The 71,733-nt window shown below is 45.2% G+C and overlaps 4 protein-coding genes across 5 annotated transcripts in view; 1 reads left to right on the top strand and 3 right to left on the bottom strand.

The window, feature by feature from the left end:
• Nucleotides 1-5,285, bottom strand: part of cyth3b (cytohesin 3b) — a 33,039-nt gene extending 27,754 nt beyond the window's left edge. Inside the window, exon 1 of the mRNA XM_062532116.1 lies at nucleotides 4,980-5,285. Coding sequence (XP_062388100.1) covers nucleotides 4,980-5,007 — 28 coding nt within the window. The 5' untranslated portion in view covers nucleotides 5,008-5,285. The remainder of the gene's footprint in view (nucleotides 1-4,979) is intronic.
• Nucleotides 5,286-14,900: 9,615 nt separating this feature from the next.
• LOC134076854 (B-cell lymphoma 6 protein) lies at nucleotides 14,901-17,701 on the top strand. Of its 2 annotated transcripts, XM_062532114.1 has the most exons (3): nucleotides 14,901-15,638; nucleotides 15,765-15,874; nucleotides 16,088-17,701. In XM_062532114.1, exons 1-3 carry the CDS (start codon nucleotides 14,972-14,974, stop codon nucleotides 16,529-16,531), a joined length of 1,221 nt encoding a protein of 406 aa, XP_062388098.1. In that variant the 5' UTR covers nucleotides 14,901-14,971; the 3' UTR covers nucleotides 16,532-17,701. The 2 variants fall into 2 exon arrangements, with proteins under 2 accessions (XP_062388098.1, XP_062388097.1); XM_062532113.1 differs by having other exon boundaries at nucleotides 15,765-17,701.
• Nucleotides 17,702-38,243: 20,542 nt separating this feature from the next.
• nfil3-2 (nuclear factor, interleukin 3 regulated, member 2) lies at nucleotides 38,244-48,918 on the bottom strand. Its single transcript, XM_062532112.1, has 2 exons — nucleotides 48,631-48,918; nucleotides 38,244-42,737 (listed from the first exon to the last, which is right to left on the bottom strand). The coding sequence occupies exon 2, from the start codon at nucleotides 42,115-42,117 to the stop codon at nucleotides 40,345-40,347; it is 1,773 nt and encodes a 590-aa protein (XP_062388096.1). The 5' UTR covers nucleotides 42,118-42,737; nucleotides 48,631-48,918; the 3' UTR covers nucleotides 38,244-40,344.
• Nucleotides 48,919-54,076: 5,158 nt separating this feature from the next.
• Nucleotides 54,077-57,917, bottom strand: nfil3-6 (nuclear factor, interleukin 3 regulated, member 6). Its single transcript, XM_062532111.1, has 2 exons — nucleotides 57,655-57,917; nucleotides 54,077-56,548 (listed from the first exon to the last, which is right to left on the bottom strand). Exon 2 carries the CDS (start codon nucleotides 56,490-56,492, stop codon nucleotides 55,140-55,142), a length of 1,353 nt encoding a protein of 450 aa, XP_062388095.1. The 5' UTR covers nucleotides 56,493-56,548; nucleotides 57,655-57,917; the 3' UTR covers nucleotides 54,077-55,139.
• Nucleotides 57,918-71,733: the final 13,816 nt, after the last annotated feature.

Genomic DNA, 71,733 nt, shown 5'->3' with positions numbered 1-71,733 from the left:
CACCACAGAAAGCAGGTCCTCCGAGGACTTGACAAAGGGCTTTTCAAATGCATACCGTCATGCAATTCACTGACCTCTGGGGGATGGTCATTTAATCTTGTGCTTTATCGAGCGCAATCTTATTATATCTCGGTGGCAGTTGGCCCCTAATTCAGAAGTCCCCCTTGAGTATGAATAACCCAGATGTGCAAAAATAGCAACGGTGGATTCATAAAAGGAAATTGGCCAAGGAGCCTATTCCGCACATCAGTCATCGCCATGCGTACAGTACAACCACCAGTAGCTCTTTACAACCAAACCTCTCCGACCAACAGCCAACACGTGTAGCCACGACTACATTTACAGTATATGGAGCAAAACAAGAGTTGATTCATTCAGCAGACATTTTCCACCAACAAGACATCAGTATCAGTAAAGACATAATTTCCATCACCTCGTATCCTCCTTGGGCGCTGAGTCCATGATCTTGATGCTTTTAACACCTTACCATACTGCCATAAAAATACATCAAAGCACATTTTCTCCTCTAGGAAGATAAGGAATCCCAGACTACTTTCTTACTACTTTTTTTTTACCCTTGGGGGAGTCCCTGCTTCCATCTTGTAAGTAGGGTATTCCTATTGGTCAGAGCGGCCCCTTCAGCCCTTGGCTTGACCAAAGGGGTTGGGGTGCTGTTGAGCCCTTTACCCCCATGCAGTTCTGCTAGCTAGTGAACATTCAGACAACATATATACTATATGTTTACTACATAACACATAAAAGCTATCAAGAATAAACCTCAATCAAAGCATTAAGCCTGGTTACATGAGACTGCTAAAGATATTATATACTCCGCCTTCTGCTAACTATGTGTCAATTACAAGATGGAGCACTGGCAGCTGACAGTGGTTCTTTAAATGTTAAGTAACCATGTTTTTTTTTTCAAATATAAAATAGGCTAATTAAATGAGCAGATGTCTCTCCTAATGGCAAATGACACATGGCCAGCATGAGGCTTAATCAAAGAACAAAGGCAACAGTAAGGAAGCAACCTTGCCCTGGAGTCCTGCTCAGTCATCGTAACAGCATCCTGCTGACTGAGCCTATTCCATTTATAGCCCCTGTCTCACAACACTCACAAAAGTACAGTACCGGACATAAAAAAAGGCCATTTTTTTATATATTTATCTCCGCGTGCCTTTCCTGATGTGCATGACAAACAGGCACGTGTTTAGTCTGCTTCATCGTTGGCTTGGTTGGAGTTCTGAAGAGAAATATTGACTTGTAAGAAAATGTTGGATTTCATCCAACACCACTGTTGGCCACAGTGCCTTTAACAGAGCTATAAAATTGCACAGATACATGCAGCACTTAAAGATCCCCCATCCAAAGTCCAAGCCTATCACTAGTAACATACACAGCAGTTCTGCATGCCACAGTAATGCACGAGAATATGAATTTGAATGGCATTGATTGACTCTGAGTTTGGACGGAGACCCACACACTTGACTGAGTCCAGCAGATGAGCTGAACAACAGTAGCATGCACAGGGCAGGCACGCGTCCAGACCCAGCTCACACACATCAGTATTGACCTGGCCACTCCTACACCACACCACTGCTTGGGTGACCCTGCGGCAAGCAGATACAGTGGATAGCATTCCTGGTGAGTTGGCATTGATCGACTGTCCCATGCTGGTGTATAACAAAACTGGAGACACTAGCATTTTCATTAATCACATTGAATGGACATGAGTCCATTTCTTTTATTATTCAAACAGTGTTGGGTATATGCTAAAGGTGTTACTGGTAACCATTATGTATTAAAAGCACGTACAGTATGAAGACGATACCTTCTTCCCACTAAGCAGAACCAACTCAGCATCTCCCATGTGCCAATACTACTGAGCGGATATCTGCATGCTACCAGATGAACATTAATATCATTAATATTTAAAATGGACAACCATGATGACACAACACCTGCTTGTATTTGCAAACACGGCGAGTGAGAATTGGCCTGCGCGCGTTTTGCTCAGTGTGTACGGAGCGACAGGCTTATCCTCTGGTGGCCTGGGCATCCAGAGTCAACACTTTAAATTCATCACTAGAAACGGTCCACTCTCTTTTGTTTGCCAGGACGTTGGTTCTCTCTCGTACAGCCTAAGAGATGGTTTACGATAGGCTTGACCGCAGACAATTCTACCTCGTCTTCTCTTTGGGTTTGTCTGGACTTGAACATCACCACACGACCACCTTCCGAGTGGGTGAGAGTGTGTGTGGGGGATTTAAATGATTGGCTTTGCTGTAGAACAAATAGTGCGGTCTGTGGCAGACCCACAGGCCATCAGCACGCATGTGGTGAATTTGTTAGCATAAGTGGTTCTAAGCCACAGCAAAAGGAGGTCGCACTCGAGTGGGCCGACGCCAGGAATATGCAGGATTTATTTTTTTTACAGCGCTATATCTTTCAGTGCGTACAGCCAGAGAATGTGAACCGCCTAGCAGGGACAACCGGCTGCACAAGTCTGCTGAAATGATAATTGCTGCTCCCCTGTATGTACGTGTGCCTATTTGCTTCGGTGTCTTTTTTTTAATGGAAAAATAGGACAGTGGTGATTTGAGAAAATCTAGTCTAATAGCACTACACAAACACAATGTTCCAGTCTGATGGTTCAGAATCAACTAAATTTGTCAGATACTTTCCTCCTCCATAATCCACATCGCTGTGTGACGTTTGTGTGCTCCTAAGGATTGATGAAATAGAAAATATCAAGCCGGTCTCAGATGTCTCGTATTAAACCAATAACGGAGAAGACTGCAGAGGGGAGTGGGACGGAAGTTCAGTAGAAAACAGCCTCATCCTCATTTACTCTCACCCCCCCCCCACCCCTACCCTTTAAAAGTGGCTGCTGGAGAGCTCAGGAAGTGCCCCCCCCCCCCACCACCACCACAACTGATTGCCGGGTCTCTGCAGGGGGGCGGTCGGCAGCGTAAGACCCAGGAGGTCTCAGACGAGATCTCAGCCAGGGCGGCCTCTCCCTCCAGTGCCTGTCTGATCCCCCCCCCTCCCCCCCAACTGTTCTCTGGGCGGCTGCCATCAGCCCAGGTCCACCCAGGTGACACCCCCCAAAGGTGCCTAATAATGTGGGATTACTTAGGACATGACCCCCCCCCCCCCCCCCCCCTCACTCAACCCATACGCTGCTGAGGAAGGTGGACCCAATCCACCGTGCCTATCTCTACTATGCAATATGTGGGAATAATAAAGTCTGGGACTTGGTATTGTTATTAGAAAATGCACTAAATCAAGTACTGCATATAAAGAGTGACAGTTTGGCCGGTGTATGAGTATGAATACGACCACTGTCTCTCTTGTCCACTCTCATGGAGACGGTGGGGAAACACTTAACTGCAGTCCTTGGGTCACTTCTGACATTTAGCTCGCGATCGCTCGCAGGCCAGCTCGAGAAAGGGCCTGGTCCTGGCAGAGCCCGTTTAAAAAGGCTGAAAGGACCCGCAGCTGGGTCTCTTTTCAGCTCCCATTACCGGTCCATATGCCCGTCAGTGCTGGCATTTCCACGCGCTTACACACAGACACTTGGGCGGCACAAAGAGGCCACTGTGTCCCGCAGCCGAACAAAAACACACAGCTCAACTGTCCACTAGAGGCCAGACAGAGCGTGGCACGCGCTTCAAAAGCGAATTTCTCAAGACAAACGACTCACCACCTACAAAAACCCACATCTTACGTTCTCCGAGGAGAAAGCCTGGAGAACATCACAGAGGTGGCAAAGAGGTTCCGCTGGCACCTATGCCCAGAACATCAAACATTTTGCTCTACAGTTTGCTTTCATAAAATGTTCAGAGATGGCAGTTTGTTATAGCAGCCATTGAAGAATTTTGTCAGCCTGGTTATGTTTCCTAAAAACATTTTCACATCCAAATGGCACCCAAGCAGCATTTTTTAACAGCACCAAATGGAACAACTTAGCATTTCTTAGAATGGCAATAAACCCCTTTTGTTCTTTCATAGTGAGTGGAACTTCAATCACTTGGGGCCTCTGCCAGCTAATTCCACTGTGTCAAATAACACTTTCCAGTCTCAAAACACTTCTCATGCTGACAATAACAGGCGACATCTTACTACACACTTCCCCGCAGGACCTGTTGAGCACTAAAAGGCTGAGTGATTAAAAGCTCTTGGCGTCCAGTGCAAAAGTGTGTTCATGACGGAGCTCTCCAGGGAGATGATTTCTCTCTATGCTTTGCTGAAATGTAGGTCATATTGTGCGCCTGCCTTCAGACACCTCTGCTTCCACAGACGGTATCCTAGCGCCATCCTTAATACAAACTCACGATTACTTTTCTCAGTAAGTGTTCCCTCATTGTCAAGTGCTGTAGCCGACAACAGCTGATTATTGCAGACCAGTCCACAGTGAATGTGGCTTCTCTTCTGGACCAGAACATGACATTCACAGTCTGTGATTTGTCACAGGATAAAGCACAATTTATACATATTTAATAGCATGGCTTCTCCAAAGAAGGACTGGAAAAAACTTCAGGGGTGGAGATTTGGATCTGGGGGTGTAGGTAATACACTGTATACATAAAATGCAGAGCACCATAAACAGTAGCCTACTTAACTCCTGCAGATGGGAACAGGGAAGACATACAGTAGTGGAAGTGACACTTCTCCAGTACGTATTCAGACGTGACATTAACCATGGCTGCATATTAACCCACCACTATAAAACCAGAAACTGTCAAAACAAAAATAGGGTGGCCTAATGCGTAGTCTAGTGCGTGCACAGCCCAGCTTATTAAAAGAACACTCTGTCGACATGACATGCCATGCCATCTGTATCAGTTTATATGATTCTCTATTTCTGGATCGAGATAAACATGCAGGCATGTGTCATACTACAGGTTCCATTCATGCCGCTGGTACAGTAACTGGGTACCTACATGTCTCACAGTTGAAATGACTTGCAAACCTACCGTGGTTATCCTCGTCTGTGGTTGTCATTCTAATTCAGAGGTGAAAACGAGTGGAAATGGTCCTGAAACAATATATGAGCTCGTATGGCGAAGTCTTCTCCAATGTATCCAATTTGTTGCACTGTCGAATACAACTGCTTGGCTAAACGTCGGCTAAAGAACGCTTGCTTGTCATGGACAGACACGTCATGATTTGTGAGTAGCTAATTCTGGGCATAAATTCATCGAAGCCACCGTACTGCTTTTTTGGTGTTATTTCCTGCGTCGACGAAGAAGGGTTCAGGCTGAAGTCAGTGGTCGCTTCAATTAGGCAGCCGCTCCAGATAGCCTACCATCCAGCTGGTGATGCGTCCCCTTCATCAGAGGCGACACTCACATCTGTGCTCCACGGCTCTCCCTCACATCCTCTCTACGTCATCCCGGTCCGTCCCGCCCTTACCGCGACAGCCACTAGCGAGCTACCTTCACGTGACTGATGAAAGGTGCATTGTATTGAAATATGGCACGGGATCACGTTAAAATCGTATAGATACTGAACTGACTGTGGGATACGGTCTGCACCTTGCAAGTTTCAAATCCCTCTTTACAGTCCTCAAATAATATATGTCTACATGGCGCATTGGCTACCTAACTGTTCTAGAGCAGAATTATTTTCATGCAAAATCTATACTAGCCAATTCGGAACATTTTCCGCAATGTGATGCGAATATTCAGTTCGTTTGAAATATTTAAGTCCAAGTACTTTCTATGCGTGAAATCAAGAATGCGCAGTCGGATGGCCGCGAGGCGCACAGACGATGCCTGTGTTCCAACACACGGATTCAATTATAGCTAGCATTCCTGCTTTTTGGAAGTGGAGAGGCTCAGTTTTCATTTGTCTGAGAGTCGAAAGATGAGAGTAATTTGATGCAAGTCATTTGTTTACTCGAGGATGATGCATTCGCGGGATTTAATTTATGATCACCCTATGGTTGACATGATACAAGGGTCAAGTTATTAATACAAACATACAGTATGATGAAAAGGAAAATGTGATAACCACTACAAGTGGCACACATGTTTAAAATAATTTGTGCTGGTATTTACTAATACTAATAGTATGAGGGTGGTGAAAGGTATTTAAGGGTTGGAAAGCTGGGAGTAAAGATGTTGATACTGGGTTCTTCCTTCCTACAATAGGAGTACAAGAAGCAGAATGGAAAGTAGGGTTGCACTGACGCACAGACAGTGCAAGGGGAAATAGTGCTTTCTTGTCATTTGAATCCATCAAAGCCTGACCAAAAGATCAGAGGGGCAGGCACTTATACGGGGGTCTGGGGACCTTATATATTTGTATGCTGAGGTAGTTGTACTGTCCGTGTGTGTGTGTGTGTGTGTGTGTGTGTGTGTGTGTGTGTGTGTGTGTGTGTGTGTGTGTGTGAGTGTGTGTGTGTGTGTGTGTGTGTGTGTGTGTGTGTGTGTATCAGTGCACGTGCGTGCAGTATAGGACAAGAGCACATGGAGAGCTGGGGGGCCTCTAGTTTGGGGGAGTATTTCCTGCACGGGGGTGCAGCTGTCCGGCCTCATGCAGGAAACATTCTGTTTTCTTAGTTTTGCCCTGCACCCCAGTTTATATAGAGTGGAACACTGAAAGGCAGGCAGGCAGCATACGGGTGTAGACTCTGTAATATTTGATGTTGTTTTCTGTGTCAGTGTATAAGATCAAGGGAGTAAATAGGTCATGCATATCATTTCAGTGCACAGATACAGTACGGTCAACTGTCCATCTCTCTCATTTGCCTATATATGTGCTGCGTGTGCTTAGTGAAGTCATGCATTGTTAACTACACTAATTCCCTGCACTGAAATTTAAAGAAGGCTGAATGTGCCATCGCTTTCGCTCTCTCTCTCTCTCTCTCTCTCTCTCTCTCTCTCTCTCTCTCTCTTTCTCTTTCTCTGCACTGAGTTTCGTTTTGTGCATGTGTGTGTGCATGTGCGCATCTTTATCTGTGTGTGTGTGTGTGTGTGTGTGTGTGTGTGTGTGTGTGTGTGTGTATGAATGTGTGTGTGTGATTGTGTGATTGTGTGATTGCTAGCACAAGTGTCAGGCACACATGTGATGGCAGTCCAGATCAATCCCATCATGCTACCCCCCTCAAATGCAATTCGGCAACCCATCACATTCCTGCACAGTGAGCTCAGTGCGCCCGCCCGTCCATTCGAACAGTAGCGTCATTAAAAGCGGGGCATGTGTCTGAGAGGGCTGCCCTGCCCTGCGCTGCGCTGGCTGCCCGACTGGCTGAACCGCTGCCAGGATGCACTTAGCCTCACACCGGAGGCCTCTCCCGCGGGGCAGCATATGTCGGCCAGATTACGGCCTCCGTCGGAGGAGTCGGCAGCGTGCTGCTGACCGAGTTCACGTGCCCTGATTGAGCAGTCAGATAACCAAATTTCGGCATGCTCCAGTCGCCCCACCAATGCCGCGGGGCATAACGAACCCCTCCCAGCCCCCAGTACCCCCAACCCCCAACCCCCAACCCCCAACCCCTCAGCTCAAGCCCCACTGCACCCTTGTTTTTTCACCCTCTCTGTGCAGAATTAGGGGTAAGAGTGATGTGCTATTGATTTTTACAGTGAGCTTGTTTTAGAAGCTCTTTATGAATATATAATATATATTGTTGCTTTGGACAAAATCGCCTGCTAAATACCATAACCATATAACCAAGTGGATATTACACTGTATAATTCAGAACATGTATCAGAAAGATAATATCTTATATATTTAAACCCCTAAACCACAGGATAGTGGTCACTATATGTCTAAGTGAAACAACTGCAAGGTTGACTATAACCTCACACTGCCAGGAATAGGAGGCACCACAATAGACAATATAACAATACTGAATTCATTGTACTTTGTTTACCAGCCTCACTATTGCCAGAGGGTCACGTACAAGAAGACATTGTGTACCTTTGCATGAAACGAGGAACCTGTTTCAGTGAATCAGTCAGGTTGATTCTCAATGATTTGATGTGACATCTCATGATGTTGCTACTCTGAAGTTAGAGAATACTTAGTGTGCCAAGTCACACAGCTACTGTATAAATATGTATCATAAACCATATGTTATACATAACCACAGGAGTTCCCGAGAACACTACAAAGTGATTATGTCTCAATCTTCCAAAGTGGAAAGGTTCAGTAATATGTGATTTTTGCTAAAGTTTTAACAACTTGCAACAGCAAACTTTTCCAGTTTCTATTCCAAAGTCTGAGAGCCAGCTCTCCCTGTTATTTGGGAAGTACTTGAGAAATAGGAAAATGCCCAAAGCTGCTCCAGTCTCTGAGAAGGGATGTCAGGGAGGAGGAGGGGGGGGAGGGTGCTCCAGGACAGCCTCTCTCCTTCACTCTCTTTCTTTCTTTCTTTCTCTCTCTCTCTCTCTCTGGGAGGGCTTGTGGGTGTCAGCAGCTTCCTGTGAAGCGAGGCTCAGGGATATCGCCGGGTCTCAGGAAGGGCAGCGCATCTGCAGGCCTTCCGCCATCTGCATCACTTCACTTCAGCTCCCTCCCCTCCCTGACACTCTTTTCCACAAGCTGGACAAATTCATCAGTCACTTCTTGGTGCTTTGACATAACCTCTCCCGCCCTCCCTCCCCTTTCTCTGGGATAAGACTGTGTCCTTCCCAAGAGGACAATGTGGTGTTTGCAAAACTGTGTGAAGAAATTGGTATGTTCTATGCTGTTGTATACTATTAATGTGTTTGTGTTGTTTATTATTCTAGTTAAATCAGCTATAAGGAGAATATATGAGCATGCTGGATGTACAGTACAGTCCATCATCACTACTGTACATTGCTATATCCAAGCGCTGCTCAGTATGGATAAAGACACGCTTCAGCAGCTGACTCCACCTGCATCTTGCACATCTTCCAATGAGTGAGATAGGACAAAGTTGAGTAGTAGCAGTGGCAGGGAAATAATGGTACCCAGGATCCAATGACACATTAACGTCTATTGGCAGCTCCAGACGAGGGACCGGGTGTTGTCAATCACTATTCATGCAAAGAGCTTTGTTTAGGAAACACAAAGTCCCATTAATACAGTTAACCGTGGGAATGGAGAAGTTCACTCTTGCCTAACTGCCTACGCAAAGCCAATGAATAGCTAAACTTTTTTTTCCAGCACTTGTGAATGTTTTCAAAGTCAATTTTGAAACTGTTAGCTAACAATCTGGCCGAGCAACACTGCGAAGACAAATATTGTTCATGTGAGGCTGTGTGATGTCTGTTCTTCTGGCTCTTAGAGATATTTTGTCTGTGGGCAGGTTTTAAAAAAACAACAGCCTATCAGCCCCATGTAAGGGAGGACTTCTCTGAGTACTATTTTACATGATGAATAGATAAGTTAGAATTGCTCTTTCCTCCTGCGCTGACAGTTTCTCCATGACATACAAACACCGGCATTTAAATTTGCATTCCGCCAGTGTTCATTTATATAACAGTAGAATATATTGCTCGTCCACTGGGTGGTTTGATTTGGTTATTTGACCATCAGAAACGTTTGCAATGGTGTGTAGGCTACAGTACCCCATCTTACCGGGTATATGTTTTCAGATTTTTTTTTTTAAGTTTATTTTTTGAGGCTTTTTGGAAAGAACAGTGGAGACTGGCAGGAAATGAGAGGAAGAAAGAGATGGGTGTATAGGATCAGGAAGTGACTGCAGAATGAAGTCGAACACAGTCCCTGTGGGCACTAGTGGCAGCCCCTGTTGATTTCCCTTTTTACTGACTGGAGGGGGGAGGGACAGTTGTCCTCTGATTTCCATGATCATTGATTTCCTCTCGTCTGCGCACCTGCTGCTTTCACACAGTAGGCCCAATGTACTCATGTCTAATGATTTCACTTGTATGAGGTTGTGTGGTTCCAGTCCGTTAAAACAGGTCAGGATATGGGCCTGAAGTCAGACTGAGGATGGGTACGGCTGTCAAATCAGACTGCCATTCAAAATGGTGGCAGGGATTTTCCGAGTCCATCGAGTTCTGCTCTGAAAAGATTTGCCTTTTCAGAAATGGTTTAAAAGGATCAGCCAAACTGTGTCCCAACAGGGTGCATCGGGGATACTGTTACATACCACTTTGGCCAGATTGCCTCCCTCACTTTACAGTATTTGCATATCATACAAGCCTCATGTACTGTATGCACATTTGCAGGCAGTGATGCTGATCTTTTGTTGTACAAAATGAAGAATTATAATATAATATAATTATAATATTATTTCTAGAAATAATACAGAATAAAATGAAAGGTGGTCATTTGATTCTGGATCTTCAATCATGTTTCTTCTCAATTGTGCACAAGGACCTTGTTTATTCCCAGTTGAGGGAAACAGGTCTGTAGACTTGTAGTCTCCTCCTATCATATTGACAGCATTGGGGGCTGTAACAATCAGGACACCAATCCTTTCACTACAACTGGACAGGACAACTTACATACTGTAGGTTGCCGAGAGTGCATGTTGTAAGACTTGGGCTGAGAGAGACTTAATTCCACTCTAAAGACATGCAGTAACATTGTCTGTATCCTGCTTCACTCGGCCATTAAGCACACTCTAGCACCTAGCTGGGAATGACATTATATGGTATCTCATCTTGCTGTTATGTGACATGCAAATGTTTACATTGCATAATGCATATTTGCATAACCAGCAACAGTTTGCCTGTTCAAACTGTCTGTCTGTTAGATATTGGCGGATATATTTAAATGGTATTTTAACTTGTTCCGGTTAAGTACGCAGGTGAATTTGTGGTAGAAACTTTAATAGTGATAGTAGTAATACTTTAAAGTGATTTTAATATAAATTTAAGATGAGAGTAGTATGAAATGGTCAGCCTTTATTATTATTACTATTATTATTATTATTATTATTATTATTATTAATAATGTGGAACAGCATCTTAGGTGTAAATAGGATTTAGGCCACCAAACAATCATATGTTTCAGTACCAAAATTCTAAATTCAAGTTTGTGATCACGGCTTGATTTGAATTCAAAAGAAGGTCAATTATCACACCTTTCTCGACACAAGCCAGTGAAAGTGGAACACAAACAAATGTAAACCTCTGCACCTGGGACCTACACAAACAGTACTGAGGCGTGTGATCACACAGCTGATTTATCTTGACAAATGGTGCCTTATGATCCTCCGTCCCCTCATGACGCCATAATCTCTCATGTTTGATCTCCCGTGGGCTGCAGCATTTGTGTGTAGCAGATGAACTGTCTTATCCATTATCATTGCTTTCTGTTCCTATTCCTCGTTCTCACTAACCCTATTAAGCCATTTTCATTTAGTAAAGCTTCTCATGTAGAAAATCCTCTTTTTTGGGGGGGGTGGCGGGGGGGGGCATATTTCTGCATCTGTATATGAGCAGTGGGGGGCGGTCACATGGAGCATTACGGCAGTTGCCGTGGCAACGCTTAGTATTTTACTCTATTTTGCCATTTAACCAGGGATTGTGCAGTTGGTCACAGTTTTCACGAAACTGTATCAGCATTTAGTTAATATGAGATATCTACAAGAACATACCATCTCCAATTCAAGAAGGGTGGCTTTAGCTAACAGTGTTTATATAAGTCAATGCTGGCTTCAGCAGAAAACCTTTCCCATTTCCTCATGATTGACAATATATCCTTCTAGTTTGAAATATGGAGGGGGCTTCAAAGCCTAACAAAGAGAAACAAATGGGAATGTGCTGCCCTCTAGTGTCTACAGATAGCAAAGTGCTGACCTATATTACACACCTGACAATTTTGTAAGAGCATCCCAGGATATATTATAAAATCTAGACAAATGACACAACCACACTATTCACATTTCTGATTAGATCAAATTGATGAAGTCAAAACTGGTCCATCAAATCTTTTCTTTGAATTTATTTATCCAAATAGGATACGCTAAATCAAAGTGCATTCAATACAGTGATTATAAGAATTTCTTGAACGCACAATTTGTAACACACAAAAACTGTTTGCATTTCCAAAAAAAACAAAAAATAAAATTGTAACCTTACACTGTTACCATTACTGTACAATGTAACATTACGTCTAAAGGCTGGGTGTAAAAGTGGTGCGTGACCTACAGTAAGTACCAACAGATTGTGTGTGTGTGTGTGTGTGTGTGTGTGTGTGTGTGTGTGTGTGTGTGTGTGTGTGTGTGTGTGTGTGTGTGTGTGTGTGTGTGTGTGTGTGTGTGTGTGTGTGTGTGTGTGTGGGTGTGTGTGTCATTCACGTGCCTCCTATCTGGCATTTTTGAGAGCATGCAGTGAGTGAGGCCTGTCCTATGCTGCATAACCTCCACTTATAAACATGACCACATAGTGTTAACAACGTCCACGACTTCCCCAGCACTGGACCTGTCCTCTGTTGTATGTACCTATAATCTTACGTTGCTCAAGAGGTAAGGAGCCATGACTAAGCACAGTCTGAATCTCCGTTAAAAAGATTACATACAACCCACTTGAAAACAAGTGTAAGTGGATAGAATTTGTGACATTCTAGTTAAAAAAAAAAAAAAAAACGTTTCTTTTGATATATACTATAAATATTAAGGCTCCAGTTGTTCCCTACGAGATGACAAGAAAGGGGTGAGATCTGGCCAGGGCAAAAAAAAACAAAATACAGGGGCAGTAGCAAGTATTAATCATGACGATTAAAAAGGTGTAAGAATGCCCTGCAAGTGTATTCACTGTATATACGAGCTAAATCATATTGAATCCCTCTATTCATACAGTTAAGCCTTTATGTACCGGATCCCAAGCATTTTTTTTTTTTACGCCCTGCTATACCGGGCGTAATTTCCTCCTGCCTGGGTCCCTGGGTAAACAGATGTGTCAACCCTCATGGCCCTGAGGACTGTGGGTGCACTGCCGAACGTGTCCATAGCATGCACCGCAGCACTAGAGCATAGGCCTCTCCTGGCCCCCCGGAGTCCTCTTCTTCACAGTTTTCAGATGGCGACATTGTCATTTTCCCTTTGTTGGGTGCTGTGTGTTCTCCCCGAGTGCCGAGTCCCTTTGTTGCTGCGACTGACGCTGGAGGCGTTGGAGGGACGTCGGTGCCATGCTGGGACCGTTGTCTCGGGGAGATGGTGAACGGTGGAGAGGACAGCAAAACGGTCGGGATGCAAATCAGTGTATTTCAATGTGAACCTACCGAAAAAAGACGGAAGAAAACAGATTTATTACATCACGTTCAGTCAGAGTTCAGGGCACAACCCCATCCGGTCCTTCTACTTAACACCAATTGTATCAACTAATTAGGCTCTAAGTAGTTGATACTTTCTGTCTGTTTATAAGGATTTGTTTGGCAACTGTGACTGTGAGGTATTCCGGAGTGGTTCAGTGACAAGCCTGGGTCAGTTAACTCAGAGTAAGTGGTATACTTCCACTTCCAACAAACTAAAGTCACAGGACTCTTCTTTCAGGAGGCATGTCACAGAACTGGATACTTGGAATACTAGCCCTGATCCTATGTTGGCAGAAGCTGTTCCTAATATTTTTCCTATATAATTTTTTTTATATTGTACTCTGATAGGCATCTAGTCATAATGGATTTGAATTTTCTTTCAGGAAATTCGTTACAAAAAAAATGACCCAGTCATATTTTAAGTCAACATAGGGTATAACAAGGGCTTTTTCAAGGGTTGTCCACTGGATCCAAATGGGTGTGGCAAGTGACAGACTGATAACAGATAGGTAAAACAGAACAACCAGCATTGTTGTTTTACTGACCAACTAGCTCTTATAATCAGTCCATAGCAGGAGTGATATGAATGTTGGTGTTGTCTGAGGTTTAAGGTAACATGACTTGTGCTTTGCACCACTTGAGTTTGTGGATACCATTAGCACGTCACCTGGCTGGCTAAAGTAGCAATGTTTACATTTCGCACAAGGTTGGCAAGGGAGCATCGACAATGCGATAGGTTCATCGTTTTGCATGCAAGTAAGATTGCCAATCCCTGCAGGGTTTTGGGTACACACCATAGCCTGTATACTCACTCAAAGCGGGCTACTCTAATGTTAGCTACTGATACCATGGTGTGCCTGAAATAGATTTGTTGGTGGCAGCTCGCTAGCTAGTTAGCCCTAACCTCACACAACTGCTAATTCAAGCATCTTAAAAGCGTTTACCTGTAAGCGCACATTAAACATCATTGAGGCGATGAGGTAGAGGTAGGGGAATCTGATTCGAAGTCGCCATGCAAGATCAAAAAATATTAACAAAGTCCGTGTGAGTCCTTTGGAAAACACCCCATAAGTCCGACCAGCGGACCCCGAAAAACGGAACACTAAGTATGACAGCCCCGCCATATGACGTTGACTGTCGGTGCCGTTCTCGCAGTAAGTCGAACCAGCTATTCGTAAGTTAGCTATCTCTGAGAGACATGATGTCTTAGATTTCTTTAATACTTCATGTCTACATGTATGATAGTCTCCCTGCAACCATCATCGTCCGGAGGAATAGCTGTGCGACTCACGGATGGAGTCACAACTTCCGGTGACGTAGCAATCTGTCATTTGCTTTGTTGTCAGATTTTTTAAATGTATAATTTGCACAATACATTGCACGTATAAATAAGGTTTATATAATATAATTCCAGGTTATTATTATAATAATGTAAGCATCACATGTGAGCATATTGCTCTTTCACAAGGACATAAAGGGTTCAACATTAGGCCTATTACTATTGAATAATTATACTTTAGAGCATACTGTACACACCATGACATTCACGTACAGGCCATTAGCACGTAAACAATAAAAATAAAAATAAATAAGGTTTCAATCTAATTTTCATGAGATTTATACAAAATGACTACAAGTACCACTGTTCGTGACGTCAAAAGTCTGCGACCCCATCTTGGCAAAAACAGTGACGCTTCCAAAAACAACAGACAAATTGGACCTGTGTCCCGAACCAACCTAACCGTCTTTGGTTCTTAATAACGTAAACATGACATCAAATGTAGATGTCAGTGTCTCTTTTCTCAAATATGAACTGGCCTCAACGATCGAGCAAGCCGTTAGATCTGCAGTGGACACTGTTTTGAAAGAGACAGCAAGGGTTGTGGGTATCAAACTAGCTGCTGCTCGTACCGCTGCCGCTGAGTCCCACCGAGAGAACCAAACTTTGAGGGAACGATTGGAGATATCAGAGGGTGAGTTAAAAGCTGTGCGGTACTACATGACTGCGGCCGAAAAGAATATCAAACAGTGCCTACTTCTTAATAACCAAAACCAGCCTCCTCGCTCGAGTTTAGTGCGGCCACAGTCAGAGGAAAATCTCTTTCTCTTCCCATCCAATACTGTTGAAAGTAACGTTAGTCAGGTACCTAGAGAGCATTCACGCACCGTTAGGTCTTTTAGGAATTCTCCAGGAAGGACCAGTTTCTCTAGAACACTTCCGAGCGTAGGCCTGTGCTTGCCCACTCCTCAGTCAGAATGGCCCAGGAGTGTACCCAATCGCCGCAGAATAAGATCGTCAGCATCGCTGAACCAGTCCCTCATGAGCCACAACCAGGCCGCCCAGGCCCCAATAGAGCCAACTACGATGTTAGCTGGCCCCGAGGAAGGAGCAGATGGTCAGTTTTTCATTGCAGACGATGGAGTCACCAATAAGGGTAAGGCCTCAACAGTTTTGTCCCATTTTAAAGTATCCTAGGCTATTCCGAATTTGGCCAGGACACATACAGATCTGAAGCGTGCAATATTGTCATGTTGTTAATTGTAAAATCTTGTTCTCACAGAATACAAAGGCACCTTGATCTCCACAGAGGATGGCCACAGGATCCCTGGTGAGCAAGATGCGCCAATGCAGTCAGAGGACCCACCGGACCTGAGCAAGTTTGAGTTTGAGGTGGGTGGTGCGGCTGGTAATGTGAATGAGCTGGGCCTCATTCAGGTGCTGGAGGACCATGAGGAGGTCAAGAACGCAATGATCAAGATCGAGGACGACCCTGAGCATCAGAACGCGGCCGCCTCTGGCCCTGATCTCATTGCGGTGTCAGCAGCAGCATCAGCTGCTCTTTCGATCAGCGTGTCCACGTCTTCCTTGCTGTCTTTGTCCCAGGTGTCAGGTCCTCCTCCGATGATGGGGCTGGGCGAGGCCAGCGTGCCCCTCCAGAGCTCCGGCCAGACGTCGCGGGACGGCTCCGAGAAGATCTACCGCTGCAACGTGTGCGGCCGCGGCTTCCGGCGCTTCTACTGCCTGAAGACGCACCAGCGCATCCACACGGGCGAGCGGCCGTACCCGTGCCGCTACTGCGAGAAGCGCTTCCGCCACCTGGACAGCCTGCACAAGCACCAGCGCATCCACACGGGCGAGAGGCCCTACCGCTGCGCCCAGTGCGGCTGCTGCTTCCGCGAGCTGGGCCAGCTGAAGAAGCACCGGCTCACCCACTCGCCCGCACAGACGGCCGGCGTCATGCCCTCCCACGCCTCGCTCGGACTCCTGCCCAGCACCGCGTCCTTCTCCTGGCCCCAAGTCGGGTCACAGTCCCTGGACTCCCTTTAAGCATGCGGCGCGTGTGTGTGTGGGGGTTGCAGCTTTGTTACATCTGACTTTTGGAATATCTTATTCCATAAATATTTGATTTCTTTTCTTAACTTTTTGATCATATGAGCTCTATGAGGTCCTCATATGAAGCCTTGATTTGGGCAAATCTGGAGACCCGCTGTTCATGAGCCTAAAATGTCACCCTGGCCTGTATGTTACAGATGTGCCTCAAATGTCAAGTGTGACATTGTTAGCCGGAGGCCTTGCAGTGACAGTGACGACTAATAAACTTTATTTTATTGGGTATAGAAGCATATTGGGCCCTAATTTAAAAGACAAAGTGCTTAAAAAGGGATAACTAAAGCTAATTTTGAGCTTTGAGACAAAATCTGTTTGCTAATTCAATACAATGAGCAATTTTTTTTTAGATCTTTGATGGATCAGATCAACGTTCCCAGGTCCCACACACTTTGTGATGGCTTTAGTTTGTGCAGACACTTTGCTTGTTGAGTGACTTTGCTATTTGCCTGTCATTTAAATTGGGGCCTATAAGTGTAAGAAATAAGGTCAGTGTCTCATTTGTTGTTGATAACCTGGACCAGTGCTAACATAACAAATATAACCAGATTGGCCTATTCTGGTATTTGTTTAAGCAAGAAATTGGACAGGATGCATAGATATTCTGTTCAGATTAATGCTGATTGTAGTTTGAATAGCCTACAGGGTCACACAGTTGTGTTCTAATCTTTTGGAAATCATTGGGAAATCTTTTCAGACCATAATGACTTAATGACCATAATTACATAATTGATGATCTTTTGAATATCTAGGTGTTGACATTGTTTTCAGTTCAGTACTACTGTATAGAGACACAGTGGAAAGATGTGCTTTATTTTGCGAACAGAATGTTAATTATTGTAAATGGCAATCAGGATTAAAGTGACAGTTGTGCTATGCTACTTATGGTTCACTACATCAATTATTTAATTTGTCTTAATAGTTAACGATTTGTCTAATTTTAGGTGTCCATTTCTATCACAATTAGTCTGATGGTAATCCAGTTTGAAGTAGGCAAAAAACTGACACCAGTTTTGTATAGATTATGTAGCAATTGCAATACAAGGTGTGACAATTACATGATGACGCTAATGCTGTAATTCAATTGAAATAAAAAAAAGACTGGTTTTACTCATAAACTCATACAGTATCATTATTAAATATTCGTCATATTTGTAGCCAAAGTGGCCTTAGAGTTGGCTGTAGATTTGGAACAGATTACAAATGTCATGCATACTTCAGCATACTGTAATATCAGACACCGATACAGTAGAGGACATAGATAAAATAAAGCTTTATTATATCTATGATAGAGGAGGCTCAGCCGCCTTATCTACTGCAGGATGTAATGCATTACTCTTTTAATGCAATCTGTCTGATGGTCTTCCATTTCTATTTCTACATTTACATTACAGTATGTCCACAGTGTCTATCTAGGTGCCTCTGTGTACAGTGAATCACAGTGATGTGTGTGTTGAAAGTCTTGAGATAGTTTATCCAGGAGGTGGCGCCACATGCTTCATTGTGAGGATGAATCGAGAGCAAGATAAGGTGGACAGAGATATCAAATCCCTAACATAGATTTGCGATGAATGTCTGATGTTAAATTACTTAGCTGGATCAAATGACAGAAGTTAGTCAGTCATCATAATGATGATTGCTTATTGTAATTTTACATGGGGTTTATGACACCAATAAATACAGCAAGGTGAAGTCAGAATCAGACAGAGAACCAACCAGAGACCAGGATTAAAGGCAACACCTCAGTTTGTCTCAATGGACCCTGAAAACACCACGTGTAAATGCCCACTTCAGTATACTTGGAGGTGAAACAGACAGTTGTCATTATGTCACGTACTTCATAGGCTCCAGGGAGAACTGTTAAGCTTGTGTGAGCTGTATATGTTGATCCACTCAGTGTAGGCTGTTTGTCACTATTATCCAACAGAATCACATAATGACTTGTGTAGGACTTTGTGTTGTGGGGGATGGCTGGGCAGGCTTTTAGGTCCAGTTGATCGAGTGAATAAATGAAGCAAATGTTTAGGAGACTGAGAAATGTGGGCTGGCTAAGTACCCTATCATGAGTAGCTTTTATAGCTCTGAAATATCCTTTGAAATGTTAACCATATATGAAAAATGACCTTAAAAACGTAATCATGTAACCGGACAGGCTATCTATCCTGGAGAATGAACGATTTGATACACTTACTATTTTTACAGGCCATCATTTTTCAAATGTGGAAGGCTTGTATATAGTCTATGAGACAGAATAGTCTGGCAGTAGACAGTGTAAGGTCACCCAGGACAGTGAACCATGGAAAAGCTGAACGGCAAATGTCTGGTGTCATAGTTTATTTGGGCTAGACTATTTCCATGGTGCAGCTGAAGAGGTTGCTTCATGTCAAGTGATTATTGTTGATGTAATCGGCATGTGGGTGGTCAGCCTCATCTGGGTTCATGATCATTGTTTTTTATTTTTATTTTATTGGGGCTGTGTGTAGGCCAATAAAGTTGAATCGAATCTAATGTCAATGTGTTTAGAGTTATTGTAGCGTTATGGTTGCCTTTATAGAATTGCTCATTGTAGTCTATCTGTCAGTTGTGTTGTCTCTGGTGACTATTTAACGGCACGTTCTTTACCACCAGCTGTCTCACACACACACACACACACACACACACACACACTTGTACTTGTAAAAACACCCATCGATTTGAAGAGTCTTGGATCTCTGTTTGTTGGAGTATCAGTTTGCTCCGGTTGAAGCATATTGGTTGGCCTGCTGCAGGGTCATGCATATGGATGTCATCTGTGTTTCACGCTGGTGACTTTATACTGTAGAACTAGTGGATTGTTGTATGCAGGACTGTCTTTCATTATGTTCACTGTGTGTGCAACACATTTCATTCATACAAAAAAACAATTTGTGCAACCATGTACAGGCCTATTACAGGCACTTCAACAGAAAAACCCCAAACCGCGTTAGGCTACTTACTCTATTCCATGGTGTCTGGCCATTACATCCAACCATTGTTCTGTTTGCATGCTTGTAGTTACATTTTGCAAGGGATGTTTCTGAAGTTATTTTTTGACAGCACAATTTCTGTAAAGTAGGTCAGACATTGAAGGTGCTTTCTGACGCTGTACTCGAGTATGGTCTCTTGAGAATGTTAGAGTGGTGATGTTGGTGGTGGTGGCGGTGGTGTCATTGTTAGGTTTCCTGTCAGAGCTGTTTACTTCGACATATATAAATAGAGTCATCAACCTGCTGGCGTCCAGGGAGCAGCGAGACCTGAAACTCGCGCTGCAGACCACAAGTGAGTGCACTTCCCCACTCAGCTAAGAGGAAGCAACAGCATCCGTCTCACGTGTACATGTGTGTGTACAATGTAGTGGATTAGTAAACAAGTTGCACAATGCCGTCGTCGTTGCCCAACACAATGGATGCACTCGGCTCGGTCCTTTATGGAACTGCGGAGGCATATGAGATTAAACTGACACCATTCAAAATGATAATTGTGTAACTGAGTGTGGACTCAGTTGCTTCAGGTCCTACACCTGATTGCATAATGTTATGTGTTGGATTATACTGTAGTATTGTAGATGCCTCTGTTAGACTTCAGCTTCATCTTCCTTCACTTTTTTAGTTTCAGCTGGAAACTAAAAATACACATCATGGCCGTAACATCTGTCTCTCAACGAACCAACTCCCCAGATGTAGTTATATTTGCTATATTTGTTATAGTCATAATGAATCACCCTGCAGCACTTGTTGAAGACACCCTTGTGTGCATTCATAGGAGACACCCATTCGCCGAATGACTCACAACAGGCACTTTGGTGACGAGATGTGTCCTAGCTTACACGACTGACTTCAGATCCTCCGCTGTCTGTGTTCGTCTGCAGTGAACGCTGCAGTGTTTTGGCCCACGGTGCGCTCGTCTGCAGTGAACGCTGCAGTGAACGCTGCAGTGTTTTGGCCCACGGTGCCGTTTGTGTTTGTCTGTAGGGAACGCTGCAGTGTTTTGGCCCACGGTGCTGTCTGCGCTCGTCTGTAGTGAACGCTGCAGTGTTTTGGCCCACGGCGCTGTCTGCGCTCGTCTGTAGTGAACGCTGCAGTGCTGTCTGCGCTCGTCTGTAGTGAATGCTGCAGTGTTTTGGCCCACGGTGCTGTCTGCGCTCGTCTGTAGTGAACGCTGCAGTGTTTTGTCCCACGGTGCTCAGCTGTGCTGCGCTCGTCTGTAGTGAACGCTGCAGTGTTTTGGCCCACGGTGCTCAGCTGTGCTGCGCTCGTCTGTAGTGAACGCTGCAGTGTTTTGGCCCACGGTGCTCAGCTGTGCTGCGCTCGTCTGTAGTGAACGCTGCAGTGTTTTGGCCCACGGTGCTCAGCTGAGCTGCTTGATCCACAGGCCTGGTGACCTTTGGCCCAGTGCCCTGAACGTTGGCGTCCGTGCGCTTTTGCTGAATGTGAGCGAGCGCGTGGAGGTGAGACCGGGCCATCACGCCGTAATGAGAGAGAGAGAGAGAGAGAGTGTGTGTGTGTGTGTGTGTGTGTGTGTGTGTGAGTGTGTGTGTGTGTGTGTATGAGTGTTTCTGTGTTCTGTGTTGATTTCTCTGCTCTCAGTTCATTATTCTCTCATTTGGCTCAGCGTCTTAATGTGTTTTCCATTCTCTAGTGTGTATGTCTGTGTGTGTGTATGTGTGTGTGTGTCTGGAGAGAGAGAGAGAAAGAGAAAGAGCGAGAGAGGGCGAGGTATGGAGGAGACTCCTTATGTATGACTCACGCGCTGCCGAATGCCACTCCTCTTGCGCTCACATGTTTGGCTCCGGCACATGGCTCGCAGACAACACACAATCTGACTTCACGTGGTAGCCTTTCCCTAGTTCCCCTCCCTCCCTCCCTCCCTCCTCCCCCTCTTCCTCCTTCTCGTCCTCCTGCTCTCCTCCTCTCCGCCTGCCTCTGCTTGAACAATAGCACCTTTTTTTTCTTGCTTTCTGCCGCGGAGGTCATAACCTAGTTTCCCTTGACAAACACCCAGAGGGTTCGCTCATACTTCTGAGTCTCTCTCCATCATCTGTTGCTTTGCCAGGTTCTGGTTTTCTGTCTGCACTGTAACACAGAAACCTGTTGCATCTGTTTTCCTAGAAAGAAATCCATCATATGTTAATAGCCATTCATCAACAGAAACTATACTGACCAACTGTTGATGTTAGCTGAAGTACTATGTATACTGTATGGAGTATAGTATGAAAGATTGCTGCATATAGGGTGCATCACCATACTGCTTTAAATTGAAAGAGGAGATTAAACACGTGTTGCAGAGATGGTATGTACAGTAGGTGTTTAGCTCTTCTGGCATTTGTGCAATGATTACTATGCATCTCTAGATGAACGGGTGCATGTCGACCTAAATGCAAATTTGAATCAGCGCGGATGATAAATCTACTTGTTTTCACGTGGCTTGATTTGACTGAGAGATACCAGTAATAGATTACTAAATGGATGGTCACTTGATCTTGTGTGAAAAGTGTGTGAGTTACTGTTTTTGTCATCCAGAATATTTGTTGTTGGGTAATTGATGGCAAGGCAAGGCAAGGCCATTTTACTTGTATAGCGCATTTCTTACACCAGGCAGTTCAATGTGCTTTACAGAAAGTTGAGAGAACAGTACAACTGATGAAAACACAGACGATCAGGAGGCATAAATGCTTGCCAGCAAATAATAAAAGACATTCAGTAAAACCATACAAAAGTGCATACCACCAATTAAAAGTCCTTCAATAAAATCATGCATTAAAAGAAAAATAATTCAATTAAAAATGAAATCATAAAAAGTATAGAAATTATTTTGTCCTACGTAGCAACAGGTTGCACCAGAATATTTTTATTTCAAGACCTGAGTGACCTGGTTGGAGCATACTATTTAAACAGGTCATTATGTACGTTGGTCCAATGCCATTTAGTGCTTTAAAAACAAGAAGTAATGCTTTAAAATCAATATTGGCCAATGTAGTGACCTAAGGATTGGGGTAATGTGCTCATTTCTTTTAATTTATTTTCTGGCAGCTGCATTATGTATGATTTGTAGCTGCTTTGTAGTCTTCTTAGGGAGACCAGTTAAAAGGACATTGCAATAATCTATCCTACTTGAAATAAAAGCATGGATATACGTTTTTCTAGATCACTTTCTGACATCAGGCTCCTTAATTTTGCAATATTCTTCAAATGAAAAAATGCTGCTTTAGTGACCGATTTCACATGATTGTTAAAAATTCAAGTGATTGTCAATGATGATGCCAGATTTCTCGCTGCATAAGATGCCAATCAGAGGACACTAGCAGCTCTGGCTCCCTCCGTATGACTCCACATGGTAGAACCACAAAAGCCTTTACAGTGTGTGAACCACAATGGCTGTGGGAACCTGACAAGACAGGTTGAGTGACCCATTCTCTTCACCAAATCCCAGATTAACCTAGCTTTTTCTCACTTCAAATCCTGGGTGATGAGCAACCTCACACACACACACACACACACACACACACACACACACACACACACACGCACCCCATGTCTATGACTCAAACCCTGTGAAGTGTATGACAAAAAAAACATTTACATTTGTACTTAAAAAATAAAAAAGATATTCCGGAGAGTTATTCATGTCAACAATCATTTCCGTCATACAGAGCCTTTCAGTTTCATTTTTACTACCGAAGCAGCGTTTTTATCTGATTAATCCAACTGTGACCTTGAGGCCCAAGCACAAATGTAAACAAACACTGGAATCAAAACACATGCGCAGAGAATATATGGCCCGCTTCGAACAATTGTGAACGGCGACACACATTTCCTCAATCTGTCCTCCACCCCTGCCCTCGGCCGCGCCCAGCAGCCCTGTGCCCTTGCCAGGGTGTTTTTCCCGCAGAGGGAGCTTTACGTAACCGCCTGGCCACGCAGCCCGGCCCCAGACAAGGTGTTATGGTAACACGTTGCCCTACTGCCGCATGTGAGCTCGCAGTCACATGGGGCCAGACAACCCCCCTGCCCTCCACCACCAAACACCACCCTCTACTCCTCCACCCCCACCCCGTCCACTCAGGTGTTTGGATTACAGAAGGAAGTTCAGGCCATTCGGGGAGGGAGGGAGGGAGGGAGGGAGGGAGGGAGGGAGGGAGGGAGAGAGAGAGAGAGAGAGAGAGAGAGAGAGAGAGAGAGAGAGAGAGAGAGAGAGAGAGAGAGAGAGAGAGAGAGAGAGAGAGAGAGAGAGAGAGAGAGAGAGAGAGAGAGAGAGAGAGAGAGAGAGAGAGAGAGAGAGAGAGAGAGAGAGAGAGGGAGGGAGAGAGAGGGAGGGAGGCCGGCCCAATAACCTTATTCCACTCCCCTGTAAGGAGAGCTTTGGCATACCAGCCTTCATCGCTGAAGGTCCCCCCAGCCTCCTGGGTCTATAGGCCTGAGGGGTGCTGGTGTCAGGTTACTGTGCACAAAGCCACATTTATCTCCAGCCTGTCACGCTGTGATGGATGATGAAGACTACAGAATGCTTTACAGAATGCTTTACAGCACAGTGGTTGTGCCTAAACATGTGAAAGTTACTGACAGAACTTTGGCAAGCCTTAGCACACAGCTATTATAAAACTGTGTTATATCCAAAGACCCATTAAATCTCTTTGGTAAATGTACCGAATGGAACTAATACCCCATGTGTAAAATAAACTAAAATACAACTGGGATACTCATATAGGTCTATGGGGATACCCAACATTCTGAGTTTATTGACCTGCCTCATGTTGTCATTATTTCTCTAACCCTTCATCCTCCGTGTCCGTGTGTCTGTCTGACACATGTTGCTCCGTCTCTTGAGCCGAGCAGCTAACAGGTGCTGACTGACGTGCACGTCCACACAGCTGCGGGAGGAAACTGGACTTTTGTTGTCATATCACCCCCCCCCCCCCCCACCCCACACCACCCCAAGGTGCTCAGGTTGACTCACCTCAAACAGGAAGCGCTCGCGGCCCACATCCCTCTCTCTCCCAGAGCCCTGTAAAGCGAGCCAAGTGTTTGTGTGTGCAGACTGCTGGAGTATCCTGTTGTGGGAATACACTGACCTGTTGTACTCTACGCCATTCTCCCTTATGACATTTATAGTGTACAGTGATATTTGATGCCGGTGTGCTCGTGGGGTGTGACAATGTGCATGTAATGTATGGTATCAGATAGGCCTATGAAACATGAACAGACACAGAGTGTGTTGACGTGGATGACACGGCACGTCTAGTGATTTACTGGTGTTACATACACATAAGGCTCTGTGTTTATTCGCCATTTGGCCGTTCTCCATCACATATCGATCTGTGACTCATAAACAAGGCCTCATACAGAATAAGAGTTCAGGACATCTCATACATCACTTCAACCAGCAGCAGTGATGTTTTGCTGAAGCGTGCCCCATTTTTTATTATATTTTACACTTATCATCTGTAATACCTAGTTTTTAAATAATGACAACGACAATAGAAACCATTTTAACCAAAAATTCTTCAAGAGAGCAATCAAGAGAGCATTGTTTGTCTGTTTCAAGGAAACTTTTCAATGAGGGACTATGCCATACTGCATATGCCATTTTACTTTCATCTTTACTTTCAACTTCTCAACAAGGTAATTTGTTACGCTTCAAAGATCTCAGTCATAAGGTTTACGGAAGTGTATACTAGTTTACTATTCAGAGTGTCGATTACCGGTAGTCTACATAATGGGATGGGTTTGGCACATGCACGTGGCCAGAGACAATGGCGGTTGTGCGTCTGTTTGTGTGTGTGCAAACGGCTGTTGGCCCACTCATTGTGAATCACACAAAAAGAAACCACGTACAAATAGAACTTGATATCTTTTGTTTGTCTTCTTCCGAAAAAACCTGTGTGTGTTTTTCTACTGAATCCCACGTCAGGTCAGGTCAAAACAAACACGTAACACACACGGCGAAGGTGAATGATTGACTGATCAAAGTGACAAGCCACAGTGTGCAACCTGAGTAGGTCAGCAGCCATAATGGCCGCTAGTGTCGCAGTTACATCAGCAAGGTCAAGGGGAGAGGTGCGGACGACACGTCCATTATGACCCCAGCTGAGATCTGCCCTTTGCTAACACTGCCAAACAAACAAACTGGAGTTTCCCCAGGAAAACAGCACTGCATCAAAGAGATGGATTCGGCCCTCCATATCAGTACCTGAGCTTTACTATCAAGCTTCTCTCTCCATGCTATCTGAGAGCAGAAAATCAGATAGATTCCAGGAGCATTTCATCAAATAGATTCTTGCCCCCTGCTTGGCGGCGCATACCTGCACAAAGCATTTTGTGCATTTTGAACTTTGAACTTTGAACTTCATTTCCATCCCCAGTGTTATGTCAGTGCAGACAAGGTGAAGTCTCGGGCATTGGGAATATTGGCGTTAGAACTGTGAGATCTACAGTAATACAGTATATACGGCGGGTGGTGATAGACATATTATTTTGCTAGCAGGATCAAATGAGAAAGGTTTTCCAGAGTCCACAAAAGGCAATCTCCCCCCTAGTTAATCATTTCAGCACTTTGCTGACGAGCACACGTGAGTGTGTTAGAACATGGCCGCATCTCTTGTCTATGTATAGCCAGAAATAATTCAATCCCGTGTAAATAGACTTGATCATTGTTTTCACGTGACGTCATTCCTACTCTCTAACCATCCCTGAGTAGAATGCAGAGAAAAAGCAATGCCTTTTTTTTCATATTTTTTTTTATAAAGAGTAAATGACTCATGTAGACCATTCGCTGGCCGTGCATTCAGCAGTGACTGTGTCTAGTAGTGCTGTTCGTGTCCTTTGCACAAAATGGAGGTGCAGCTACACCACAACAGACCGTGACCTAGCTTGAGAGCTGCTCTTGTGAATGAGTGCCCCATTCATGCTTCCGCTGCCTGCCTTTCTTCTCCCTCCTTCCTTGCTTCCCTCCATTTCCTCCTCTCTCATGCTCCTAATCAAAGGCCACAGGCTGTTTGTGGTGAGACTGACTGAAGTCGGTGGAGTGGATGTAAGCCAGAGAGAGAGAGAGAGAGAGAGAGAGAGAGAGAAAGAAAGACAGTGGGGGTGGGGGGGGGGGGGGGGGCAGTGAGGAAGAGAGTGAAAATAAATTCTGAGAGAACCTGGAGGCTGTACTGTACCTTTTCAGAGCTTAGGTGAGAGCTCAGGATTCACACACACACACACACACACACACACACACACACACACACACACACACACACACACACACACACACACACACACACACACACACACACACACATAGCCTCCTCTGTGACACTTGGGTCCCTGTCACACCTCATCAGCCACCTGAGGGAGCGGGCCCAGGCACCAACCCTAACAGCCCAATGTGACCCACTTCTACCTGCTTTGACCCAGGGGTGCTGCTTTGCACCTGGGATGAGGAGGCGGTGTGTGTTTGTTTGTGTGTGTGTGTTTGTTTGTTTGTGTGTGTGTGGGATGGTTTGCTGAATGCACTTTCGAATCATCCTAGAAAGCACAGAGGCAAACACACATAGGCACACAGACCTTTGTTGTTCTCGTTGGTGGTATTTGACACCTTGGGGGAATTTTCTTCCCAACTCAAGCCTCAAGCCAGCCTGTGATGGCTCCAGCATTGAGGTTGTTTCACACAGAGTAACTATGGATGCCTGCTCGCATGACATTGGACCACGAACGTGAAGGCATGTCCTCCTAGGCATCCCACACTTGCACAGTAAAAGGCCGTGACATTCCTGCTTTATGTGCCTAACTACTGTGAGAGAACAGAGGGGTCGGGGAGGGCAAGGTTACAGCATTCTCCTGCAGGGGGGCCTCTGGTGTCGTGCTGTGACTGACCACACGGCTTTCATCTCTTGTCTGCAAAGGGGCTTTGTAGTCCGTCTGAGCGCGGACTGTACGTCAGCTTTAACCTCTATGTTTGGGAAGGACCCCCTGCCAAACATTTACTCAAGCCCTGATGTGATGTAGCTGCTTGTGCTGGAAGCTGGTTTCTAGATATATTACGCAAGTGACAGGACACCACCGGAGTTTGCCATAGATTTACTGACGTGCTTGTGAAGGAAGACAGAGATCTGGCAATGGTGAATATACTCTGCTTGAAAAGTCATATGAAAGTCAAAACATTCCTCCCACGTAGTTTTCTATGCCTCACGTGTAGCGGCATTATATAGGGGGTGGAGATATGACCAGAATAACCACATCTCCATGGCCACATGTCCATACCTCACACAGACTTCGCTGTCAAGCCTGTGAATGTATAACAAAGCAGTGTACAAAGTGCGGTCGCGATAACGACATTGCGCAACACACAGCGTGACCTCCACGACTTGTGTCCGCATCAGCGAAGAGATGTTGGGAGATGTTCTGTTGCATAACGCTGATAATGAAAGAGCAGCATGGTATCTGACTGATCTGGCAACACGCAGCTCACACAGAATCCAGAACAAAGCCTCTCCATTCTCCCCACAGCTCGCTGATCCTATCGCCATCAGTAAGCCACCGCAGCCTTGGGTTGCCAAGACGACGCGCAAAAGCTCTCATCAGCCAGAAATACAACCTGGCTCCCTGGAGTGTTGTGCGTGGCTTAGCTCTGGTGTCGGGTTGACGTTTGAAATGCTTTGTGCAGGTATGCGCCGCCAAGCAGGGGGCAAGAATCTATTTGATGAAATGCGGACTGGAATCTATCTGATTTTCTGCTCTCAGGTAGCATGGAGAGAGAAGCTTGATAGTAAATTCACAAAAAGGGATCAAATGTCAACTTAGTCATAGTTGGTTGAGAAAAGCCAAGTATATGAAAAGCCTTTTTTTTCTTCATTAAAACTGCCCATACCGTGGTATTTTCTATGTGCAGTTCAATGGTTAAGAACAGGGATTTGTGTCAAGAGAAATTTTCGAAAGATTTATAAATTTATTTCTATAAAGGTTTCAAATGTGAAATTAGGGAGACCAAAAAAATACCAATCATCCAAAGAAGAAAACGTTCAAAAAGCTTCAGCTGACTATGAGACCCTCCAATGCATCATGGTTTTTAGGACAACACCGACATCCTTCCCGACATCCTCAAACAGTTTGGGCCTGTTGTCTGACCTGACGCCAGGCTTAACTTGATGGCCGAGGATGATGGGAGAGGCTGGACGAGGCTCTGGACCACTCACGGTTTACAAGCTAGCTGTCTGACCTCAGGGCTCACAAATGTTTTCCAAGACTTCCTATAAATACCATCAAGTTCATACGGCGGAAACCTTCTGTCGAGCGCTGGCGACTGACGGCTGTTAGTGCCTTAGTGTGATGACAACGGGGGAATGAGGGGAGGAATTTGGGGCTTAACTGCAATATAAGAGGATGATGTGTTTTTTTTTTCACCAGGACTCTGTAGGGTGCATATTATTCCTGCTTGCGTCTGCAGAACTCAACTCATCCTGGAGAAATACTCGATTTGAATTTGCATTGTAGACCGCTTCAAGAGACTAGACCAAAAAGTTTACTTTATGAATTATAATTACATCGCATATCATTAATCATATTAATCTATTACTAAATTAGTAAACTAAACTAAATCATATTTACTTTTGAAGCCAACGGGAGTCGTAGGAACAGTATTGAAGGTCCTACGCTGCTTCATGTTAAAGCATTAGGTCATAATAAAGGTAAATGGCTTATGCCCTTTAGCAAGGCACTTAACCTCAAGTTGCTACGGGGCAATGTAGTTCTTGTAATAAAGTTGACATACTGTATGTAAGTCACTTTGGACAAAAAGTGTCTCCTAAATGTAATGTAATGTGAATTGAACATTTCTTTTTTTTATTTCAGCCTATCAGTGATGGTTCCTACACCTTCTAAAGTTCTAAAGTTGGATAGGTGAGTTCCACTCTGACATGCTATTTAAAAAATGTCAGACACTTTTCTAGAGCAACTGAACCTTTGTCTGCGCCCTGTTGACAGGAGAGGAGAGGAGAGGAGAGGAGAGGAGAGGAGTGGAGAGGAGGTGACATGGGGTGATTACATTAAGGATATGTTTTTGGGGAGAGCACGTGAAGTGAGAGCTCTTTTGACTGGGATCTTGTCGGCCCCTCCTCTTGCCCTCGTCTCTGGCGGAGGGCTCCGCCTGCGTTGCCATGGCGCGGGTTCACTCGAGGTGCTGTGGACGAGAGGCTCTTTGGAGCGGCGAGAGCGAGGGGGGCGGGGCCAGCCGGGAGGGAGGGAGCCAAAGGGGGCGGCGTTGACCTACATTCAGCCCTCTCTCCGCCTCCGGCGCTCCGGAATGGGCCAGCCGACTCTGGCTCCGCAATGCACGCACATACACACTCACACACACACACACACACACACACACACACATATACACACGTATACACACACATACACGTGTTGAGATAACCAGGCAGCCAGGGTGAGAGAGCCCATAAACAAACTCTTTCCTTCCTACACCACCAACCCAAAACCAGCTCCCAGGGCTGCATGTGATTTGCAGGATTATATGATTAGTTCTTTATTAATCTCTCTCTTTTTTCTCTTTCTCTCTTTATCTCTCTCTCTCTCTCTCTCTGTCTCTCTCCACTCCTGCTATGTCTTGTGGTCTGACCCCAGTAGCATCTCATCCGTAAATACACGCTTGCTTTTAGTCGGAGCATTCTCCATTAAGGGCAAGACAGCACCTGTTGCTCTGTTGAAAGCCCAGCCAGGCTGGAGGAGTTCCAAAGTCAATAGCAAAGGAGGTCAGTCAACTGCCGTTTGGTGTTTGGTGTAGTCTGTGTGTATGTGTGTGTGTGTGTGTGTGTAAGAGAGAGATGGGGAGGGGGGGGGAGTTTCCGTGTGTGCACAAGAAAGGTTATTAGGTCATAAAGTGGCACAGACCACACATTCATGGGGGAATATAAGTTATCGCACAGATCCCCAACTGATTTCCCCTCCTTTTTTGCTCTCTCTCTTTATCTCTCTCGCTCTCTTTCTCTTTTTCTCTTTTACTCTCTCTCTCTCTCTCTCTCTCTCTCTCCCTCCCTCTCTTCTGCTTTCCTCATATGGTACGAGTGACCTAATTCCTCTCTGCCACGAATGAGGAAATGAAGACAAAAACAGGACCCTGACTGTGACCAGCGCTCCCTCACCCTGTGCACCGCAGCGCAGCGCAGCGCAGCGCAGCGCAGCGCAGCTCAGCTGTGGGAGAATGGGTTTGCGGGCGCGCGTCCAGCCAGACTCTGCTTGGAGCCATTCTCCATCACATCGCAAGGCCCGCTCCATCGCAACGCCTCTCCAGTGGAAATCAAAACAAATCCTTCCCCCGAATGAATGATCAAAACACACACACACACACACACACACACACACACACACAAGCTGTGTGTTGCTCAACACAAAGTAGCATGTTGAGTAATCCCTGCCGGTGTTGTTCTTCCCCCGCTGCAGGCAGCCCCACACCTCTGCTGTCAGCTCGGTGAGGTATACCCACATTTCTGAGCAAGGTTGGGGGGCAATGTTTGTGGTTCTTGAATGTTCCCACTGATATTGGGCAACATTTTCTTGAATACAAATGATCATGATCAGAATACATGAAACTGCTGGCGACTCTGTCTGGCATCTTTTGTCTTGTGTGTCAATGTCTTGCACACTCTCAAAAAGGATGTGTTGGATTTGATGTGTTTAGGTAAGGACAGTGCAGATTGTGTTGTTTCCAACACAAGTTGTGTTATTTTCAACGCATATTGTGTAACAAATAACAAAAGCAATGTTTTGGAAACAGCACAAACTGTGTTGTCCTTACCTAAACACATCAAATGTGTTATTTACAACACATCCTTTTTGAGTGTACTGTATGTGGTGTGCTTTGGGTTGCATTCTGTACATACAAAAATGTGTTATATAAATAAAAGTGACTTGCCCAGCACCATTTTTCCAAACGTTGGCCCATGTGTCATCACCTTAAGAGTGCTTCAGGAGTGATGTGTGACAGGGGGCCAGTGTGGGGTATAGTGCTCTGTCTGCACTTTGAAAGAGCATGTGGGCCTATGTGTCACTGAGGGCTCCTCTGCCCTGTGAGTGAGGATGGAAATTCCTTTCATCTAAAACTAAAACTGCAAGATTAAGATGTTTGTTCAAGCTGGGCTCTCTGGCCTGTGAGATGTATTCTTACATTATGGCACTATATGTATGAATGCATTGAAAAGACCCCCTGAAGTGATTTGGAACGGAGACTGTGTACCTTTTACAAGTAAGCTAATGTCATTTTTTGCATATGCAAGGTTATGTAAAATCAGTCAAATAGTCAATGTGTCACTATAATGAGCCTGAAGTGAGACTTTAGTGCGCAAATAACCATGACCGTCATCCTCATGCTGCTGTTACCCAGAGCCATTTGCCGTTTACCTAAACTCAATTTACCATTTAGTTCATACAGTATGTTGTGCTGCGTTGGACTCTCATACTTCACTACCTCTTTTCTAATTACAGCACATGACCATTATTGAGTCCCACAGCAGAGATGCATAGAAGCGTGTGGTCTCTTCAAAGTGCAGCCTGTAAGTTCCCTTTCCAACACACTTCTTGTGAAATTCAACAAAACGCTCCCCCACAGTCCCCTATAGCTATTCCTTCAGTTTGTGCGCTTAAAGAAAAGTGTTAAAATGGGATACAAATACAGAGACTTGCCCCAAGCCTTAAACAATTCCAGGCAGTCCACACGTTGCTTCAGATGCATGGGATGGAAGGGGTGTAATTGGATTGGTTATATTGTGCTTTAAGCACTTGTTGACTATGTCTTGAAGTAGTGGTGCAGGGGGTCTCTGTAGCCGAGCTGCAGCACACTGGCCTGTGTGAGGCTCCGGTGGAATGTGTGCAGTTGCTCGTAGGCAGGCCCAAGCCCAAGCAGTGGTGCGGCAGGCAGGGCTGGGCTGGGCTGGGCTGGGCAGGGCAGGGGCTGCACTGGAAAGAATCTCCCACCCTAGAACAGGAAGGAAGCCAAGGAGGAAGAGATACAAGCGAGCTCTTTGTTATTTTTTTATCCTGCACACTATTTTTTTCCCTTTCTGGGTAAAGGCTGAGTTTTTACCCCACCCATTCCGTTTTTTTTTCTCCAGACTGCACCCACCCACACAATTTCTCTCTCTCTCTCTTTCTCTCGCTCTCTCTCTCTCTCTCTCTCTCTCTCTCTCTCTCTCTATACCTCCCCCTCACGTTGCCATTCCCTCCCTCTCTCCCCTCTCCTCCGCACCCTTTTACCATGCCTCTCCTCCTCCTGACCTACTTAATAACTTATTGTTGCATAACAACTTCGATGTGTTTTTGTAGCTTATGACATCCAACCATAATCCGACCATATAACATTTCTAAAGAAAAGCTACTGCGTCTGCGTCAGTGTCATTGTGGTTTTTCAGGGGAATTAACACGGACACGATCAGAGAGAGAAGTTCTTCTAACAGTGCCAACCAGCTCCAGCCAGTCAGACACAGACAATTGATGAGTGGCCGTCGGCCTTCCGTATTATATGATTTCCTTTCTCGCTCCCACATTGAAACATGGTGGACTTTTATGAGGCCTAAATGCTTTATGAGGCTTAAAACAGCTCTACTGTTTTTTTTCCCCCTTCAGTCATTCTTGAGTTGACTTGGTGAATGGAGAAAAAAAAAGGTCACTCAACCAAAAACTCTCATTCATTTATAATAAGTTAAAAGAAATCCCTAAATAGAGAGACAATTATCAATGGTAAAAACTTGCAGGGTTTATATAATATTGATTACACCCATGTTGTTTTGATGATGGAATGGGAAATGGAGACATTCATTTAATCAATCTAAAATGCATAAGCCCCATTTTAAATGTGACTATTTGATTAAAAAAAAAAAAGATGATTTGTCTTTAACGGCTTTTAACAAATAGTATTTTGGTCAGCGAAAGATGATCTTTCCTGTTTGTGGGCTGTGTGGGGGAAGCAGGCTCTTGAGGGCAGGCAGCTTGTTTTGGTCCTGTCTATTGGCCATGGTAGGTTGCGCAATCACAACAGCCTATGAGGGAATGTGTTGACTGCTGCTGGAGACACCGTTTCCCCTCTATGGCCCCCTTCTTCCTGGGGAGTGGAACCCCGTGGACCCTCTCTACAATTTGGCCTCTGGTTGTTTTTGTGTGTGAGTGTATATGTGTGTGTGTGTGTGTGTGTGTGTGTGTGTCTGTGTGTGTGTATGCATGTGAGTGTGTGTTTGTGTGTGCGTGTGTGTTTGCGTGTGCACATGCATGTGTGTGTGTGTATGTGTGTGTGCGTGTGCGTGTGCGTGTGCGTGTGTGTGTTTGTGTATGAGTGTGTGTGTGTGTGTGTGTGTGTGTCTGTGTGTAACTAGGCTGGCATGTTTGATAGTCCTACTTTATTAACTTGTGAATTTGGCTCCATGCTGCTGACTTTGGCAGCACATTAGCACCGGGGTCAAGCACCATGTTTTTCTCTCATTCTCTCTCTCTCTTCTTTCTCTCATTCTCTCTCTCTCTTCTTTCTCCAACACTGGCTCTCGTAAATTGTTGCCGAAATTATTTATGCTGACCCCCATACAACCTAAGCTCGGCATCATGGATAATTATTAAACTGTAGAACTGCATAAGAGAGGGAAACGGGGAAGGGTTTCATTTTTGGGTCACTGATTGTCAGAAATTGGGTCACGTCAACAACATTGGGGAGAGGGATGGAGGGGGCAACTTTCACCGCAGTGTGTATGTGTTTGCGTATCTGTGTGTGTGTGTGTGTGTGTGTGTGTGTGTGTGTGTGTGTGTGTGTGTGTTTGCATGCTTTGCAAGGAAATGGAGGCCTGTGACATCATGCCTATACCCTTTTGTTACTAACACTGAACCAAGCGGCTACCAGAGATTAGGGTCACTGATTGTACTCACAAAGGTGGCGACGGACAGGTGAGTGAAACCTCACCTGGAGTAACTCAGTATGGAGGACAGGCAGGTGACAGTGCCATGCATGATGCACGAGGGACACCTGGGAGCGAAGTGTGTTCACTTATGCAGGGGAGCTGTCACTCAAACTCTCTTGGTGGTTCCAATCGTCCGCTCTGTTGTTCACCCCTCTCGTGTCCTCCGAGACTCCTCACAAAGTGTGTTGTCTTTCTCCTTTCTTCTCTGTCTTCTCTCTCTCTCTCTCTATTCCTTCTCTCCTTAACTCCCTCTGTCTTATCGGTGCTCTCCTGCTGCTGCTGTCGTGGGTTTGGCCCACTAACCTCGTGCCCCAGGCTATGGAGAGGCAGCCAGGTAACTCATGTGTTCCGTGCCCTGCTCTTTGCCAAGAGGTTGTCATAGCCATGTTATGACATATTCTGGCTTAACCCACAACCATAACCCTCCAGCTCCTACCCCCCCCCCCCCCTCCCCACACACACACACAAAAACACATAACACTCTCTCTCTCTCTCTCTCTCTCTCTCTCTCTTCCCTACCCCAGATTACCTCTCTCATCCCCTCTCCTTCTTTTTTTCCTCTCTTCTCCTCTCTTACCACATAACAGCCCCCACCATACACATGCATAACACTCTCTCTCTCTCTCTCTCTTTTCCCTACTCCAGATTACCTCTCTCATCCTCTCTCCTTCTGCTGTTCTCTCATTCTTTTTGTCCCCTCTTCTCCTCTCTTACCACATAACACCCCCCCCATACACATGCATAACACTCTCTCTCTCTTTTCCCTAGCCCAGATTACCTCTCTCATCCTCTCTCCCTCTGCTTTTCTCTCTTTCTTTCATCCCCTCTTCCCCTCTTCCCCTCTCCCCTCTCTATCCCCCACTTCACATTGACCTACTTTCTCTGCCCTGCTATGTTTATGTAAGCTGCTGAGCGCGCCCATTGAGTCGAGGTTGGGGGGGGGGGTGGCACAGCAGCGGAGACACACTGCCCTGCTCTTGTCAGAAAAATGTCACCTTGCTGCGGTCTGATTGGCGCTGCAGTTTGGGTGTGTGTGTGTGTGTGTGTGTGTGTGTGTGTGTGTGTTTGGGTGTGTGTGTGTGTGTGTGTGTGTGTGTGTGTGTGTGTGTGTGTTTTTGTATGTACACGTGTGGAAAATTAGAAAGGAGAGAGAGAAAGAGTGTGTATGTGTGTGTGTGTGTGTGTGTGTGTGTGTGTGTGTATGTGTGTGTGTGTGTGTGTGTGTGTGTGTGTGTACACTACATACACTCTAGTAAATATGTGTGAGGGCGGTTGGTGCGTCAGCCTTGAAGGGCTGCTTTGTTTGCAGGTTTAGCTCAGGTTGCTGCACAAAGACGGATGACCTACAGCTAACTCAAACCCATCCCCCCTCCCAACCGCCCTCTCTGAGGTTGTTTTGAACAAGAGCCTATTTCACATGCAGGAGAGCACCACAGCCGAAGATTAAAGAAATGCTGACCTCACAGAACCTCTCCCTCCAGCACGCCACTTAATAGCGTTTGATTTCTGTCTCGGCTTTCTCCCTCTGCATTTTAGTGTAACCCCTCACTGCATGCAGGTGTGTTTCTTAACCACATGCAAAAAAATTACTCATAAAAGCAAGAGAATGGAAAAAAAAAATCTAAACGAGCGTTAAACAAGTATGTCATCCATGTACAGGAATGATGGTAGCGCGTTCACTTTGGCTCAAGCCACTGTTTTGCTTTTTTTCGGCAGTGCCTGTCCAAAGGACAAAGCACTGAAATCGGATTTCGTAAGCGGGCTCTCTGGTCCTTCGGCCAACCACAAGTAATGTTACACTGCTGGTTTGGCGAGCGCATGCATAAAGAGTAGACTGTCCAGGTCGTGGCTTCCCCGAGGGCCATCCAGCTCCTCTTGGCTCCACGTACGACACTGAGACGCAGGCAGGGCGGGCAGCAGAAGTGTGTCAGAGCCGCTAGAGAGGCCCTGGCCCCATGCCTGTGCCTGTGCCTGTGCCTGTGCCTGTGCCTGTGCCTGTGCCTGTGCCTGTCCTGGCTGGGAGAATCGTGGCAGTGAACTGAAACTGGAGGCAGGGAAACACCAGAATAATGTGTTATGCATCTGTGTCCTGACTGTGATTTGTGTGTCACTTTTGTGTGTCACTGGTGAATGAACTCGGGTAGATTTCCCATATGGTGTCCTATGTGGTGTTCACCCACAGAACAGCCCCCAAAGGGTATCATGTGTGATGCATAGGATTACATAGCAAAGGTATGTCATGTGTCGTTTGTAATGGTAAAAGTGAGTAAAAAGCTATGTGTGATTAAAACTGGTGTATAAGTTGCTACTACCAGTGGAACTATTTGCGTCCCTAATGTGTGTAATTCCGTATGTTTAGATTAAGCTTAAAATAAAGTGTGTGTGAGGGTGTGTGAGAGTGTGTGTTTGTGTGTTTGTGTGTGTGTGTGTGTGTGAGAGAGAGAGAGAGTGTGTGTGTGTGTGTGTGTGTGTGCTCTTTATAAATGTAATCTGTGTGCCTAAGCTGGCACACCTGTGGGTGCCCCAGACGGCGCGCTGCTACTAACTGGGTCAGTGTTACATCAGAGTTATGAGGCAGCCTCTCTCTCTCTCTCTCTCTCTGGCTCTCTCTCTCTCCCTCTCTCTCTCTCTGGCTCTCACTCTCTCTATCTCTCCCTCTCCCTCTCTCTGGCTCTTACTCTCTCTCTCTCCCTCTCTGTGCTCTCTGTGTGCATGTGTCGCAGTTACGAATGATTCTCCATTCAGCCTCCCTCCCTCCCTCCAGCCCGCAGGAGAAGGGTCACGCCGCATTCTCACCACCACCACCGAGGCAGGAGAGGCATTGTAAAACACACAGACCTCTAGGTGGGCTTTTTTTTTTGTGACACAGTTCCCTTGCATGTTTTGCCCCCCCCCCCCCCCCCCCCCCTGCACCTCCATTTCATGATAACATGCGTGGCAGATTAGCTCCTTTGTCCTGCTGCTTCCTCCGTGTCACGCAGGGGGGGGGGGGGGGGGGGGGGGGGGGGCGAGAGACGGCCTCCAGGGGAGCCGTGGCCTGACCTGTCCATACGCATGTGCTCAACACGCTAGCAGTGACAGACGTTTTTTTTTTTTTTTTTCAAAGCAAGAACTGTTACTGTAGGGCCTACAGTAAAGGCACACAACTGAGGCGTTCTGTTTCGTGTGAACGTACTGTATGCTGCAACACCTCCACTTAGACTGTAATGAATGGAACTGGCTACACCCAACATGACAGCAGTGTACACATTTGAAACTTCTACAACTATTTTACACACTACATGAATGGAATGCCCGGCTGTTATCCTTTGCGTCATCTGAGGTGTAAATCATTCGTGTCAAAAATAGTTTATTTTTTGTGCGGGTGGTTACTGGTTATTAATGGTTCATAGGAATTCTTAATTCATAGGAAACTTGTAGCAAATATATTAATGGAACTTATTCTTAATTCATAGGAAACTTGTAGCAAATATATTAATGGCACTTACCAAACCAACACCGCAAATTAGTCAAATACATGCTTCCAATTAATCACCTAGTTTTGATATTGGTGTTAGAGACTACATCTCTGTCTCTGTGTTCCAGATCTGATAACCGACTTCTGTTATCTGCACTTCAGGAAATTTCCAAACTGCTATGAGGCAAGCAGATTCACACGCAATGAAGTACAACATGTTTGTTGAGTGGCTAAATGAAAGAACACGCTACCACAGGTGGTTGATGTTGAGAAATGTGACAATTTTATTTCATGTCATTTTTTGCACATCTGAAATCTTTCCAACATGAACATTAGTGTTGTTTTTTCCCCTCACAAACACATCAACATCAAAAACAGAAGCGTGTGCGGTTATTTTCGACACACAACTCCCATCAGTATTTATCTTTTTTTTTTTTTCATTTTAATCATTTTTTGTCAAAACCATCAGTGAAAAAAACACCAACATCACTGATCGTAACACACACTGAGAGGTAAAGGCAGGGCAGGAGAGGGCAGGGCTGGGTGAGGCGTACTTGGGGGGAATAGATAACACGATAGCAAAAGGGACACAGAGGAGAAAAACATAAAGGTGGAGAAGAGGAGAGCCATAGGAATGAAGACAAGACAACACCCAGAGCTTTTTAGAAAAAAATAATATATAATAACAATAGAAAGAAAGCAAAAAAATCCTTATAAAATCATTACAGTGTTGTCCTGGGGGGTGGGGGGGGGGTCTGGGGCATTTTACATTTATACACAAGTGCGCAACAAAGCAGATAATGACATCTTATTACACGGGGGAAAGGCCATAGAAGGTGTGTGACACCCTGTGAGTGTGTGACTGCGCGTCAGCACGTTTCGAATACAAATGACAGACTAAAGATCACAGTCGATTACAGGCTTCTAGTCGAAAAAAACAGGGCACTTCAATCGTTTCTCGTGATTAACATGGTACATTACGATGCCAATCTGGAGTGAAGCTGACGCAAACGCCTCACAGACACTGACCGAGGGCGGGCCGTGTGCCCCTTTATGTGTTGACAATCAAATGAAGAGTGGTGTGATATAAAACGGATACAGCAGAGCTAAGAAACACGCAAGTCACGTTTACTCTTAATAAAAAATAAATAATATGCATCTCAATGATCTAATGTTTCAGACTGACTCGGACTGAAAGACTAGGCTAAGGTGTACCATACATTTAAAACACCTGTTTGTGGCTTGCATATGAACGAAAAGGAAAATAAATACATAACAGAGGTAAAAACATATGACTGCATCGTGTAAACAAATGAGTAGGGTTACGTTTGAGTATGGTGGGGGTTCTGGAATCTTCTGCTGACTACACTTTTGTCTTCACAGAAGGGACTGATGGATTTTAGAGCTATTTTTTTCATAGCATTTAAAGGCCAAACATTCTTTTGAAAATAAAATGGAAAAATGTTTTCATATAAAACTAATTTATAGACAAATTAAATCTTCAAAGAAAAAAATAAAAAAATAAAAAGTTTTTCTGAAGTGGTATAGAAACACCAGATACCGTGATACTGTACAACTGATCTGATTATGCCATTGGATATTCCTCAAACCCACTCACTTTTTCCTCACATTCATTTACAATTCTTTCTTTTTATGTAACGTTTTTGTTTGTTTCTTCAAAATATAAAGTTATTCAATATCAATTGTATACTTATAGCACAGAAATATACAAAGTGTCAGGGGTTGATGATGCATGAAGAAATACAAGGACCTTGAAGAGGTAGGGAAGGAGATGAGGGGTGGAACTTAAAGCATTGCATCTTTGGTCAATGGGAGCTCCTCCCAGAATGTTATGTTTGGTACTGATGGTAAATAGCTGTTGCCTGCATATTTGTGAATGTGTATACACGGCATTCAATCCATGATACAGGGGCAATCCTATGTGTACTATTTACAGCCAAGCAAGCCTCTCTTGCATACTGTTGAACTAACAATGTGGTTGAGACAGTAAGGGTACAAATCAAACAATGTGACATGAAGGGTGTCCATTCTCTTGTCCATGTACAAAAGTGCTTGTATCATTTGAAATGGGTAATAAGAAGTTCCCAAAGGCTGTACAATCTATCATACAGTGCACCCACAGGCTGAGCTCAGCTTGGGATATCATGTTCGAGAGTCAACATCTCTTTTGTCCTTAGGAGATAGACTTGGAAGAGTGTGTGGAGGGGGGGTAAAGGGTGGGTTTGGGGGAGAGAGGAGGGATAACATTAAGTGCCAGAGGGCAGCGAGAGATCCCCCCATAAGTCTCACAGGGGGGGCAACTCGTATGTCCATGCTGCCCTAAAGAGTTCCCTCTCACTCTCAGTCGTGCCTCTTGTTCCGGCCGGTCCGGCTGCCGGATTCCTTCTTGCTGAACTCTGCCCTCGCTCCCGCTATGGAGGAAGAGGAGGAGTAGGAGGAGGAGGCCGGCTGGCAAATGTCTAGGTCTTCCGCCTCTGGCTCCCTGTTCAGCTCCGTCTGGCCGGAGTGGGGGAGCGCCAGGTATGGGTGCTGGGGCAGAGGGCTGGACAGGGTGGGTGGCGTGGTGGGGGACTCCTGACCTGAGGAGCCGCTGCTGCTCATGGCCCGGTGCTTGAGCCTCAGTTTGTGGGGCAGCGCGGTGCCCTTGACGTCCTGGCTGGCAGGGGAGGTGCCCGGGGGGAAGGGCATCGGGGACGCCGCCGCCGAGGACAGGTGCGGCTGGTAGCGGCCCGCCTCAGAGCAGGAGGACTGCGGGGACTCGTCGTCGGTGGAGGCGTCCTTGTCGGAGCTGCGCAGGTCGCCGTCGCTCGACGATGTGTCTTTGGCCGAGGTCGACTGGCTTGGGTAGTAGGTGTCGCCCTGGGAGCCGCCCTCATAGGTCAGGACAGGAGGCTCCTCGTCACGAGCGCCCGGATAGCCCTGGTGGAACACAGCCCTCTCCTCCCGCTTGGGGAGCAGCTCTGGGGCAGAGCCGGCCTGCCTCGCGGCCTCCAGCCTCTCATGCAGGTGGGCATACCCACCGGCGTACTCGTAGGGAGGGGAGTCTAATGTCCTCCTCTCCATTTGCTTGGTCACCTCGGCCAGGATCTCCAAGCCTCCCTGAAAGGCCTGGGAGAGCTGAGGGACTGCGGCAAGCGACTGCGGCTTCTGCTGGTTGGCGTCCGAAGCCTTCTGGCTCTCCACCGGGTAAGAGGTGCTACTGGAGCGGAAGAGGATGACACTCCGCTGAGGTGTGGCTCTGGGGTTCGGAGAGCTGATGACCGACTCCTGCTGCTGGTGGCTGGGGTGACGCTGCTGCAGCTGCTGCTGCTGCTGCTGCTGCTGGTGGTGTTGGTAGGAGGCCTCCATCTCAAGGTGGCGGTTAGCGCTCAAGCTGCGCTGGAGGTTGAACATCAGCTGTGCATTGGTGGTGGGGGTGGTGGGCACACCAGCCAAGTCCATGTCCATGTCCAGCCCTGCTCCCTCCTGCTTGATGTTGTAGGCCATGGGCTCTGGGCTGTTCCTGGACGAGCCAACATCAGAGAGGTCCGAGAGGGACCCCCGTGGGGAGTACTTGACGTGTTGCATGTGACCCTCCTGCTGCTCGGTCTCCGAAGAGTCGGAGTTCATCAGCACCTGAGAGCCACTGGAGTAACCGCTGGTGTAGTAATGGGCAGAGGAAGAGGAGGACGAAGAGCTGGCGTTTGCTACGGCGCTGTTGGCCATCTGCTGGCTCTTCTCCACGTACGAGGCGGTGCTGATGAGTCCAAAGCGGAGCTTGAGCTGCAGCAGCTCGGTCTTGAGGCGCATGTTCTCCTCGTTGAGCGCGATGACGCGGTTCTCCAGCACCATGTCGTTGAGCCGGCGCTTCTCGCGCGAGCGCTTGGCCGCCTCGTTGTTCTTGCGGCGCTTCTCCCAGTAGGAGGCGTCCTTCTTCTCCTCGGAGATGAACTCCCGCTTGCGGCGGCAGGACATGTTGGGCTTGGACTTGCCGCTGCGGCCCTGGCGCGACTCGCCGTCCTGCTGCGGGGATGGAGACGGCAGGGACTCACTGTAGCTGGAGTAGGTCTCCAGGTGGTCCAGGTTCTTCATGTCGGCTGGTGAGGCCATCATGGGGGAATTCAGGCTTTCCATTCCAACTCGATGGGAATGAAATCGAGGAAAAGGGAAGGGTCAAGTGGCTGTGACAACACTGGTGTGAAGGTTACAGTGTCTTCTTCTGTGTTGCTTCAGCAAACACAATCTAGGTTTCTGGATCTCTGAAAAACCTGGGAGGTGTTTGAGCTTCAGAAAGAAGGAAACTCATTGGTTAAATGGGAGTTGCCCTTCAAAATAACCCTTTCTTGAGGCTTTTCACGTGTCCAAATAGGCAAGGAAAATCAAAAAGAGGTGGAAATCTGTGTCAACACCCCACATTTACGAGCTTAAGAAACTCTTCCAAGTGGGTTAGTTGGCACCGTTCTCCTGGAGACTGTGCTCAATGTTCAACGTCAGCCTCTGCACAGCAAGGATCAGAATTCTCCAAGTCTGAAGAATGTTATGAGCACAGCAGGGAAGGCCTGGTGCTGACCTTTTTTTCCTTTGTTTGTTTGTTTGTTTGCTTTCAGCTAAGGAGCTGTTGGGAGCCAGACGGAGATGTGTCCAAGTGCCCCAAGCGTGCTGCCGGATGTAGGTCACTCGGTCTACCTCTGCCTGGGTGTCTCTCGGGGAGGGGTACAGCCTCTCCCTCACTCTGCTAGGAAGATGAAAAGATCCTGGAAAACAAAGAAGAAGAAAACGCACATCGGTTAATCTCCCTGCAGTCCAGCAGCACACAGAGCTCAACATTGCAGACTTATAAAAGACACACACGTTTATTTTTAGCCTCGTTTAAACGAAGCCTCGTTTTTGCTTGCTGGCAGGCTGGCTGACTGATCAAGAGATTTCGGGGGGGGGGGGGGGGGGATGTTTTTCTTTGCCGGGTATTAATATCCGTTCTTTATGCACGGCTTTGCCTGCCTTCCTTTCATGGGGCAGTTGCCCTTGGCAACCACTGAATGGTGTCTCAGTCTCTGTCTGACCTTCTGCCCTCCCTATTGATTTCCTAAGTCTATGACCTTTCACCTCTGGCTCCCAGGCCAGACACTGAGGTTGGGCTCTATGATGTAATGGCCCACAATGGGATAGAACTAGGTTTACTTTTTGGAGGGAAAGCATCTGTCGTCTGGTTCTGACATGCCCAGAAGTCAAACATCCATTTTGTGTGTATAACCCTCGCCGGTAGATATTCTGTATTGAGCAAACAGTGCAGTGAGGCGAGCCTTCCTCAGAAATGTGCATCTGGCAAATGTGAGCATAGTGCAGTTAATTTGTTTTCATATTGTGAATCATTAGCCAGTATTACATCATTGTGACTGAGGGGAGTGGTTGTAGGCCCTCCAGTCTGCTTTTGAAACATTACCATCTGTGGCTATGACTAAGAGCCGAGCGGCCATAACTGCCAGAGATGAAGACATCCGATCATATCTCACATCATCTCACCAGCGCTCACTTGTCTGCTTCTTACTTCCTCTACATAAAGATGACAGGCCAAGACAACAACCTTCAAAGCGGTTAGCTAAGAGGAGGAAAAAACAGCCCCAAATGATGTAGTAATTGACAGCCCTTTCCTTTCCTTATTACTAAGCTGTAACACCCCATCGGAGAGGGAAAAGGAGGTATGCAAAAACGGTGTGAGGGTTAAAAGGACAGGAATTCCTGATGATGACTGATGGAGGCAGACAAATAGAGGTCAACCTAAAAGCCGAAGGAGGTCACAAGGGAGTCTGGCCTGAGCAGGGTGGGGGTTGGGAGCTCTGGCTATATAGGTCAAGTCCTTTGAAAGGTGGGGGGCAGGGTACACACCCCACCCTGGGGCCCACCGCTGGCACAAGGTTTTGCGAGATATTTAACTCAAGACATGGATTTCAGGAGGGTGGGGGCTGTGTAGTTTACGGTGGGCTGCAATACTGTAGGGGGGGGGGGATCTATAATGGCCGGTGATAATGAGATAAACAGCCCACCCATTTGGTAATAGGCAAAACAGGTGCGTCTGCAGTTACGACCAAGCAGAGTAAGCAGTATCTAGCCTAGTTCATGAAAACACGTGGCTTTGATTTATGTCTGTGTGTGTGTGTGTGTATTTGGAGTGGGATTCTTATGGCAGGATGTCTGGTGTGCAAAACCAGCCAGTGGTTGTTCCAGTGAATTCCCTCCATGTAGTCACAGATGGCTTATCCATGTTCTGTGACAGATGTGCTGTAGTTAATACCAAACTCCCCAAATTTCCCTGTTTTTTGTTTAATGCTTCTTTTAAACTATTAACCATAAAGTATTAAGTCTAAATGATCATACAACTAAGAGCAAATCCTCACAGCATTCCAGCACTCTTTTTAATGGACACCCCACAGACACGCACTTCTGATCAACTCGGTCTATGTCTGTCACGCCTGCTGCCAGTGTATCATGCTCGTCTATTTCCTGCTTTCGCAGAACATGTCTCCCATCTACTGTACCTGGCCAGCACAATCACCACAACCCCTCAGCTGCCCTGAGTGTTGACCAGAGTCCAGCCGATCCTTAAAACCCGCGCCTGCCTCGGTGAGTTCTGCTGCACTTGCCCTTGAGCTAGTAACACGGAGGTCGCCTTTGCCACCAGGGTCTGCATTTTTATGTAACCCTGTACGAGGGCTCGGTGGCGTATTTGCTGCTGCTGCTGACGTGCGCGTAATCTCATGACCTGGCTGGCATCCCTGTCCTGTCCTGTCCTGTCCTGTCCTGTCCTGTCCTGTCCTGTCCTGTCCTGTCCTCCTGGCTTACGTTCCATCTGTGTCCCGGCCCCGGCCCCTGCCGTCTGGGGCAGCCTTACACAACAAGCAAAGATTGACCGACGACGCGACGCCACTGTGGCAGGTTTCACTTCAGCTTATTATAAATGAGGAAATCTCGTTTTTAAAAGAAGGACAAAAAAAGTGCAAGCTCAAACTGCACCCAGTTTATATCTTTTTTACATTTTAATTGAGGTAAAATAGTTATTAGATTAGATGCCTGAAAGGCAAATACATATATATTTTTTTTTTTTCATTTTTTTTCAGGCCCATGAGTCTCTGGTACTGTGGAAAATGAAAATGATGTGTTTATATAACGCAAGTGTGCGTTTAAGGGGCTCCGTGCAGCGGAGAGACAAAGATCTCTCAGAATGCCCCACTGACCCAGAAACCGAGGGACCGCACGGCAAACAGTCCACGTGCCGCTCGCTAGACAGAATATAGGTCAGGGTAGCGACCGAGTAAGCTGCGCACATGAACGAGGGAGGGAGGGGGGGGGGCTGATCATGGGAGGCTACTCTAAATATAGTGAGTGAGAGATGAGGAAAAGAAAGAGGACAAAAGAAGTGCTCGACAAATAGGATGACTAAAAGCGAGCAAAATTAAATAAACTATAACTAAAACAAAACTAATCAGGAAGGGCTTTACAGGCTGGGGCTTAACACAGGAAATTAGTGTTCCAATATGACACACAGCCACAAACAAAGACACCAAGCACTTTGCAATAGAGCAAATTCATCAGCGAACCATGACACACTGGCCTCAGTGATAGGTCCGTGTGCAAAAAAAAATGCCCTGGAACCAGAGGGGGGGATTAACCACAGAAACCAGAGGGAAGTTCAGGCTGACGTCAATGGCCATGCCAACTCATCTCTTGCCACGCACAGAAAAAAAAAGAGGCAGACAAAGAGGAAGAGAGGAGTGTGAATGACTCTGCCTGCTATGCACAACGTAGCAACAGATAGGAAAGACTATAGGCGAGCCAAAGTTATCAGTACAATGGGACTCAACCCCCTCCTGCATTCCAGCATCTGGTGCATATCCACAGTTACTCCAGCACTGACTTGTGCATCCAGGCCACACTGCATTGCTCCAACTGGTTGTTGTTATTATATGTTTTAGACTGATCACACGCCATACATCATAAATGTTTTCTCCTTCAAACTTTTTTTTCAGTTTTCTTATTCATCTTTGTACTTGTTTAACTGTACAGTTATCAAACAGCTATATATCTATGTATGTATGTACAGTATGTACTGTATGAAGCACAGCCTAAGTGTTGCCACATTTGGTTCTCTCTACGTGTGCATGTTTGTCTGAGGCAAGTAGGCCTGTGTAAATGTCAGTAGGCTTGGGTTACCCAAAAGCTGTGGTTTGTCAAAGGGGAAAGAATCTGAGATGTACCACCAACACACTCTGAGGCAACAGGAGTCAGACTTGGGTGAGTCCTGGAAACTCCAGCTAAGCCCAGATGCCTTGCTGCACGTGTCTTGTTTGCCTCTGTGGATCCAGAGGGGAGAGAAAGGGGGGGCAAGCTGTCTCTGCCCTAGATGGTGGGGCTCCCATCTCCAGTATAGGTCGAGGGCAATGTGCGGCACGTGGAGAGGTGGGATGGGTGCTGAGGGTCACTGGTCCTCCCGCTGAGAATTCACTGCCTAATCTTTTTTTTTCCAAGAAAGAGGACGAGGAATCTCAGGACTGTGGGGCGGAGCGCTGGGGGCAAACTCCTTATTCTATAAACACACTCATATCACTCTCTCTTACAGAGCAAAGAAGGGAGAAGGGAGCGAGGGGGAGGAAAGTGACCCTGGCCATGTGTTTTCCCAGTCACATGTGCTCCCTTGGCCTACTAAAGGCTGTAATTGGCCTCTCCCTCCCTCACCCACATCCAAACAACAAAGCCCTGCCGCCCCCTCAAATCTTTTAACACTCATGTGCCAAGAAAACCCTGAGAATGTAGAGAACCAGACAGAAGCCATTCCAGATTTTCAGGTGTTTTTTTTTTGTTTTTTTTTTAAATTTACTACAAAATCACTCTTGACAGTAGCCTACCAGTGTTGTTGAGTTAAGTCTGAGGTTAGCAGATTGTAACATGCAAACTGATAACATGCTACCGCCTCTTTGCCAGTAAAATGGCCAGACAATGGCTATGAAAATACAAGAACAAAGACTAGGCCAGCACAGCACATGGGTGACCGTGACGCAATAATATTCGACAAAACGCGATCATACATAAAATGCGCTAAATAGCCTAAACCAAATGTATTAAATGAAATATTTATCCCCGCCCGACAACCCTGTCTGCATTTTTTTGTGTTATGGCTGATGGTAGAGGATTTACGCTGGCGGGGTTACATGATGGATTCCTCCGCACCGTATCCCCCTCCCTCAGTGACTGACTGACCTACATTCAGCACTGGCACAGCGAACCTGGGGTAAATGCCAACCTCTTGGCATTCCCACTCTACCAGGCGCTTTACAGGCTATGGGTTTCCGCAGATTGCATCACCTTTCTCTGGGCCTGTTTTTAATTATTTAATTTGTATATTATGCAACAACAAAATGCTCTTAATGAACATTAGGTGGGAAAAAACAGGCTATTCAAATTAGACATAGGCTACATCGCCGTGCTTGTTTACACGGTCTGTTAATATAGTGAGATGACTCCTGCTTTAATTATTCATAAAGTTTGAGATAATATGCAAAATGTTATTTTATCTGATCAATTTGTTTGATAGTTTAACTGAACTTAGAAAATCAAAACATAATACAGACATCATGGTCTGCATTTGTAGGCTATCTGTCTACTGTACCTGCACCAAGACCTGCACGACACATTGGACAACTCCAACTCTGTTAGGTTACACCACTGACCTACATCTGCCTTAAAATTACAGATGTCTTTGACAAGAAATGTATAGTAGGCCTACGTGTCGGAATTCACGTTCGCATGTTTAAACGCACTTTGCCAAACGTTCTACCTGAGCTCCAGGCAGCCTAAGCAATAAGTAACCGGCTATGCTTTGTGCCTATAATTGTGTCCAGGAAAGGGTTAATCAGCTACTCCGCTAACATAAACACCCGCGGTAACCTTTACGGAGGACTGCTACACGTGACAGCGAAAAGTGTGTTCGCAGTCCTGCGCGCCCGCGTGGACTCCGTAACCTACTGGAGAAATGTAGGGTATCCTCTACTTTGTGAGCTGTTTACGAGATAAGCAGCCCGCGACAAAATATAAAATATCTAAAAACATGAACACACACACAGAATGAAGTTTGAGTATCGAACTATTTGTTATAAAATTACATCATAGCCTACTGAGATGCCATTTGGCTGACATTTCAAAACAACCATTTTTGTGATTTCGCATTATGGCACTGTTCTTGCTGCTAAGTAAACATTGGCACTGTTAGGGGGATGCTATGGTATACATTGTGGCCAAGGATAATTGTATCGCGTCACCTAAAAAGACACTTCTGAATCTTGGGTGAAAATGCCTCGCCTTAACATGACAAGAGAACGTGTAGAGCGCTCGATGCTCTAGGTACCGTGCATCACCTCACTCAAAACAAGGCAAACACAGGTAGCACAACACAAAAACATACTCATATCAGGAAGTGGTAATTTACACCGAAACCATATTACAGCACCACGAATGAACCTAGCATATGACCTGCCGATTTTGTGTCAGTCAATATTGTACATGCTTGTCAATTTCAGTTGCACGCTACAACACTCATAAAAGAACGAATAGGCACGCTTAAATTAGAAAGAAATGTTGAATGTAGTAAATAAAGCCTACCTTGTTGATGAACAAAATTCCACTATATTCGCTGCAGCGATTTAGGTATGAATTCCTTTCTCTGTGTCGCGAAGAAATAGAGCAGAATTGCAAGGGGTCTGCGCTCTATGCAAAAGTCCTGTGTGTCCGAGTGTGGCGTCGGGTGGCGTTTAGCTTATTTTGCAGTGGTTCCTCGTGTTATGTTGTTGAGTTGCTCCAATTTCCTCCCTCTCTCTCGCTCCTTCTCCAAATGTATGTTAGTAGGTCAGTAGTTGCATAACAGGACGCTTTGGGTGCCTAGTCACGTTTTGTTTCTCTCGCTCTCGCAGCCCTCCCCTTTCTTTTCCTCAGAATCCCGTTGCAGCAGAGAGAGAGAGAGAGAGAGAGAGAGAGAGAGAGAGAGAGAGAGAGGCTCGGAGCCAGACTAGCTCAGATGTAGGGCGAGATACACATAATAAGGTTACTAGAGAGAAAGAGGCAGGACAGAAAATGGAATGTAGAGGAGTCATTTTTAGAAACAAGCCTGCAGTAGATGATATAAAAAGTAACATCTTTCCTTCAAACAGCTGTCGTTTTGGATATGTTTCAAATGTCAAGTTCATTGTCTCTTAATTGGACAGGCCCAAAAACAGATGCTGTGTCTGCCCAGTGTTAAGGCTATACCTTGTTAACATATATGGCCTTAAATGGGATAAGATATTCTCCTTAAATTCCCTGATCATTTCTAATTACTCAGAATGCGCTATTTACAGTCTCAGGATGAAACCAAGAAATGTTAAGTGTTAACTGTACAATATGGACTGAGTAATCACATTGAGATATATTCGGACTGGTTACCTAACCCCATAACCTGGTCTCTTTTACAATTCCTCTGTCCAGTGAGGGCTGCTCTGTATGTTTGTGGCTCGTTCTACTCTTAACATACTTGTGTAGAAGTAGGCTGCCTATTATTGTATGAATATATTCATTTAGTGAAGTCTGGCAAAATACCACTTTCTCATACCATTAGGAAGGCTGCTTACTTCCTTCTTCCTGTGATGTAAAGAAAGAATGGACCCACTCTCTAAATAGCATACCATAGATATTTCTGCCTTCCTTCAGTGCACCCTCATGCCCTAATTTAGGAGAGGAGGTGTACAAAGGCGGCCAACTGCCAGCTTGGAGCCAAGGCACTTGCCTTGAACTTGGCGCCTCTTTCTTCTCTCCCCTCCCCCCTCCCCATTCCCAACCCTACAAACGCACCCCAACCCCACCCCTCTTCCACCCAGCTGTGTCTGGGAGAGTGTTCCCATGGCAACAGTTTTACTGCCTGCCTAGCAACAGGCTTTATCTTCTGCAAAAATGGGGATGGGCAGAAAATGGTGGGTGTGGGCTGTGTGTGTGTGTGTGTGTGTGTGTGTGTGTGTGTGTGTGTGTGTGTGTGTGTGTGTGTGTGGGTGTGTGTCTTTCTGTCTTTCTGAATGTCTGTGTATGCATGGGTGGGTGTGGACGTGCATATTTTTGGTAGGGGGAGGGAAAGAGGAAGTCAAAGAGATGGCTTGATTAAAGCATGCCTCTCAGATCTTGTGGGCCCCCTACCCATCATCAACACACTCCTGCTGTCAGCCATCTCTTTATTGTCCTCGACCAGGGCTAGCCCACCGGGGAAGAGAGCCACACAATTTCCAGCTAACAGAATAAGAATTCTTGAACCACAGCAAGACATGTGTGCACACTGCATTCCTTTGTGCAACCATAGATTTGCATAGCCTCAGCAGGAGTTATCCAGTTTTAACAACCTTATACATTTTGTAATTCATGTTGTCTTATGCATCTCCAGACCTTTACATTTCCTGGTATTGTGTCAACATATAGCATGACGACATTAGATATAAAGTTTTGTGGTTTGTGTAATGTGAGCAATATCTTCTGATGGATGTGAATGTGTATTCAAGGGTCTGCTTTTGATATTTGCACAGAGTACCACATGGCCTAGGATGTCTTTTGTTGAGCTGGAAACTGACTGTCTGCTGCCCTCTACTGAGTGGATGCAAACTGCAAATCATAGTGAAGGGTGGTAGTTTGTGTCGATAAGAAAGTGAAAAGAATGGGGAATAGGGATAGGAAAACATATCTTTTTATTATTTGAGTTTGTATTTTTCAAATTGTTGATAAGGTTTTTGTCCTTACTACTGTACATTGTCACCTACTTTACATTCCAGCTATAGGGCACATTTTGAGGACATTCAGTTGTGCTTCACCACAAATCAGTCCATTATATCCTAGCTGCACTTGGAGGTTGGCATCATGACTGGATACACATGTACCTATTAGCAAAGGAACAATGTGGAAGGCAAATTATACATACTGATGGCGTGATTCCATCTATTGTGGAAATATCAGTGAAGAGTGGTATAATTTCACACTGGGTGACCCAGGACAAGTCTTGGAGCTTAGAGAATTCATTGTTGAGGCTATTCCTTCCATCGATAAACACTGTGGTTGTGATGCTTATAGTTTGGACTTTTGGCATTTATCAGCTGGCCTTTGTGTATGAAATTGCTGTTTAATAGGCAGAAAGATTAGAGCGAATTGTTAACAGTGAAGTCAGGAAATGGCTTGGGGCGCCACATTGTCTACTGCACTGAAGGGGATCTTGGAGTTCCCAATGACCAGCTTGGTGGAGGAGTTCAAAGACCAATCCGGAGATGACTAACTGACAGTCCAAGGATTCAGTCATCGAGAATACTGTCCCAGCAGAGAAACCTGGGAGGAAGTGGAATCCACAGGAAGCAGTTAAGAATATACTCAAGGCACACGGCGGCATAAGGATATTGTAGGACAGGTGCAGAATCTAAGAGCAGGGTTTGGTCTTGGTTCCAGCGGGAAAGCATGGGATAAAAGTCTACAGCACAGGAGAAGAGACAGATGGTAACCTGCTGCTTTGTTGGTAATCAAGAAGAGCGAGCTGCCTTCCGCAACGAACCGCTTGTGTGATTTGAGCACATTGCTGTTTGAGCTGTTACTTATGTCATAGACGTTTATAGTGCCGTTGAGTATGTTGAGAAATGTGTGATTGTGGTGTGTGGGAGTGAAGTACATGTATAATTTATGTTGCGTGCAATGTACTGTATGTACAGTAAGTTATGTGTTGCAGTGGCTGGAGCCTAAGACAAATTTGCCTCTGCGTACAATAAAATACTTTACCTTACAGCGGCGTCTCAAGCAGAACATAGGCAATAAATTAATTGCCATGGTGTTGCGAAGAGGAAGATGAGCTAAAAAGAGCTATGAGCCATGGATGCTAAATTTATGGTAGGAGCCACTTATGACATTCTTCCAACTCCACAGATTCTCAGTCAATGGATGGATGAAGATGGAAGTTGGAAGCTCTGTATGGTCCGTGGCTTCCTGAGGCACATTCATTCTGGTTGTACAACTAGCCTGACACAGGGCCACTACACTTGGAGACATAATCAGGTTTCAATATCACTGGCAAGAGAGTTTAGGCTTTGCCGGCGATTGATAAGGACAGTAGAATTTTGTTGGTGGGAGAAGGACAGAGAGGCCATTGGGCAAATACAAGCAATACAGGAAGATGGAGTTGGCTTGAGAACTCCTGGACAGATGCAAGTTCCACAAGGTATTGCTGTGACTGCTTTGGGACCAGACATGGTGTATTCAGAGTGTGAGCGCATCGTCTAGTTTATTGAGCTAACTATTCCCTTTGAAGATGCGATGGAGGAAGTGTTTGAGTGTGCTGATTTGGTGGCATAGGTAGAGGAACGTGGCTGGCACAAGACCAGTGGGTGTTTGAGGTTTTGTAGCAAAGACAGCCGGAACACTGCTTTTGGATTTTGGTTTCACTCAGACAGTCACTGAAAGGAGTGCTGCTGAAAAGACAAGCCAATTGGTATGTCTGAGGCATTCACAGACTACTTGGAGGGATGACATACATGTACTGTAACCTGAGTTGACTCTGCGATGTGTGAAATCGCTGATTTTGGGGTATGTTGTTGTAGCCTATCAAGGGTTTGCGTTTTGGCTGATTATGTCGCAGACTGTTGTTGGCATGTGGTGGTAGAGAACCCATCATATGAGTGTGGAGGCGGGTGGGTCTGGGACGGCATCACTGTTGAACCCTCTGGAGATGTCGTGGGCTTAATTCAACTGGAGAAGGAGGGGCCCACTTTAATACCTCAGTGAAATGCTCTTGAAGGCTGTTCTGGGGGTGATGTTTGTTCCTGCCTCGGTTAATTTTTTTTTTTCAGGGCGATTAGGCTGCTAGCTTGGCTTAGAGCCCGCATCAACAACAGGGCATAAGCACTTTCTAGTGAAGCCTACATCGCGCACTGTTGTGTTAGTGGTTCTGTGTTTACTGTTTTAGTTTGTTGTTGTTATAGTATCCTATGTGATGTGATGACTAGGCTGCTATAGACTTGCTAAGAGCCTGCATCAACAACAGGGTATAAACACTTGCTAGTTTGTTTAGATGTTGGATGTTGTTTGTGTCCTGCTTTAGTTCATTCTTTGGACAACTGGGCTATTAGCGTTGCTTATAACCCGCATCAACAGGACATGAACACTTAGCTAGCACTGGTGCACAAAGGCTGTTGTTGGTTATTGGTGAATTTGTAATTGCTGCTTTGGTTTGTTGTTGTTGTTGTTGTTGTTGTTGTTGTTGTTAGTAGTAGTATGCCATGTCATGTTGTGTAATGTTAAGGCTCGGCTGTTGTTTGCCCTCTATGGTAAATAAAATACCCCACCTGTAGCACAGGGAACATAACAGCTCCTCTGTATATATTTGAAATGACCTTACAATTTGAATAAATATTTACTCGTTTAATTTAATCTAGTATCCATCTTCCTCCCCCTCACCCATCTACACACACACTTTTGTCATCGTCATCATCTTGCTCTTTTACATCTACAAACCTCAGCATTCTCACTGTTATCTCTATCTAAGCACAGATTACAGAACTTGTCTCTCTGACTGGCTGGTATTGCAGCTGACTGTCTGACTGTCTGGTTGCCTGTCTCATTTACGGATTAACTGACCCACAGATAACATAACCCACCCCAGGGTGCATGACTCACACTCACACACATAAAGAGATCGAGAGCGAGAGGAAGAGGGAGAGAGAGAGAGATAGAGAGAAAGAGAGAGAGAGAGAGAGAGAGTTTTTATAAGGTGTGCTGAAAATAAACAGTGCAGCTGTTCGTCTGGCTGAGGGCGTTCCCCATAATTACGAAGATCTGATTTTGTAATGTGATTTTGAAATATGATTATGTTTCACCATCAAACTACTGTTCCCTACTGCACAGTATGTCAGAGAGCATTGCTCACTTAAAGGTACACACTTTTCTGTTGCGATTTTCCTCTATGATGGCAAGATTTCTTCATTAAGTCATAACTGATTAATTTAAACATTATAGGCTCTAGTCTAGTTAACGTGGAGTCATTTGTACTTACTGAAAAAAACAAATGCCATGGTCAAGAGTATTTTAATATATATTTATTCACATGTACAAAACTCACTACATAAGCTTACAAGACACAAGACATGACAATTTCCATCATCAAATGTATAGTTTACAGTGTGTGTGCTGTAAACTCAGGTCATTTCCAGATTTCCTGACACACACTCACACACAGTGTCTGAGGTGATCTTAGACACCCTGCTACACCGCCTCCAACAGGATTCCTCTTAGCTTCAAAGCTGTGCTTTTTAATGGAGGGTCCGATAGAGTGACCCTGTCTTTTAAAAAAGTAGAGCGACTACTTTAATTTTCAGTTCAAATAGTTCCCCTGTTTTGTCTTCAAGATGGCCCTGGAACACCAGCATGTCGCTCATATGTTTCTAATTAAGATTGGCATTAAGAACCAGTACATCTCTTTGATTGATATTCAGTTTTCCTGTAACGGGAACCGGGAGTGGTGTACCGAGTGAGAGGCATTCTTCTTTTGACAGATTTGTGTTCCAGTTCAAACTTCTCACGAAGCATATTGATGCGTGTCACTTTGCCTCTGCACTAAACATCAAGTACTACAAGGAGCCAGAGTCTTTTCACAGTGTTGGAGGCGAGAGTGAACAACGTACGTAAGCTGGCATTGCGTTGCCATTTGCACTGGGACATACAGTACAGTATTCAGTACATACACAGTCAGTTGAGTGTGACACAAGTTAGTGACTAGGGCAGTGAGAAACAACAGTGTTACACAAAATATTTCACATAAGAACTTGTACAGTGAGGAGTGTGTTAGGCAGTTGATAATTTTGTGATCTCTCGGTTTTTGTTTCCCGTCCTTCTTAACTCAGATTCAGCAGAGGTAGTGTTGTGACATGTCCAGTCCATTATTGCTCTCTTCTTAATGTCCACTTCTTCCTCCTGTTTCTTCTCCTCTTCTCCCAGTCCCTGTGTGCATGTTGTGGAGATGAGGAAGGCCAGGTCTGTATTTTGATGTGAGGTGATGTGAGATGTTGGCCAAAGGTGTCTCTGAGTTGGGGTCTGGGGGGGCGGGCTGTGTTGGTAAGAGGGTGTTGTACGCATTAGTTGGTTTTGGACACCAGCTGTGCGGAGAAGAGCCTCTTTAGCTGGGCCACCTCCTCACAGAGGGACGACAGCTGGGACTTGAGCATGTGGGTCTCGGCCTGGCTCGGGGGATCACTCGCCCCCTGTTCACCGCCGCCAGCGCTGGGGGCTGCGTGCTCTCCGTCCTGGGCCCAGAACCCTGCCGCGGCGCCGTCCCCTCTGTCCGTGAGCGGCTGCAAGGAGCCCCTGGTCGTGGCGGTCGGGTGCGGACTGCCGCGGCTGTCTCCCGTGGGCGTGTCGGCGCAGCCTCCTCCGCCGCCGCTGCTCTCCACGCTGCCGGGAGACTTGAAGCGCAGCTTGTGGGGGAGGCACTTCATGCTCTCGCCGCCCTCCAGCTTCCCCGTGACCTGGGAGAGCTCCCCGGACAGGTGCGGCGCCATGGGGGAGCCCGCGGGGCCGACCGCGTGGTGCAACAGGCTGCCCTCACTGGCGCCAGCGGTGGTGGCGGAGTGGTGGTGGAGGTGGTGGTGCTGCTGGTGCTGGTGGTGGTGCTGCTGGTGGTGGTGGAGGGCCTCGCAGGCCTGCTCCTCGGCGCCGGACCGGGGGGACAGCTTGATGTCGCGCTCCCCGGCGAGGCGCTCGTCGAAGAACACGGGGCTGCCCACGCTGGAGCCGCCCGGCGTGGAGAAGCCCGAGTCCTCGGACGACATGCTGCCCGCGTCGCCCATGGCGATGTCGCCCCTGCCGGTGACGGCGCCCCCGGCGCCGCCCATGCTCCGGGGCCCGAGCTGCAGGCCCGAGGGCTGAGACGGGTGGGGCGAGGGCAGGTAGCAGTGCTGGGCGGCGGGGGGCGACTGGGCAGCGGTGAGGGGCAGGATGGGCGCGTTGGACGGGTCCTTGACGAGGCCGAAGCGGAACTTGAGCGCGAGCAGCTCGGCGCGCAGCCGGGCGTTCTCCTCGAGCAGGGCGAGCACGCGGCCCTCCAGCACGATGTCGTTGACGCGGCGCTTCTCGCGCGAGCGCTTGGCCGCCTCGTTGTTCTTCTTGCGCTTGTCCCAGTAGCTGTCGTCCTTCTTGTCCTGCGGGATGAACTCCCGCTTGCGGCGGGCCGCCGCCTGGCTCTCCGTCTCCTCCTGCTCCTTGCGCTTGAGCGCCGTGTTGCGCCCCAGCAAGGAACGCGCCAGGAGGCTGCTGGACGTCAGGATGGACACGGCCTCGTCTGTGAACGTGCGCGCCCCGTTCGGAGAGGCCATTTCCAGCCCAAGGACCCCAGGTGCCATGGGGGCATCCAGGACCTGCATCCCCAAACTGCCGTGCTCTCTCATCTCTTGGGATTCTTCGGGAAACACCCCTGGTGCAGTGAAACTCATTGGTATCAGGTTGTTGTAGCTCAGCAAACCTCACTTGCGCTTCACAATGGTGCCACCTTGTGGGGAAACAGGGAGAAGTACAACAAAATAGTCAGTCAGGCAGTTGCGTAAGATCGGTTACAACATTATGTAACTCTGCCCTTCAAGTTACTGGAGCTACACTGAGAAGCACATTACGAGAAATGACCTAATCCAAAATCAACGAATCGGATCTATTTGCGAGCTGACCAATTATGCTCTCCATTAATTGTTTTCCAAGAATTACTCGTGTCTGCCCTGAAGTAGGCTAACCAATTGGGTTTATTAATAATAATTGTATACCTTCTTTTGGTGATGAAAAACTGTCGAGGATTTCGCATGGACGACTTGTGGTTGCAACAGTAAGAATAGAACAGTGTCTTATTGAAATCAACACCTGTTGTGTAGGCTACTTTCAAAGGATTTGTCAAGGTGAGAGAGGGAACGCGCTGTCATGTCCCAGTTATCGTATGGTCATGAATGCAGGGTTTAGTTGAATAATAGTTGATCAATAGGATATTTAGTTGAAAATATTGATTAAAAAGCTTGTTTGTAATCTGTTTGATGGGTCGTATGCCTACTGACACGTATTCTGACCAAACCTAATTTAAAATGTAACTAGCCTAGTTTTACATTGGCCCCATTCCCCAGTAAAACCAACATACAACGCTCAGCTTTTGATCATCGCAAAAATACCCGACGTGGATCCGTGTTGACCGATATACCATAACGCTATAATATTGTGCGACACTAGAGAAGATTCAGAGTACAGGCTATTCTCGAAATGAAACTGTAATAGTGTTGAACAGATTCGTGTCCATTCACTTCGTTGAACTTGGGCAGAGCAGCCTAGGCTATTCTTACGATGCGTTACACTGTTCTCTTATTAGGCTGAATACCATCCGCTACACTTATGACCGCAAATGGCCTCTATGACCAAAGTTATAGGCGTCATGCAAAAAATGTTGGCACGAATACATAAGCGACAAAATAAATGTAAAACTAATAACTGATAAAGCATGAAGGGTTTGATGTCGATATAGGACAAAATGTCGTTTCTCGAACTCAAGTTGTATTTCTTTACAAACAACCCCAGATGGCCATTATCATTAAAAACTAAAACTACTGTACACAATTAGCTTACCTTATATGAGCGAGTGACCATCCAGTGACTTCACGTTGATCTTGTTTAACAAAAGGTCTACTTTTGAAAAAGATATCCTGAACCAAGGTACCTGCAGCAATGGATTCGGTGACGGCACTACAATAAATTCCACACTCTTCAATATCCAGTGGCGAATGTTACATGTTGTTTTCGCTGCAACCCTTCATTGGTCCGTTCTGATTCGTCCGTGATGCCGCAGCTCCTATTTGTGTCTTTCTATGTGAAGTTCAGGCGAGGACGACCGCTATCCCTATGTGAACCGCGTGGCTTCTCTTGGTAATTCGCAGGGACCGCCTCTTTGGTTCCGCAGCCCACCCCGCTTGCAGAAGGCCTGCCTATTCTGGAATAACGCACACATTTTCTAAAATCATTGGATAATATTACTAGTACACCCCCTCTCCTGTCCTCACATAATAGTTCAGGAGTCCTTCAGAAGAGTCCTCCCTTTTAGAAAAGTAGTGCAGTGCCCGTTCAAACTAACATGCCATCCCTGTAGAGAACCCGTAGCCCAATTATGTCCGCAGGTATGCCTGCTTTAGAAATAGGATGATAGGGAAAAACATAATTCCAACTAAGCATTCAATAACTGAATATTATATTACATATAGGCTATATAATGTGCAGTGAGCAAAAATTAGACATTTAATTTTTTTGCAGATCAAAATGACATAAGCAAAATGAACAATATAGCCTTAGACCTAACTCATAACAGCTAGGTTTTGAGTTATAGGCCTAAGGCTATATGTTTATTGTCAAGCTTAGTGAATAACTTCCTCATAGGGAAGACAACCCATTTTGTGTAATGATGCTTCATCATATGAAATTACTGGAGGACAGAACAATCAAACCTGTCTTACTTACAGTATTTCCAATGAAGCGGGCTGGTTGACATGCAGAATTTCCATTCTTTTGAATGGTGATGTGTATGTTGGGAATGACAATAAAGTCATTAAAATCGGCAGGCCTATTGGTCTATTGTGTGGTGGGAATTCCTAATTTATTGTGACATTTTTAAATTCATCATAGCTATTGAACTGAGAAAAGAAGTTTGGCATAGCCTAACTTACACAAGTAGCCCAAAGTGAATTTGGCATTAGTCAATGGTCTTCAGCATCACAGTAGCTTAATAATAATATTATATCTAGGCTAAAAAACAAGGTACAAGTTTTTTCTAAATTTCGGCAAAATTCACAGTCTCTGGACACAAAAGCTTTGCAACAAACAAGGTCAGAGGCATGTTATTTGAAGATAGGGCTACACATTGGTTGCATAACTGTCCATCAGAGTTGCTTATTCATGGGTTTCATCAGGTCTTTTTCCACAGGTTATTAATCTAACACTATGCAGCCTGTATCCATAATACAGGTGCTCGGTTTTATACACCTGTGTGGAAAGAGACCTGATGAAACCCATGAATATTGTACCACAGAGTTTGTGTAACTGTTGAGTAAATTAAGCCATTTTGACGTAATCACATGCAACATTCATTAAGGATGGGGTTTCTTTCCTTTCTTTCCCAAATATGGCCACAGTGTATTTCAGTTAATCACCTTAAAATAGCCGTAAAAGGCCCCCACCTCCATCTCTAATACCCTTACTTTGACGCCTTTATTGTAAGGCCATTTGCTCTGAAGACAATGATTGGTTGTGTTGTTACGTTCACATAGGATATGGTGCAATGCCCACACTCCTCCTTATTGTGTGAAATGCATGCAAACGAGACATGCAAGGACGCAGAGGCTCTTCTGTCACGGACATGTGTGGAGGCCCTCTTTGGCCCCCTTTGTTTACTGAAGTTGCTAATCTGACGTTTGCAGACTCAGTGTGGTCTGTCATAAACGGTTAGACAAGAATGCGCTCCATCTGGCTCCGCTGCAGTACAGAGCTGCCCAGTTGGACCAGATCATTTCCCGACTATTAGCCGTGGCTTATACATTGATTTGGCAAAATTTCTTCAGCTATGAGGTTAATACAGGGGCAGTTAATATGGTGTTAATAAGGTTTTGTTTCTTTTAACTTGCATAAAACACTGTCCTGCGGCTTATACACAATGCGGCTTATATGCGGGAAATTACTGTATTATTTGGGCTTTCTGATGAGGGCATCTCCCCAGGCACACCTCAAGAGAAGTCTTATATTTAAGTCTTATTTTCATGTAGGACTCCCAGGGCATCTCATGATGCAATCTGCATTGGTTCCTTGCCTTGTCCAGGTGGTCTACTCTGGACACAAGTTGTTAATGCCATTTGTATTTTGCTGTGCACCATTGCATTCGAAAATTACGTCTAAAAAAACTTCTGTGCTGCTCCGGTATTTTCCTTCAGTATGATCAGCTTGTCCCCTGCCATGGATGCACCAGTTGTTTGCAGAAGCGCATACAGTAGGATCCACTCCTTTGAACTGCCATTTGTATTTATTTGACATCATGCACAGTGCTTATGCTTGAAAATCAAGAAAACATTGAAAATCATCAGCAAGCATCATATGGCAGTGAGGCAGTTATGTCTGAACAACACATTTCTCAAAAATGACTTTGTTGGCGCATATGAAACCATACAGGCAAAAACGTGTAACTTTCTGCAGATAAACTGTTTTAAAAGCATGACATGTCTGTTTCTCAATAGCTAATTTAAAGCCACAATGAGTAAACTTGGCACTTCTCTTTTCCCTCTAACTTCCCTCCTTCCTTTAAACCAAGGGTGGGCAACCTGCGGCCCACACAGCCCTATATTGCCCCTTCCCAGTGGCTCCCTGGCATTATAAAAAAACGAAATAAAGATAAATTGAAATTATTTTTTTATACGCAATTATATTTATATTATCCTATGATTGTTGTAGGTCTAATTTAAATGTCACCACAAAAATATTTTACCCTTGTGAGCAGCATAGCATGTGCGTCATGCTAAGCAAACAAGTGTTCTGCTCTTCTGTAAGGGAAATGCTTATTTATCGTCAACAGAAAAGCTTGTGAATGCTAATGTGTGTTCAAGAGGAAAGCTCTGAGGCTCAAGGCTAAATGTGTGAATTCAAAAGCTCAAAGCAGTGTGGCTGTATTTAGCCCTGAGAGTTTCTTCATTGTATGGTAAAGGCAATTAAGATTCCTCCGGCACCAATTGCTCACTGGTATTTGTGGATCACTCAAAGCGAGAGCTGACAGCCACCGTGCCTGGCCGTGGTGGGTCAGTTGGTTCCAGGTTATAAATATCTCTCTCTGCCCGTGTAAATGCTAACTTCATGACACTGCTGGGCTGCCAGGGCTAATGCCTGTCGCTGTACTCAGAACAGGCAGCCTCTGAGTGCTATGGAAACTCAGGCCACGTAACATCATACGAGCACTATAAACATGTTTGTGCACCATATTCATATTGTGTGTGTAGAGGTCAAAGGGTCAAACCTGTCTAATCATTGTAAGTGTGTCAGCTGTGAACCCTCTGAACTACCAAGATGCTGTGTCATATGCTCCAAAGTGGACCTTTGCTCATGTATTCTGTATTCTGAGATCGGCCAGATGCCACTGAGAACTAGGCCATCAAAGCAACACTAGGGTTGGGTATCGTTTGAATTAGAACGATTCCGATTCCGATTTCGATTCCTTGTTTCGATTCCGGTTCCTAACGATTCTCGATTCCGATTCTTGTAAAAGGCAGGGTCAAAAAAGTTTGGATATTTTAAGTGAGCTAGCTAACCAACGGTCTTTCTGAATGACATTTACTATAAATTTCTCACAAGCTAGAATAGAATAGAATAGAATATATACTTTTTTGATCCCGTGAGGGAAATTCAGTTCTCTGCATTTAACCCAATTTAACCGAATTAGTGAACACACAGCACACAGTGAACACACAGTGAGGTGAATCACACAACCCAGAGCAGTGAGCTGCCTGCCCAACCAGCGGCGCTCGGGGAGCAGTGAGGGGTTAGGTGCATTGCTCAAGGGCACTTCAGCCGTGGACTGGTTGGGGATTGAACCGGCAACCCTCAGGTTACAAGCCCGAAGCCCTAACCAGTAGGCCACGGCTGCCCCAGCTGTTTTCAACTACAATATAAATATCAAATCTATGAACTGTCTTGTTGCCTCAGCTCGGTTATGCAAACACCTTCTTCGTTGGTGTTTAGCGGCTTCTTCTTCCGGTTCGCGGACTGGCAATCGATACTAGGAATTGAAATTTAAACTTTTGAACGATTCCGGGAGAATTGGAAAGCTAGTCCCGGTTCCCATCGATTCTCGATTCTCGATACCCAACCCTAAGCAACACACCAACTTTCAAGAGAAATTAGCTTATTTGCTGACCAGCCTATAGAGCTAGATGAGAGGGCCTTAATTGTCTTCTCTGCGCGTGGGTCATTGGCATTGCATCAGACAGAGAAGGGAAGGGAACGCATCCTGTTATCTAACCAGCTCTTCTCCTGCTGGTACTCCCCGGTGGCTCGATGCCTCCGTGACACTGTGGCATGTCAGTAACGGAGGGGCAAGTCTGCACACGGCGTCTGCTCTGCGGAGCCCTGACCCACTGTGCTACTTTACCTTGCGACTGCTCTTCAGCCCGGCTCTTCTAAAGCTGTCCGACTTCCTGCATTACTTAATCAGAGACACTTCCTCTATGTAACAGTGAACTAGTCCCCAGTGACCTGAGTGTATTTACATTGCCTCCCTATTTAATGTGATTACACTGTGTATAACCCCCTCAGGACTGTACAGATTGTTCAGTTCATTCCTATACACCTAGTCATTAAGCCCTATATCCTCCCTTGTGACATAATATGATAGGACATGATATAATACAACAGAATATAACACAATATAGCATAATATTCGAGTTGTACACTGCACACCAAAACACAGGCAAACATATTTGTACTAGAAAAAGGGACAAGGGTATGTGATCTTCTATGGTCTCTTTGATCCGAACGTGGATCCAAACACTCCCAGCTCAGAGAGGCTGTGGGGCAGTTAAGGTCACTGTCCTCAAAACGGGCTGCTTCTTAGTGGGGGATGTTTGCATGATGGTCCACTTCTTCTAATGCATAGCTGCTCCGAGCATAGGCAACGCTTAGATAAATCATCATACTTACATAACACTCTAGAGTACATCCATGGCATTATATATGTATAAGAGTCTAGATTCCCCCGCGTTTGATGCTTAAGGTCCTGCATGTTTAAAAACAGATCGTGTGTAAGTGGTGTGTGGGTGGTTTAACCAAGGCCATAATAGCTATGCAGAACCCCATCTTTTACCCCAGCACCTTGAACTAAAAGAGCTGTGAATCTATAGATTTTGGTAATCCATGCACACACACACATACAGCCTCCTCCCGCTTACACACGCACACACACACACACAAGTACACACCCACAGTTTCACATGGATACATGGACAGAATTTCCTCTGATCTAGGAGTATTAAAAGCGCAGTGACTAAAAGGACCCTGGGAGACCACAGCATTCCTCACTTTTCTATTTCTGGAATCCTACATACGTCAGTACGTTGGCATGGCAACCCCCTGGCAGTTGCGAAGACAGAGGTGGAGAGTTATGAAATAATAATAAAAAAAAAGATCAAAAATAAAAATACCATTGATGATGAATCCTGGCACACAAATCAGATTTCAGATACAGGTTTCTCAAAGATCATTCATAAATAAAGTTAATCTTGTTATGCAAAAGATATTCATTTCTGCATTTGATTTTCTTGTCTTTGCATGAATCATTAGTCTCTAGGTAAAGGTCAATTGACTGCCGCAGTGGTAACAAGACACTCCATAAATCTGTGTCCTTACCAGGGTTAAAGCCCTACATGCTGCCAGATGGCTTGGAAGTCACAGAGTGCACATGACCTCAATAGCACATTTGCTTTCTTTAAAACAGCCCTGGGAGGCTGTTGTGCAATGTTTATCATCTCCATACAGTTAGTCCTCCTATCTCAGTCTGCTCAAAGCAACTGTTGTTCAACATCCTGTCATGTTTTAAGGTCTCAGCCCTGAGCGTTCCAAGAGCTGAGAGCTCGGTTGAAGTATTTGCATCAGCAGAAATGCATCATAATACTTACTTAGTGTTTCATAATGCATTAATAACTGCAGTGCACATTTTTCATTTGGGTAAAAGGGTCACAGTTATTTTGCCAGTGGAATGTTATGTAGTCAAATAGGCCACTGGAAATACAACAAGTGTTTTTTTTCAATCACGGCCATCTTTTCCAACAAACACAGAGAGAGAGAGAGAGAGAGAGAGAGAGAGAGAGAGAGAGAGAGAGAGAGAGAGAGAGAGACAAACACATTGTGTTATTGGATCTCCCTGCACTATAAATTACAGCGTGATGTTTTTACACAGCGTGAAGCTGACTGCTTTGTCCCCACAGATTGCTTGGCTCAGTCCACCATCCAACAGAATGGGAAAAAAAGCTGTCAATATTTGTCGCTGGCTTAGCACTACATGATTGAAAAGAGGGTAATGTTACTCTATTTTGCACGGGGCAAAGGGGACATGAGGTGAGCCACAAACTGAGAGAGAGAGAGAGAGAGGGAGAGAGGGAAAGGGAGAGAGAGAGAGAGAGAGAGGGGGAGTGAGAGAGAGAGCACTATACAGGTTATGTAACAGTACCCTCCTCTTGCATAATACATTCATAATCAGTCCCAAGGACAAATATAGCTGGCCTAGTTTCCGGCTAGTGACGATTCTGTGTCCTGAACATTCTGTGCAACACGCACCATTTCCTGATGTAACTGGGTTACTTCTGTAGACCTCTCCTGCGTACGGAGATTGGGTCAGGGAGACTAGAGTGGGGGGGGGGGGGTGCTTTGTGTTTCTGTGTGTGTGCGTGTGTGTGTGTGTGTGTGTGTGTGTGTGTGTGTGTGTGTGTGTGTGTGTGTGTGGGCATGCGGGCATGTATACAGTACGTGTATGCATCGGTGTGTTTTCATATTTGATTCCACTCCAGTGACTTTAAAACAAAAAATACGCCGTTGGCACATACCATACCTCCAATGCTCCCTGCAGTCATGCAATGGTGTACATTATTAACACAAGCCTGCTGCTAGAGAATCAGCTTTGGCGCAGCAGAGTGCGTGTCTGGCATGTGGACTGAAGCTTTGCATCTGATAATCTTTTCCCATAGGTTTGAGCCATTAACGAGAGAGTAATTTCCTTGAAACCAAACAGCTCTGATCTTAATGTGTTTACCATCACACCCCTCCAGAGGCTTTAGAGTGGGTTTGGTACAAGGGGGGTTTTAGTGGGTCTGTTCAGATCCCGACCTCTACCACTAACACTGACACTATAATCCCACAAGTAAAGCAAATCTGCTCTCAAAAGCTCAAATACAGAGGCCTTTTTAAGACTTTTTAAATTACTTTCACACAAAGTTTTACATGACACTCGGTTTCTTAGAAGCTGTCCCTGAAACAGCAAAACCCCACAGCAAATCTGTAAGCAAATCTTAAGATAATTATTAGCCGTTGACCTGTCTGACCTATCTTGCACACATAGTTTGTGATATATACGTAACACAGTTATTAGACCTTATTTTTTGAGACATTGCCATTCAAATGCAAGATTACAAAAGTCCAACCATGAATAGTTTTGTTTACCTTTTGACATGAGAGTTAGATTAATAGAGGAGATTTGATAAGACATTCGTTTTTCAATGCATTGTTTTACACCTGATTATGTGACCGTGAGACAGTGTGCCTTTGTTCCGAAGGACTTTAGCCACTCACTCATCACAGAGTCTTTTATGAGAGATTTTCTGGAGGACCACTCTTGAGGAGGATGACATAAATGGTCTGGCAGTGAAGACAGTGCAGCTGGCAGCAGTAACATGGAGACACTGCTGAATGACAAATAAGATATTCATGTTGCCAAAGCAGTCATACCAATGTATATCATAGTGTAACAATAACGCAGAAACATATTATACCACTGCTTGGTGAAATTTCCTATTGTGATGCGCTATTTGGAACGTGCATTATTTTTCTATATACCGCACGGCTATGAAGTAGTTCCCTTCTTTTGGGCTTATTACTTGAATATTGATTCGCCAATGTGAATGTAACGGTAAAAACAGCAATGTTGTATCTAAGACAGCGGCAATATAAACGAAAATGATAGTAGCAGTGGTATAAGCGGGATAATGATATAATGCACTTATAATGCACTTATAATGCACATAATGATATAATGATATAATGCACTTATCGAAGTGTAAAGTCCCCTCCGCCTGCGGCGTCGGGTCCTTATTACCACTTCGAACGTGCATTATTTTCCTAGAAACGCACGGCGCGTTGTTGATTATCCCTTACATAATACATACACACTACACACATATGCATACATGTACATACTGTATACACATACACATACGAATACAAGTAATAAAATATACTGTGTATGTCTATTCTCTGTAGAAATAAGGATATAGTCTAAGTATATGAGATACAATAATTAAGTTATAGTGTTTCTCAGCTTATGACAGTGTGAAATGTATCTTGCTGCTAGAGGGGCTGAATGTCCCTCTCCTGAGAGGATAGGCAGTTTTTCATGGGTACCCATGGTGGTTTCGAACTTTAGGTAGTATGTGTTAAAACTATTTTATATGTGCCACAGTGAAGAGGAAAGTGCTCCTCTGTCTCAACCTTCCCTGTCTGGCAGTGACCACATATTCTTTCCTCTTTTGGCAGCCAGGTTTTCCTGAGCCTGCCTGTTTCCACTGTAAGAGTGTGGTCACTTAGCCTGTACTTGGTCAGGATTTGCCTCTGCTTCGTATCTCTGACAGAGAAGAGATACTCAGCCAATTTATATTCTCGATGTAGGGCCCGATAGAAGTTAATTCTGCTTTGACTGGTAGTTTGATTTCTCCAATGTTCCAAATAGTCTTCTTTTGCTTGTTTGATGGCATTTTTGACACTAATTGTTGATTTGGAAGCAGTACTGGTCTGAGCAGGTTGTATACCTACTTGTTATGGAGTTAGTGAGCTTCAGTACCAGTTGGGACAAGGGACTCTTGTTAGGGTTCAGTTCCTGGGTTTTTAGAGCCTCAAAGTGGAGTGTATTTTTGGGACTTGATTTTAAGTGCATCCAGAATTTTAGTGCTTGTTTTTGCATAGGTATTGCCAATGGGTAACGGTCTAATTCTGCCCTACATGCTTTGTTTGGTGTTTTTGTTTGGACTTTAAGTATAAATCGACAGAATTCTACATGTAAGGCTTCTGTTGGATGCTTGTCCCATGCAGTGTAGTTGTGCATGCTGAGTGGACCCCAGACTGTGGATGTTGGTGGAAGGGGTTGCCCAGTGCTCTTCATTCCAATAGTAGTTTTGAATAGTAGAGGAGTCTTAAGGCATATTTATTCAACATGCACTTAGCGTTTCTTATGATTATGGTTTGTATTTTATAGCATTGTTTTGTTTCCATTCGGCCATTGATTAAATTGACATCGTTTTTTATTATTGTTTATAATTGTTATTATATAGCTGATTGAATGACTTTATTGTTTATTTACTCTCCCATTTAGTCATTGTTTATTTTCATTAGCTTTGCTAATATTGATGTTTATTGTTTATGTTGCTATTCTCTTTAGTCGACACTATGGTCTGATCAACTGCTAAATTTTAATTGTTTTTGTTTGTATGTCGCTTTGGACAAAGGTGTCTGCTAAGCAACATAACCGTAACATATATCCTGTTTGGTTGATTGAAGACCAGACGTGCTGCAGCATTCTGAAACAATCTTACAACACAAGCAGGTAGGCCAGCTAACAGTGAATTACAATACTCCAATGATTTCCAGACCCTTTCAGTGAAAGGTGCAAATGATTTTTTTTCTCCCTGAGAGTTACATAAAAGGCTTCTTCTACTACAGCCAAATCCTAATCCAACAGTCATGAATCATTTATGGAATTTTCAGAACTTGATTTTATAATGAAGGTCTGTCTGGTGTCTCAGTGTCCAACATGATGCCATTTTCAATATTATATGATGTCAAATGCATTCTCTGTAATTGTTGCTTTGTGTGCCCATGTCCACTCTTCCATGGCTGGGTGGTCGCAATGACTGTCTCTTTGCCTTTATTGTCTTTTGAAATGTGGCCTCTGTACTGTCATGGATCTAACGAGACATGTGCTCCCTGAAAATTAAATGGCATTTACTTATGCTAAACCATTATTGTTACCACCTAGACTTATGTGTGTGTGTGTGTGTGTGTGTGTGTGTGTGTGTGTGTGTGTGTGTGTGTGTGTGTGTGTGTGTGTGTGTGTGTGTGTGTGTGTGTGTGTGTGTGTGTGTGTGTGTGTGTGTGTGTGTGTGTGTGTGTGTGTGTGTGTGTGTGTGTGTGTGTGTGTGTGTGTGTGTGTGTGTGTGTGTGTGTGTGTTTTAAAACATACCATGCAGCCAATGTATGTCTCAGGTGGCTCTTTTCTCTTTGCTTATGTTGATAGCCTATAATGAGAAATCTCTCAGGGAATGTTGAATGTAAAACAAGTGAGAACAAGTAAAACAAGTAGGCCTATGGCATGTTTTAGGCATGGTGTACATAGGTTCTCATTCTGCAAAAAGGCATGCAACTCCCCTTGTGCTATTGAAATTCTTAACACAAATTTGCATACTTGTGTTTGGAATGTGGTAACCATTTAGCCTATGTGCAGACAAAACATACTGTATGTGCAGACACAATGTTTCATAGCACGTACAGTAGGCTTGTACTGTATATCAATCCATCTTCATAAAATAACCAGGTCGTGGGTTGTTGTTGACACTATTGATCTTACAACTTACTCTGACCTCATAACTGTTTCAGCCACTGCTAATAAAATATAATACAATGCGAATGTAATCAAAAGTTTTCAAAATGCGTTACTCACTTAGAAGTCTATTGGAATACTTTACAAAATACATGCCGTCTGTAGTCTGTACTGTAATACATTTTACAAGTAATAAGTATGTGTGAATATGTGTGGGTGTGGGTGTTTGTTTGTTTGTTTGTTTGTTTGTTTGTTTGTTTGTTTGTTTGTGTGTGTCAACAGTCCTACACTATGAGCTATTCTTGTGCCATATCTTCACACCTATGCCTAGCCTCCCCCTGCGTTGCTCAGCGCTGTGCGTAAGCAGAGGGAAGGCAACTGGAGGTTCAGAACAGGAAACCACTGTTCGAGTTTAACCTAAAGTGACTCCTGGCACCATTCCAACCAGCCAACCAGATGCCACGGTTCTGAGCCAAATCACAGAGCGCGCACTGATTGGCTGCGAGTGGGCTCTGTCCCAGAATGCTCCCGTCGCTCTCAGCGTGCTGACATGAACTTACATCATGTCACTCAGCCCACATCTCACCATGGCATCGCCTCTCCCACCCCCATGCCCAACCCCCGCTCTTTAGCATAACCGTTCCTACCCGCAGCCCCTATCTTCCGCTGAGGGCCAGGGACTTTTACTGAGTAATATTTCCACATGCCATTTGCTTTTTCCAAGTAAAGTGGCTTGTGATAAAGTCCAGCTTTTGTCTTGCAATGTTATCTCCAGCACCAGACAAATGCAGATTTTCTTTGATCAAGACATAGTAGGGATGGCACAGGACAGTAGGGCAGTAGGTCCACAATAGTCTCAGCATGAAGTATGTTCAGTTACTGTAGGAACTGTATGGTATGTCCACTGTCTTTATGGTTCTGCTTCACAGAATTGATTGTGCATGCATGCATAAACATAAAGTGTTTTGTGGAAAAAAAGGAGGGTTCCTAGAAACTGTGGGAGGGATATGTGTATTCCTTTGCTTTGTTGGGAGTAGAGCTTTTAATCTGGTTAAACCACCAGTGCAAAGAAAGTTCATTTTAGGTCCTTGGCTGACCTTAGTTATTCATCGATGCAATTGTTATGTCAGCTGTGTTGGTTACGCCGCTAATAACAGCTTATTGAGTCAGACAATGGCGTTTCTGTTGGACGTGAGGGTGGACGTGAAGGAGCCATGTGAGCAGAGAGAGAGCAGTTTTTCTGAGGACAAGGTCTTGCCACAAAGACCACGCTTGTTGCGCTGTTCAAATAGCTTGGAAACGTGCCCCACTCGCTTAACGTTGGTTTGTCAAACTGACGCGGGTGTTTGGTCAGACGTCATCCAGGATTTTACTCTCGTACCCGCTGCCCGTCCTCAGACTAACACGTACTCCCATGTCCACTGAGATCGTTTGCTAACAACACTGTAGAATCAAGCAAACGATAGCCCAGACTATGAACATGAAAATAAGATAATGGAAGGCCATTGTCATTCTATGGCTGTAACCTTGTGCATACAGGACCATGCCAGATGACATGTGGTATATCCAATAATGTGCAAGTACACTGAGCTTCAATGAAACTGCATAGGTTCGTTACAAAAGTAGTGATCATACAAAACCAATCAAGTACTTTTTACAAGCAGATTAAAGGACTTTCCATTTTTATAGTTCAAATCATTTAAATCGACAAAACTAAAACACAATGTCAAATCCAGTTTAATCAGATTGTTTCCAGATAGTATGCATATAACACAGGCCTATATGTGTGGTTGAAGGTGAGTGTAAAAGTTGCTTTTGCTTGTGAGATATATTTGATCTCAATCGTATAGAGATGACTAGCTCATGTACTCATATACAGAGAAATAATGAAAAATACATTTTTGCAGCCCTTAATGATCAACTAACTTTACTTTTACTTTTTAGGGAATAATTATATGTTAACATAATTGTCTAATTGATATTGAAATATGAATTCAAAATGAATGCCACAGAATCGAACAACCATTAACACACTAGCACATCATAACCAATTTTCTGGTGATTCAAAAGTTATTTTACAGTAACATCTCACAACACAAAAGGGGGTGACCCTATCACTGCCTTCTATTGTGTTGTCACAGTTAATTATTTTAAGCTATTCTCAACTGGAAAAAAAAGTGTACTGACAACGATCTAATCAAGTGAAAGGAAATTCTTTTGAGTGCAGTTTGGGACATTCTCTTTTTTTTCCAGGGTTGGGAGTACAAGTGACACATTACATTGGCTCAGCAGATGGTAAACTCTCATGGCTGACAGGGAGGGGGGCTGTAGAGAATTGTAGGAGACGGGTCATCCAGACTCGCTGGCCGGGGGTGAGTCATCTCACCAGAGCCCGAGCTAACTCCTCATGTCCTCCATTACACTCACTTTACATTACTGTCAGTGTCCTGATTAAAACATGCCTCTGAACATTTCTAAAAATGAATCTTGAAGAAGTGCAGGTTTTTGGTCGGTTCATATTTGTCTGTTTTCACCTACACCTAAATGTGCTGTCAAGTCGAGTACATTCAGACCTAAATTCCCCCCCCCCCTGAATGGTGTCCTCATACATTGAATCATAAAGTAATGGTCGTGGAATGTATAGCCTACTACACAAACAGGTAGGAACTTACAGTTACAGGCACAGACAAGGGAAAAACTGAGGAATTTGAGACTGAAAACATTTGAGAAAAGATAAACAGTTTAACCTCTGTGTACATTGCTCTTCATGCTTTTCATTATGAGTAACTTCTTAACCGTACAGTATGTCTGTCGTCGCTGCTTTTCTGGAGGCGGACGTGGGCGAGGGGGGGGGCGGGGTGGTAGAACTGCAAACACATTCTTTGTGGTTTACAAAACCACAGGCATAGACACTAGCAGTTCAACTTGGGTGAGACTTAAATGAGATGCAGGAGGTGGCTTTAACTTTCCCCCACATCTCATGCTTCTCATTTCAATTCTCTGTTGCTCTCTCTTTTTCGTATGAAAGCAAAATCTTGTCCCAGGGCCCATGGCTGACGACTATCCACCACTGTGCCGTCATCATTGTGTAATTCTCACGGATGAGAAGAACAACACCCTGTGTTTACTGGCTCAGTCACTCCACATGTTTGGTGTAATTTTAGCACCGCAACTAGACTGCTATTGGCTTTAATTAGAGGAGCTAAAACTGGAGGTGCCGTGGAGCTGTGTTTCATCTGTCCGCCATACACCCCCAGACCACCACTGATGGATGACTCATGCTGCCAGGCAAGAGAGGACAGCTCCAAGCACATCAAATTAGGCTTAGC

This window comes from Sardina pilchardus, chromosome 3, assembly GCF_963854185.1.
Source record: "Sardina pilchardus chromosome 3, fSarPil1.1, whole genome shotgun sequence".
NCBI classification, from domain to species: Eukaryota; Metazoa; Chordata; class Actinopteri; order Clupeiformes; family Clupeidae; genus Sardina; species Sardina pilchardus.
Note: the sequence above shows the minus strand (reverse complement) of the source record. Positions and strands in the feature narration are given on the sequence as shown.

What these genes read in the sequence shown, in the direction of transcription:
- LOC134076854 (XM_062532113.1), top strand. Translation starts at nt 14,972, where the DNA reads ATGACATCAAATGTAGATGTCAGTGTCTCTTTTCTCAAATATGAACTG. An exon ending in CGATGGAGTCACCAATAAGG is followed by an intron (nt 15,639 to 15,764) that starts GTAAGGCCTCAA and finishes TTGTTCTCACAG; the next exon opens with AATACAAAGGCACCTTGATC.
- nfil3-2 (XM_062532112.1), bottom strand. Translation starts at nt 42,117, where the DNA reads ATGGAAAGCCTGAATTCCCCCATGATGGCCTCACCAGCCGACATGAAG.
- nfil3-6 (XM_062532111.1), bottom strand. Translation starts at nt 56,492, where the DNA reads ATGAGTTTCACTGCACCAGGGGTGTTTCCCGAAGAATCCCAAGAGATG.